Here is a 59351-nt window from a genome sequence, read left to right as displayed (position 1 = left end):
CCAGTAATTTATTATCAATAGCTACTTTTGATTGTCACAGTAGACAAACACTATCAATTGTCCTATTCTGCTGACCTTTCCAAGAATATAATAATCAAATGAATGGTATGCCACACAATGAAGAAGATTTACGGAAAGAATTGATTACATTGAACAATGAACTTTATTAGAATAAAGGAAACAGTACCAGCCATAAAGCTACTCTGTCTCTATCAGTTTCACTGTAGAGATTCTGCCCGCCGAAGACATTTCCTTAGCCTCCTTCCTGCCTGGCTTCCTATTACAAACGTAAAGAAACAGTGCATATATCCTCTCATCCTTCTTTTTCTATAAACAATCTTTAACAAAAAATAAATATATATCAACAAATTAAAGATTCAAATGAATCACCAGTTTAATAACTTATCCATATTTGATCATCTTCTCGCCTTGAGGCAGGTTTGTTCAGTTTATTCACTGGTAATATTAAAACCTAAAGGTATAGATTCTGACAGATATGGCAATTTCCTGCAATATCTTTGGGAGATCTTGCTGTATTAAGTTTACATATCATTGCAGGCCAGGAAGTGAAATGTAATGGGGGAGCAGTACCATAGCCCTCCAAGAACAAAGAACAGTGATTGGTGATTAACTAAAATCACCCAGGTTGTAACACCTGCCAAGAGGTACCACCACCTGGAGAGACTTGCATATACTGGTTTAACTGGATTCTGTAAAGACCAACAGATAAAGAAAGGACTTTGGGATAAACAGCCTAAATTTAAACTGATTCAGGACCTTCTTTCTGATCCATCAAATGAACAGGACCTTCTGTCCAAGAGGAAGGACCTGATTCTCAGGGAAGGGTTGGAAGGACTGACAGCAATCAGAGCTCTTGCTGTAGATGGGTAGGGAGAGAGTTCTCTGGTAAACTTATTAGCTTGTGTGTAGGTTTTTTTAAAATTGTTTTTATCTAAAGAATAAATGTGCTTGGCTAGAAAAGCTGCAACCTACAACTTGTGGGCAGTTACTCTCTTTGTAACCTTCAAAGAGAAAGCCTACAAGAGATACTGACTTGTCTTGCTGGGGATATCACAGTGTTGGTAAGGAGCTGTGCAGCTTGGAAAAACCCCAGCAAGAAGGGAAAGAGATGCATTTCTCTGCCCTAGAGACGTGATGGCTGAGGAGCCAGGAGCCTTGCTGGACCACAAGAGGAAAAATACTGATGCAGTTGCTTCTGGAATGCCAAAAGAAGAAGATATCCCTTTTAACTTTTCTATATTACCTGTGGACTTGTTGGTGTAATAGAATTTCTACAAATTTAGAAAAATACTCAGTGGTATATCAGATAGGTATGTCCTTTTTCTTCATAAAGTTCTATCACGCATGGGGCATGAAAAATTCTTTGAACTGTGACTTTCAAGCCATTATGTATGAGGCCACCTTGGTGTTTTGGCCCTAAACTACGTTGGACCACCTCAATGAAGTTTAGTCTTATTCCCAGCATTTTGAGGACATTTTGTGTCTCATGTTTCCTATTCAATATATCAAGTTGCAAGAACTGTGGAACAATAAAGTAGTTTCAGAGAGATTTCCCTCCTCTCATTGCACAGAAGTCACAGGGTAGATGCAAAACCCTAAAAATTAAATATTCCAGCCATCTATGTATAATAAAAACAGTAAGCATGTATCTATGCCAACAATTCCAGACCACTGTGATCTCAGAAGTAACTTAGTCACTCATCTTCCTTTCCCTACAATTAATTTGCATGCAACAATTTCATTGGTTGTAATGAGTCCATGATTTAAAAGAAGACTGTACAGATGATGGTTTACTTGGCCCAACAACTGCCACGATTCTTCAAAGGTTAATTTGCCACCCATACAGCCAACATAAAATCCCCCAGCACAACCTCCCAGCCACAAATTAACACAACTACCCACACAATCCTACTATCACACAGAATAAAACCAAAACACATAGCCACTTACCACAGTGCATTCCCCATATTCATCAGCTGCACAAAGCAATACAAATCTCCCATCACAACTCAACAAAAATCTCCCAGAACTCTAATACAAATCAACACAACCACCCACAACATGACCAACACACACAATCTTTCACTTAAGTGCACACCTCATTCACCACCTGAACAAATCAAAACACGTCTCCCAGCACAACACAAGTGATCCCCTACCCTTGTTCATACTAACTATAAAATCATAAATGCTCAGGGTCCAACTGACTGCCATATTTGGGATTGGGAAGAAATATTTCCTCAGGTTAGATTGGCAGAGACCCTGGGGGTCTTTCGCCTTCCTCTGCAGTGTGGGGCATGGGTCACTTGCAGGTTTAAACTAGAGTAAATGGTAGATTCTCTGTAACTTGAAGTCTTTAAACCATGATTTGAGGACTCAGTCAGAGATTATGAGTCTTTACAGGGATGGGTGGGTGAGATTCTGTGGCCTATAATGCGCAGGTCAGACTAGATAATGATGGTCCCTTCTGGCCTTAAAGTCTATGAGCCTAAGTTTTAAATACATCTAAACTAAGCAGCTGGGAAGAGGGGGGACATTTATTCTAAATGGTTATGGTAAAAGAAGTGGTAGAGAACCTTTACTTGCCAGTCCATCTGTGTGCAATACTTGAGCAAACAAAGTCTAAAAAATAATCAAACTAGATAAAAGTTGTGCAAGATTTTGCAAGTTTAAACAAATACTATAGTCAGCATTTACCGGAAAAGATGTTTACAATAGATATCTCTGATCAGTGCATGAAATTATAAAAAGTACAACATGCTACAATTACATTTGCCTCAACAAGAGTAACTGTAACTGGAGATAATATTTAAAAATTATGTTTTCAATTACTATACAAAAATAAAGTTTGTATTATTTATTACTAAATAACAACAAGTTTTGTTGGTCCATAAACAAACTCCCATGGGTAGATAACAATAAAAAACACTGATGAACAAATGTGTACAGGTCTGTCTTGAAACATTTAAATCTCTCAAGTTTGTTTTTAAATCTAAGGTAAAATGTAATGATACTCTTTTCCCCTATTTTTTTTGGTTTTGGACCAATGCTTCCTCTAAATTGAATCAAACACATGCCTGTCTGACTTGGAGACCAATGCAAAAAAAGTCATGTAGATTATTTTAAATACTGCTATATAAACAAGATTGCAATTTAGGGCCTGATACTGCAATTTGCTCAGCACAGATAGAATCTTGCATGCACAGACTCAGTGACTTCAGGATAGAAATGCAGGAGCCCATAAATTGCAGGATAGGGTCCTTAATTACTTGCTTTTCATAAGTAACTTTAAAAGTCATGGGAATAAAACATCTTTCTTTTATCCAAGTAGCAGGAGAGGATAAGATACTGATGAAGTATAAATACGTATAAAATCTCACTCACTCAACAATTCAAAGAAACTTCCTTTTTTAAGGCCAAAACCTGCACTCACCTTATTCCCACAACTAATGCTATTGATTTCAGTAAGACTATTCATGCAAGTAAGGTGAGTAGGATTTGACCCTCAAGACCTAATTTTCAAAGGTGCTGAGCACTTGCATTTCCCATTGACTTCAGTTAGAGCTGTGGATGCTCATCATCTCTAAAAGTCATGCCTAGTGGTCGCATAATCCTGCAATGAACTCTGCAAGCAAAACAAGTTCTGGGATTGAGGCCTTTGCACATACTGAAAGTTACAAGAACGTATGCATACGTGCACCTATTTTGTTCCTATTCTTAGATATGTGATTTTTTAAATGTTCTTTATATGTATAAATTAATATAAAAAAATCCAATAATCAATCATACAGTTCTATGAATGAACTAAGAATGTATGAATTAATCCAAAAAGTAATAATTTGAGTGAGAGCTATCAAGCTATGACTATCTGAATGAAGAACATGTACTTTATTTGTTTATATTTGTCTTTGATTTATACAGTCAACCAACTCCACTAGTATTTAATAATGTTTCACATTGATATTGCACCTTCCATCTTAACATACCACAAACTACTGTGCAAACCATATTGCTAACTCTACTTAATCTCCTGGTATTTGGGGTTTTTTCTTAAAAGCACCAGCTCCTTTCATATAGGAGAATCATCTTTCATTTGGCAAAAATAAGTGTCTTGCCCCCACTGCTGCAGAGAAAATCTTGAAAACACGAACTGAGCAGACTCAAGAGACTCAGAAACTAGAAGGCAAAGAATACAAGATGTATTATTTTTGAAAGCTCTCATGATCATAGCCTGATTTTTGAACAACTGGAGTTGGCAATTCCTGCAGTTATCATGCATGCCGCCCCTCTGGGATGGGGAGAGCCTCAGCACCCCTGTTCAGGGCATACTGTGCTAAAGAGATCCAGAGGAGTCACCATGTTAGTCTGCATGCAGCAAACACAAGGAGAGTCCTGTAGCACTTTAAAGACTAACACATTTAATGTCAACAGGCATAGGCTTTCCTGAGCTTCAGCCCACTTCCTCAGATTGCTCACGAAAGCGTATGCCTGCTGAAACTAAACGTGTTAGTCTTTAAAGCGCTCCAGAACTCTCCTTGTTTCGGGCTCAAGAGAGACGTTTTGCCCAAGGGCTGAGTAACACCTGCAATTTCCAAGGAAAGGGAGGAGTAACGCTGCCTAACCGGGGACACAACCCCAGAGAGACGCACCCCTCTCTTCTCGGCAGGGCGAGGAGGGAGGCCCCGATCCGGGACCCTAGCTCCCCACGCGCAGCCAAACCCGCCCGCCACCAGCGTTTTATCCACCCGCCGGCAACTTCACCAGCTTAACGTGGCTGGACTCGCCCCCCCGCGTTACCGCCGCTCGAACCCACGCGACGCTCCCCCCGGACACGGGCCGCGGGGCGCTCAGCGCCGCACACCGGGCCGGGCAGGGCAGCCCTAGACACAGGCCAGGCGGTGGCCCGCAGGCCCAGCTCCTTGGCAGCGCGCCGGGGCGCCAGAGCAGGCAGGGCCTCCGGATGCGAAGCCTCCTCTGGCCGAGCCAGGCACGGGCCGCGTTCAGTTCGCCTGCTTCAGCTCAGGCAGGGTGACAGGGCCGGGCCCGGCTGAGCCGGACGCCTGGGTCCTACATACAGCCGGGGGGGGGGGGGTGCGGGCAAGGAAGAAGAGGACGACGAGCCACCTCAGCGAGAGACCCCCCCGCCCCTGACCGAGTCTCTCTGACTCTGAGCTGAGGTACGCTAAGCCCTAGCTCCTCCCCCTCGTGTCCGCCCCCTGACTGAGGGCCCGGCCTCTGCCCCCCCCCTTGAGCTGGGCGGGGTTGCCTCACTACTCCATGGGGGGCGGGAGGGAGGCGAGGGGTTGGCGGCGGCCGTTAGGAAGGGGCGTGACGGGCACCGCCCCTTTCCTGTCAGCACCGAACCGAAATGGCGGCGCTGGCTCCGCTTCCAGCGCGGGGCTCTTAAAGGAGCCGCGGCCCCGTAAGTCTCGCTGCGGGCGCAGTAACCGTGGTCGTGCCTGGGGAGGGGGGCAGGGAAGGCGGGAAGAAGTCGGTCTCTCCACAAGAGGGCTCCTGGCTCGCCCCAGGCGTTACTATGCTCCAGGCTTGCCCCAGGCGTTACCATGTCAACCCGGGTAATCAAAGCGGAGCCGTGGGGAACTACCCAGGCTGGGGACCGGGATCCCCCGTCTCTGAAACGAGACCGCCCGCCCAGCGCCTCAGCTGAGAAGGGCCCGACTCCCCATCATCGCCCCCCAGCGCCTCAAGAGAGAGGGGCCCAAACCCCCATCATCACCCCCCCCCCCCAGCGCCTCAGGTGAGAGGGGCCTGACCCTCCATCATCACCTTCTGCCCCAGTGCCTCAGGTGAGAGGATGCCCTGGCTGAGTCTCAGAATAAGAGGAAGGGGGTTGCTGGTGCTATGTAATGTGTGGGTGAGATGACAGCCGAATGGACATGCAGCTGTCATGTCACAGTGCACTGCAAAGTGTCGTTCCTGGGAACGGTGAAGTTGTGTTGTGTAGAACTGACTGCTTCCCTGGTGCAGCGGTGTGCTGATTATGAAGTCGCTGTGTTGGGATGTGAAGTTACACTGATGTGCTTTTGGTGTGGCGACATGTTGATGGGCAGTGTAAAATCGCATCACTATGTCATGCTAGTTCATAAAATAAAACAAATAAATGCCTAAATTCCTCTCTTCTCTATGAAGAACAAATTTGTAGCTGTTTTGGAGTCTTGAGGTGGAACAGCGGAGTCACATTTATAAAATCATGGAAGTTATCACCCCCATCTGAATGAAGAAGTCTCCACAGCTTTGTGCTATGTGAGTGATTACATTGTGTCTAGCAAGAAAAACCCACAATGAAGGCCATTAGCCTTCAAAAGACACATGCTCTTATCTTGGCTTTATGCAGAGTGGACCAAAATGCGCTTTTGCCTCCTGGCTTGATTTTGTAAAAATCATTCCACAGTGAAGATGTGGGTCTATGGGCTTCCATGAACAGAAAGAATATATAAAAACTTTAGTTAATATATAGAATTAATTTAGAGTAAACATTTTATTATTCAAGGCATTTTATTTAGGTAGCAGATAATCAAATGCCTTCAGACTATCATGAGTATTAACTGCATTGGCTTCCAATGTACTTCCAGAACCATTAATCAGTGGACGAAATCATGGCCCCATTGAAGTAAATGGCAAAACTCCTATTGATGTCAATAGGGCCAGGATTTGATCCAACAGGCTTTGTGTATGCTATTTTTTTTCTTTAAAATTTTTCATTATTGCTACCACCTATGTAGCTCCACTAGCAGTTCCTCTACTATAGACAAAGATCTGGCAGCTCCCCAGAATTTAGCCACTACATTGGCTAGTCCTGTTCTGAGCAGGGTTAGATGAACCAATGGTTAAAAACTGGTGCTCCCACTGGTGGAGCCACTCTAGCAGTAGTGTGGTGAGAAATTGTAGGAAAAATGTCCAGTAAATGTCCATGTTTGCAGTGTTTTTGTAGCCATGTTGGTGCCACGTCACCTTGAATGGTCTCTTGCAATATGTGTTAACTCCTTTATGATAAACAATCTGTTCCACGTTCTATTTAGCTGTGACAGTCCAAATACCTTTCCCAGACCTGAAGAAGAGCTCTGTGTAAGCTCAAAAGTTTGTCATTTTCACCAGCAGAAATTGGTCTAATAAAAGACCCCCTTGGTCTTGGTCTCACCCATCTTGTCTTAATGAAGACATGGCTTGAGACATAGGCTTTGCTCCTAAGTCCCAAGACAACTGCTGAGATCAGCTAAGATACATTTGTAAATAATCCCTAGCTGTCCATTTTTGAGGAGCAGAAGTAGTGTGTTGAGTGGAGGGTCTCCAGCTGAGGAATTTCCTCTTCCTGCATCTTGGTTCATCAGGGCCCAACTTTGCAAGCTATTAGAGAATGGGGTAAGATACATCTTACTGTCAAGGATTGTTGCTGAGGAGGTTTTTTTTATATTAGATAAGGGTGGCAGAGAGAGGATTTTTTTTTTACTCTTTATTGTGTGCCGTGTAATATGGCATTTAAAAAAAATTTATATCAAACACATAGATACCAAAACAATGAGTACATAAACATAATTAAATAAAACAAATATGCAGCACTTCAGTTTGCATCTAAACAGTTTCAGTAACATTTATGCACATGTACAGACTATGAATATCTTGAATATTTAATTTTAGTCTTACAGATTTTTGCCAGATGATTGACTGCATTCTGTGCAATGAAGAAAGGATCACTACAAAGAACATCACCCAGAAGAAGGCAGATATCACCCTCTCGTACCCCTACTCCAATGTCAACTGGCACTTCAAGTACCAGGTCACCATCTCCTCTTAGCAGGCCGGGCATACCTGTTACTTACAAAACGAGGGGACAGAGGTGTCAACAGCTTGATGATGCAGTAAAAAGTGATGTAGGACCTTCTTTTGAATGTCAGATTGACAAAGGTATTGTGTAAATAACAAGAATCAATCCTGAATGCATTTTAATATCATCAGCATAAAATTAGCTACATGTCTATCTATTACAAGGTGTATTAAAGGGTCATTGTCACATATTTTAGACTCAAAATTTAACCTACCCTATAATAAATTGTCTTAAATTGCTTGGGCATCATTCAGATTCCAGATATCGACATTACGTATTTCTGTGTTTTTAAACCCCTGAGAACTGTTAGTGCTGACATCCTCAGGCAGCAGAAGGGGGATAAATGAACTAATCACCTAGTCCTAGAGCTGTGAGCTATCCTCAGTGGAAGGTGACGTACAAATATGACAGTAAACAAGACATCTTTGTTAGTTTCAAGTTCAATTCGATATCACAGCTGGGGAAGTCAGTATTTACTAAATAGAAAAGATTAAATTAAAGGGGACACTGACATATTAAAGGTGTTAAAAACAATCATAATAATAAGTTGAGAGTACATCAGTGTCCTTTTTAATTACCACAAACAACTTGGGTCAAAAGGTTCAAAAATTAAAATAATTTTGCATGAATTGAAATAAATAAATCCATAAAATGGCCTCTTTAAATTTGCACCTGCAATTTGGTATAGAGTGGTGCACACATCAGATTTTAGTCTATCAGTTTTCCATGTACATTCAAATTTTGCACACACAAATAACCTTATGTGTAAGTGTATAGGCGAGGCTGGGGCCTTCTTTAAATATAGGGTCCTTTGTAGCCTAGTAACTGAAAAATTAAAGGCTGGATTAATATTTATTTTGCTCCATAAATATGCATGGTGCTTTACTATTATTTGTATTACAGTAGCACTTAGTAGCCAGGGCCTGTTGTGATAGGCACTGTACCAATATATAACAAAGAGACAATTCTTGCCCTGAAGAGCTACAAGAATAAAAGACACATGGTCCATGCCCCCAGATCATATAATCCAAACAGGAACTGATGATGATGGAAAAGGTGAGGGAACCTAGAAATCTTACTTAATCAGGCTCTTGGCACACAAGGACTGGGGCATTGTAAATGGTACCAATGTCACTAGAAACTGTACAGGGGTAGCAGAATGGTGCCCTGGCTCCTTGCATCCTCCTGCACTATCTAATGGAGGTGGACTGGCACAGGGATGATGCATAGTGCATCTTATTAAAGGACTTATCAGATGCCCCTCCTCAACACTCCCAGTGGCATTGTACCTTCCTTAGGCACAGTGCTTCCTGGAGCTGCTGTCAATATGTATCTCCTTCTGAGCTCCTTTGCAATGCAGTTTCCTCTTTTTCTGTTATACTAATGATGCAAAAGCATTACACTTTTTTTCTTTCAGTACTAATTGAATCACACTTTTTCTGTTGTTAATTGCAGATGAAGACTGTATTAATCCAGGAGTTAGATACATTACAGAATCTCTTATTAAAAATCTGTCCAAACAGGAAAATTTGGCATATGTAAGATCACTGAATCTTTCTCTTGCTAAGGATGGGGGCAAGAAATTTAAGGTGGGTTACTGCAAGCAATTTCTTATTAACTATAATTCAAAATATTATTCAAGTTCTATAATATTTAAAAACATTGGCAATAATGATTAGGAATACACTTTAATTAGATGAGAAGGGCCATAGTCTACCCTCGCTGGTCCCAATTCTACAACCACTACTTGTGAAAGTAAGAATTATAGAATCAAGCCATCATTGTACAAATTCCTATTGACACAATTAGAGTTTCACATGTGGAACAAAGGTAAAATATGGCCATATGTTTGTGTAACTGGTAGTGGAGCCACTTTGTATTTTTTTTTTTTTTTTTTTTGGCAAGTAGGCCTTTCTGCAAATGACACTGGTTTACTGCAGGGCTAGTACCATCTATAGTTTTCCATTCTTCTGCAGCATGGAAAGCTCAGATTTGAAACTCTATACTAATGGGCATAATAATGATTTGTAGTGGCTTTTATGAAGACATAATTCTTACAAACAGAATCCTGCTGTTCTGAATGCAAATACATGTACCATGTTGTATTAACAAACTACTATATGTAATTTGTTCTCTTTTTAGTATATAGAAAACTTGGAAAGGTGCTCTAAACTGGAGGTACTAAATCTCAGTCACAATCAAATAGAGAAGATTGAGAAGTTGGATAAACAGTTAAAGCTACGTGAACTCAATTTGTCCTACAATAAAATCAGGTAAGCAAAAACTCTGTTTTTGGTGTGGATGGAGAGTGGAAATTCAAAAGAGTTGAGATTCTGTTACTTCTTTTTAAAAAATATAAAGTGTTCAGATGCCACAGTAAGGATTTTGGTATAAAATTCAGTTAGGTATATTTAAAATATTTCATGCATTAATATTAACAAAATGTTCCTGCAGTTTGTTATATGAGAATGGAAAAGATTCACCTTCAGAAAAGAAAATTGAAAGATTAAACTGAAACAGTCTTCTCATGCAGCCAGTGCAATGCACTCATTAAACTCCTATTCTCTTTGCCACAAAAGGGTAGCTTTCACTGTTTTGGGAGGAACTTACTTTATTGAAAAAATGCTGAGGGGATAGTGGATGGGAATGAAAGAGCAAACTTATCCATGCCCCTCTTAGTTTTACCACTGCTAAAGTAGACTTATTAATTCCTTTTATAAGAGCCTGGCTTTGCAAATGCAGTAGCCACAATAGCAGTAAAGAGGTTAATAAAGGAAGTGTGCAGAAGACTGACTAAATAGTATTTCTACCTACTGCAATGATGCAACGTCCTCTCTTAAGAGGGTTAGAAAACAAAATGAAATAATGCCATAATAGTAAAGCGATATATTATAAAAATCTGGTTGTACACATTGTTTTCCAGTCAAGTAAGAATATACATATAAGATTACATTCTATTTTTGCTCGATTACAATGTACATAATTTAAATGACTCCTTAGGTTATTACTTATTTTGTACTTTTACTATGTATTTGAAACATATATTTCAAAGCAGAATTAAGGTTAATTACAGAAAATGAGTATTTGGGCTATTTAGGCACTTCTTTACTGGTGGCTATTCCTAAACATATGGTAGTCAAAAGAATAGGCACTGAAATAGTAACCACTGTAGGAATCAACGGCAAGGATGTCATAGCATACATTTTTCTTTTATGCCTATGGCACCATAAAAAACAAAACCTCTAGTATGTTCTAGCTATTTAAAGTTGTTCGGTATCTTCATAAAAATATAATGTGTTCTTCACACTATAATGTCTTCTGGCTGTGCAGAAGCCAACTTGCTGTGTGTTCCCAAAATAAGCATGGAAGATATTTGTATTCACACTATTAAAAACCAGGTGAAAGGTATGTTATTTCACATATTTCTTTGCTTTCACTGGTTTTTGACAAACTAATATACTCACTGACAGACCTTTCAGTATGCCATATGATCAGGTAAACACTAAATATTACACAAAGTATGCAAAGAGTCTAAATACAAAATTTACCAGAAACGAATATATATTACAAACCACTCCACCCCTTGTGCAGCACAATGGGTTAATGTAAAGGGATAACAGCAGTGTCCATAAAGTACCACTATATAAGGCAAGAACCTTGGACCCTCTTCTTCCTCTCTGACTTTTGTTGATAAAAAGCCTTTTTTTTTACAGTGTCTTTTTACGTCACATGCATACTTGGATTTGCAAAATATAGAAGTGCTTTGTGACCATGATTCTGACAAGAAAGTGGAACCCCACTGTGGAAAAAATGGTAGTTATTATGTATATTGAGGCCAATTGAAAAGTACTTACAAACAAAGGTCATTTATTTATATATTCTCGAAGGTTGATCTCTTTTCAAAAGAGAAACATTCTACTGATCATTACTTTTTCTTTATACTGTGCATATTCCACATTTGAGAAGCTACAGTACAGTCACATATTTTATAATCAAAATTATGATGTCTGGTTTTTTGCTTCTGCTTGATTCAAGTTTCCTAGGGCTGATTCTAAAATGTGAGAGAGAAGAAAATGAATGTATTAAAATGAAACTCTCAAGATATTTTCATCATTTTAATTAGAACATTAAAGTAAGATGTAAGATACTTGATGGGTAATACAGAGAAACCTGCAATAAAGTCCAGCTACAATAGGCAATATCTGTCTTAACTAACCACTTTAAAATATCTCCAGATTTTCAATACAATTTTGTTTGACTACCTCCCTTAAGCAGCCATTTTTGCTGGCTTCTTTAGTGATCAGTTAAGAGGTTTCAATGTACAAATCCCTGAGGCCATAGCTACACTGTATATATGATTTGCTTCATGATGTCTAAATTTCATTTCTCTTGTTTCCAGTAAAATTGAAGGTCTAGAGCATATGCAGAATCTACAAAAGTTGAACCTTGCAGGAAATGACATTGAGCACATTCCTATATGGGTAGGGAAGAAATTAAGATCCCTGCGCATCCTTAATTTGAGGCAAAATAAAATATCATCAGTAAGTGACTTTAACTAGCAGAAATAATTGTCAGAAATATTTTATTTTTAAAAACTTTTGATATTTAACCCCTCTGCACTGTACATAAATTAACATAATTAGCAACATAAAAATTACAGGCTATCTGGGGGAATGATATAATATAGATTTTCTGTCTACCCAATAAGGCTACTCACTGTGTACCAGGAAAACTCTCCCTCTGTCACAAAGCACTCACATATACAACTGTTATTAGTCAGGGTAACATAAGACTTTGCAAGCTCCGGCAAGTCTTTGTGGAAGTTGACCAACTTCTCCCAAATTATGGGTTCAGTTTCAGTTCTTCATGATGTGTGCCTGACTCTAATTAACATAAAATAATTACATATGTGTTTTGTGGGATGAATGGAAGTGATTAGCATTTAAAAAAAAACTTCTTAAATGAGACATGATTAGATTAATGTCCGTGGTCCCCTTTGCATACTCTGCGTCAGTATGACTATGAGTAGGGCTCATTTTAGTGATAGTAAAGCTCTTGAAGAAACCATTCTGCTATGGGCCAAGATGGTCCAGCCCTCTTTGAAAACAATTTCACAGGATTGGCGTTCCAAAGGCACCTGGGAGTGGAAGGTTGTATTTCCCCCCTAATGCCCCTCCATCTGAGGTGACATCTACTTGGGATTTCCAAGGTCAAGATTCCATAACTTTCTGTCAACTTCCCATGGGTTTCTCCCATACAGAACACTTCAATTCCATAAATGTAGCTCACAATTTGAGCTCTGACACTGCTATATAATTTTGGTGGGGGCATCGTTTTTGGAAATTACATTGTTGTATAAACAATAAAATGCAGCCTTCACTTAAATTTAACAATGTATTTTATTTAAAAAGTAGAAAATGGATGGTAGGGGAATGATTGTGTTTGGAAAGATGTCTAATCATTATACCTTTCTCTTTGATTTAGCTCCATGATATAGCTAAGCTGAAGCCATTAAAAGACTTGACTTCTTTGTTCCTGGCAGACAATCCAATTGTAAATCTGCCTCATTACCGCCTGTATATCATATTCCACCTGCGTTCACTGGAAAATCTTGAAGGACAGCCAGTGACAAATCATGACAGACAGGAGGCTCTTGAGAGGTTTAATTTAGGTAATCAGGATGATACGTTAGAGCTATTGTGAACTATACCAAATCTAGAAGTTTAGATTGAAAAGCTTTGTAATTACTGATATCATGATTTCATATGGATTTTTAAAATTAAGGTTTAGGTACATTGCTAAAGTTCACTGCCAGCCTCTTGTGATGTGACCAACTATGTCATCTAAAAATTCTTCAGAGGTCCTCTAAGAAAAAAAAGATCTTAGCTTACTCACAGTGTCAAATTCTATTGCAGACACAAGAAGAATTGTCTTTTATTTAAATGCATATTTAAGAAGGCTGACTTTATATATCATAAGGTCACAAGTTGTAATAAATCATGTCACATATGGAAAATCACAAGCATAGTGGACTTGATTCTTGGTTATTCCGTTCCTGTGCTTGGGACAGGGAATGGGTGGACAAGACTGGTGTAATTTAAGCTTTGCTTCCCTTAGAAGCAAATAAAAGCTGAAGTGCAGTATATTCTGGCTAAATCCCTGCCATGCTCCTAACTTTGGAGGTTGGGAGAAGGCCAGCATAGAGCCCTTATACCATCTCTTCACTGGCTAAAAAGATTCCCTGCATAAAGGATATGTTCAGGGGGTCATTTCCACCAACATTATGATTCTGTTACACTGCCAGAGTAATATAAAGGAGCCTTAGTATAATTGAGACTCTTTCCCTGTATATGCACATAGTGATAGCTGAGGGGAAAAAACTAGAAAGGGTTTGAAATTTTGGTCTAATTGGAAATGCCTGTTTAAAAACAGGATTTCAATTTTTGTAGATCAGACATAATTCTGACTTGCATCTAAAGAATGAGACTTACGTGTAAAGCACAATATAAGTAAAACAAGAATAATTCAGGAAATTATTTTAGGTATTTCTGTAATAGATTAAGGCAGTTAGTATATCTATACAAAACAGCAAGAGTCCTGTGGCACCTTAAAGCTAACAAATTTATGTGAGCATAAGCTTTTGTGGGCAGATACCCACTTCATCAGATGTATATATGTACCTGTGTGTATATATATTTATACAGGGTTTTTTTTTTTTTTTTTTTTTAAACATTGAGAAGCATACTTGCTACCAAGTTTCAGATCGAAGAAGTAAGTGGAAAATTTTTTTGGATTCTTTTGTTTTGCAGAAGAAATAGAAAAGTTAGAAAAAGATTTAGAGAAAACAATAAAAGAGATGGATGACCTTAAAACTAAACAGGTCGAAGTGCTTGAACAACTTCAGCATCAAGATGAGGTGAACAGATCATTAAAACAAAGTACGCTGCAACAGAAACAAATTTACAAAGAACTTGAGAGGGACCTGGATACCAAAAATGAATTGGTAAATTAATAATTTGGGTTAAAAATAAATTCTGAAGAAATGTTTTTGAAAATCATTTTGTTTCACTAACAATAAATGCAATATAATGTGTGTTTAAATGCTTGGGGATTTATGTTTAAATTTTTATTTAGATGATTCAGTGGATTGGAAGTGGGATATGAAGCTTTTCTGCTACAGGGCAATGCTTCAACTCCAGGCAGACTTTTCTGGTAGTAACAAGTTCTCATTCAACAGGTCTCTGGTATTTTGTGTGTCGTGAGTTAATGTTATTGGACTTGTTCCTAGTGGGGAAGATCCACATTACCAAAGCCACCATTGATACAACTGGTAATCTTGGAGCAGAAGCCAAAAATGGAATGGGACAGAGAGAATTAATTCACTGTAATTAATCTCATCCCACCAGGGTTAGGCAGAATGGTGAAGCTGCCAGGAGAAGTTTACACTTCCACTGCCTGTGCTGTACCTATATTGTGGATAAAGACAGAACTTCAGTCTCCATTGTTGTTAAATCTTGCACCTTTCACAAGCACTACACTGATAAAGTCAACAGTCCATCCAAATTGCTTAAGACTTACTTGAATGGTATTATTCTGTTAGACAGAGAATCTAGAGCAATTTATATATTTAAGAGGTGGCTGACTAGGAGATGCTATAGGGAGTCTTTGTGGAAAAATTGCCATTTAAATTTTGCAGCACCTCCAGTTGGGGAAGAAGCAGGAATAATAACTCAAACTGATCCAGTCTAGCACAAAATATTTGTATCCTTCGTAGTCAATCAAGCCCTAGAAAGGCCTCATACTGCAAAAGGCCAACCAATTCAGCATAAACACCCATAAACAAAACCTGTTAAATGACCAAGAGTTACAGATCCCTGCAAATGAAAACATGATTAATTCTATCCAGCATCTGTATGAGTTGCTCTCATAGGCACAAGTAAATTTGCTAAACAGCTTTAATTTGTATACCCACATTTCAAAACTGTTGTACAGATTTTCAATTAATGAACCATATTATTTGCCCCTTCTGTATCTCTTTCGCTCTCCGCTTACATTTTTTACTCTCATTTTCTGCTCCTGTAACTTTTTATCCTGCATACAGGTCAAGTGGCCCATTGAATACCAACAAACACATGGACATTTGCTTAGCTGTCTTTCCATTTAGTTTGTCTGGAAATAGGCCGTGTGTGATGTACACATTTCTCATGAATTAAGCCTTTCAAGTTGTAAAATTGAATGTTTCCTATCACTTTAGTATTTAAAAAAGCTAATCTTTGTTTGCATCTAGTCATTTTTTGTTTAAAACTTTATGTATCAGTAAGTGGTTAAGTTACTCATTGCTGCTACATTTTTAATGTACTGATGATTCTGCACTGTTTAATTTTTAAATTGCTGCTGTAGTAAAGAAAATAATCCACACGATACCTTATGTTAGTAACAGGTGTTCGTCACTGGATTCTTGTTCATCTTGTCATATCTGTTATTTGCTTATATCTTTCTCACATCATCCTAAGAGCCTGTATTTGAAAATTATCTTGTCTTTTCATTACTGAGTGAAAAAAGTAAAATTATCAAAAATATTTAACTTAACATCTGATTTATACATATTCATTAGGCATATCTGTGAAATCGTATTACTTAATATTCCCTTTTAGCTAATAGATGAGTAGAGCTGTACACTTGTATAAGTATGCCCAGTATATTGTCTACCAAACAGCAGCATATTTCTAAAATGTAGTTCTCAGTATAGTGAGAGTTTAGCAGCATATATTTTACAACTTAACCCAGTTATCCTTTGGATGACAAATTTTGCTTGCTTCTTTCTCCTTTTAGCTGGTATCTTGGTTTGTCACAGTTCCCTTTCCACTGAGCCTTTATTCCTCACTAAAGGTAGTCCCCTTGTACAGTGATTTGCACAATTTTGTATTTTTGCATAGGCTATGCTTGCATGGTCACTAGTGTCAATTTTTAAATAAAAAAAAGCTACAATGAGACTAGTCATTTGCTTAATCTGCTGTAATTATTCTTCCTAAAACATTTTCCATTCTGAATGTGACTAAAGTTTTGCATGATACTAAATACTTAAATTTCTAAACCTTTCATTCAACCTTTCCCTTATTCCAGTCTATTCTATATTTCTTTTCTTTTCCTCCATTAGTCCTACATTCTGCTGTCTATTGGAGCCTTGCTGCATGCTCTTCCTCAGGTATTCAGCATAAAAAGCTGACCAATAAATAAATACAAATCACATGATGGACCTTTGCTAAAAGTTTAAACAACATAGGGTTGATATACATTGTAATAGGTTGAAGTTGACTTTAAAAGTATTGTAACTATCTTTTCACAAGGCAGTCAGTTTAATGTTAGGAAGCTATGGGTGGTATATTTCTTGCTAAATGTGTCACCATTTGATATCAGCACAATTTAAGTTCCTCTTAGCACAAGAATGTAAAAAGAAAAATGTAACAATACTGGTGTATTGTATTAATAGCCTTATCATTGTTCACTAGTTAACACTCTCTAAAACCTAAAGTAATTTTAACACCTGAAACTGTATGCAATAATTTCTTATTCTGGTTTGTTAGACCATTACAGAAAATTGACGTAAAAATAATTAATTGATTAGATGTTTGATTAAGTTAGTTATTGACATACTTGTTTTTTGAGACCTTTAGTACATTGAGTAGCTATATTTGCATTTTCTTTTTTGTGAGGAATATGAAATGTAGATTCAAAGGACCTTCATGTGATCATTTGTGTTACAACAGTTGTTTGTTTTTTGTCTGTCTTTTGTTTACAGTAATTTAATTTTAAGGGAAAATAAATTTTATGTCGTCTGTGATCAAACCTCATAACTGTTTCTGTATAGATGCTTTGCATCACTGTACAGTTAATACAAATACTGATCAATGCTAATGTATGTAGTAATTCAGTATGGTAATTTGCTAGTGAAAGTGACTCATGTTTTATACTGACATTAGCTAAAGCAGAAGACAATGGAGTTAACCCGAGCATGCCAGAAGCAATATGAACTGGAGCAGGAACTGGCTTTTTATAAGATTGATGCCAAATTTGAGCCATTAAGTTATTTTCCACCAGAGGTAAGTATTTAAAAATAATGAGTTTTGTGTGTCTCCCCTCTGTTGCTTTGCATTCTACTGAAACTAAAACAATGAGGCAGGGCATGTTATTTACTGTAATTTTAAACAGATTTTGCTTCCTAAATAGCTACTGCTTGTCATTTGTGCAAATTAAACTTTGTTTGAAATCGCAAGTTATATATTTTTCCCTGCATGTTTTCTTGAAAGGCTTAAAGTCAATATTTTGTAATGTTAATATTAAGTGGTATTTAATTTTAAATATTAATAATAGCTATATATTTGTTTTGGCTGAGTAGAGCTAGTAAATAGATCATTCATTCTTACTGATAATTATGCAATGGATTTTTCCCACTTTGAGCTTGATTCTGTAGCCCTTACTCACTCTGGGTGAAAATCGGACCCTATTGAAGTCAATAGCAAAACTCCCATTGACTTCAATGGGATCAGGATTTCTACCCACTCTTTTACTTACAGGTTGTGGATTGTACAGTTGGGATGTTCTCCTTTAGACATTTGTGGGGAAGGAGATGGCACAACAGAAGAATAGAAAGATCAATGAATGTTAAATACTACTACTTGTTAACTACAAATGTACAGTTATTGAAAAATTCAAAAGGGTACAGTGTGGGTAAAGTTAAGGACACCATCAATTAAAATCATACTTCTGTTTGAAATTGTTTACCTTTTTAGTGTTACAAGTATAATGTAAATTCCTATAACTGTAGGAGATTAGCAGTCAACAATTCCTTGAGTTCATTTGACAGACGTTTTTATATGGTCAATTTCACTGAAGTGTCTGCAGGATTGTAGCTTTAATCATTTTTCTCCATGTTGTTTGTGTGGGTCTGTCACGTGAAGTATGGAAGAGAAACATTTAAAAAAGGAAAATCCAGTTGAAAAATCACAAACATTTTCAGGGCAGGTAGAACTTATGAAACTGCATTTAACTCTTCGTATATTTTTAAACTGTCTGAATTTCAAGTTGGTGGCTCTTTATATATAGGTTAAATTCAAGTGTAAATGTACAAAATTATGAATTACTTTTGAAGCCTCAAAGCATTTACTGTGTATAAAAATAATTTAATAAATTTGTTTTTCTTGTCATGTTTCAGGATGTTGAACTTGATGATGCACCTGGTGAAAGCCCTTACATTGGTAAAGCCAGGTACAAGAGAAACATGTATACTGGAAAAGGTTACATTGCTAATAAAGCTCAACAAATACAGATTGGAAAAATAAAACCAGATGAAGAAGATCTACATAGGAACGAGCTGCTTAAATTGAAACTCCATCAAACTGTAGATGTTCAGCTAGAAGATAAAGAAAAAAAGATTCAGGCTGGTAAAGTTTTAAATTTTCTCAAGCAAAAATATGAAACCAGTTTCCTTTATCTGAGGTCAGTGAAATGTTTTGATTTTATGCTGAACTTCCCAACAAACTGCTAAAACTTCACAACTGATGTTGCATCTATATCTAGCATTTTACTGTATATTTAGCCAAAGTGGCTAAATTTCAACATTACCATCAAGACAAAAAAAGACAAAAAAAAAAAAGAGGACTACAATAAATTATTTTGAGAAATTAGTATGAAGGGACTTGATAAAATATTATTCTTTGATGTTTAACTTCCAAAAATGTAGTGTTAAGGGGAAAATTCATTTGCAGATTTCAAATGCACTAGAGAGCTGATTTCTCCCTCTCTTTTCTCCCTACCCCCAACTAAGTAATATAAGGTGAATACAATTAAAGGGGAAAAAAGGTTAATGCCATTGTACTGCAGATAAAATGCTGCATTGTCTCCTTCCATGAAAAAACCCATTGGCTGGGGGGGTGGGCAGAGGCACGACAACACTTAGTGAATTTCACAGTTGTGAATTACCTGACAACAGATGGAACAGGTTTTGGGGGGTCAGTAGAATTCTCCCAACCACATGGAACTTCCAGATTTTCAGGGGCTACATGGGTTTACATCTTTGCACTGTTGCGTCTCCTTTTACCCAGTATCACCATGGTTTCAGCAAGAGTTTTGCTGCCATTGCCTGAGCCCTGCAGGGCTATGCAGTAACAGTGGTAGGGGCTGCAGAGAAACAGACACTGCTTGATGTAGCATTGATTCCCAATGGGACAACTGGAATACCATCCAGGAAAGATGCCATGTTAAATAGCCAGTCTTGCAAGCCCACTGGAGCCCTATTTTCCCCAAGGAGCACTCTGAGTAGTTTCTTTAGGATGAGGAGAGAATGCCAGGAGGGTCTTTTTTTTCCTTTCCCATTTCCATGTCCTCAAGGAATTCTGTCTGAGTTGGCTGGGCCAATCTCAGCCAGTTGTAGAGTTCATTAGGATAATCAAATAAAGCAATATATTGTATATTTATCAAACATACTAGGGAGAAATCAAATTAAGAAAATTGTTACGATTAACTATATGGCAAAAAGTAATTGTGAAAAATCTTATTCATGTGATGCTTTGAGATATAGCAACTTTGCTCATCAGGATATGTCTACGTAGCAGCTCGAAGAAGGCTTCTCAGAACACATAGACAGACACGCTCTAGGACTATTTGAGCTAGCACACTTAAAATAGCAATGTGGCTGTGACAGCATGGGTGGTGGCTCTGGCTAGTCTCCCAAGTATATACCTATGGGATCAGGTAGGATTGTATTCAGGCAGCATTCATATCCTTAGAGGGAAATAGTGTAGAGAGGATACGGGGGAAACAGATAATTTTGGTATAACATTGATATGTATTATTAAAGTGTGTTTTGATTTTTTTTTTAATTATTTATTAATTTTGCAGCCGAAGGAAGATTAGCAGAACTACAAAGTGAAATAGTAAGTGCAGAGCAACACATTTTAAAAGCAAAGGAAGAACTTAAACAACTGCAAGATGCTGTGGCTCAGAAAAAAGTATGTAAAATCTAACAACAATATGAAGATAAATAAAAATGTTTGAAGCAATGTAGGCATAGAAAATGTAATAATATGCTCCTCCAGTTTATTTTTTTTAAAGTGTCTATACATATGTGGATAGATGTCTCAATTGTCAAGAAGTCTGATTAAGACTAGATATCTTTTTTCCCCTCGCTTTACTTTCCCTTGGAATTTTAAAATGACACTCAAATGAGGCTTTTAAGATAAATATTCAGATACCAGGTCTCGGGGGTTTCTTTGCTCATTGGGCCAAAGTTACAAAAGTTGGAGATTCCAGACTGTTTCTTGCCAAAGAAACAACAACATATTCCTATTTTCATAGCTAATTTGTGAGAAATAGTACTGTAAGCATTTGTCACCTGAGCAAAATAACCAGGCCCAAGATGTCAGCAAGCTGGAGTTCCTCGCTTGCATCTTAATTTAGGTTAATGCAATCTATAATAATAACCCCATGTTTATCAAATATACCTTTAAAAAAGATTCTGAATCAGCTATATATTTCAAAGCTTACTTAGGTGTTTTTCCATGCTTCCACTCCAGATTTCAGACGCAGAAAAGGAAAGTCTTCAACAGCAACTGAGTGGCAAGATACATCTCCTAAATCAGCTACGAGAGGAAGCTTTGGAACTAGAAAAACAGATGGAACAACAGAAGCGAGAAATAGGGAATAAGCAAAAGGAGATTGAAGAGTTGCAGAGTTTTATAGATTGCATAGATCCAAAAGATCCAAGACATGTAAGTAAAGTACTAAAAATAAAGATGGAAACCTAGCTTTTCTATGTCAGGTTTTTGTATTGAGGTATACTTTTTGTTAGTTAAAATTCTGAAGCAATATTTAACTAAAACCGAGTTACATACTTTTATAAAGCATAACTTCATACTATTTTAGCAATATTTTTAGCTTTTGAGCTGCTTATAAGATAATTGCTTCCTTTAGTTGCTTGGTATTAAAGACGTGTAATTACCACAGAATTTAAAAACGAATTCCACCTTAATCAAATATATTTATGGAAGTAGGGTCCAGATTCTGAAAAGCATTTAGGCTTCAAACGCCCATTGAAATTAATGGAAATTATGTATCTAAATCCCTTTTGTGGATTTAGGCCTAAATATTCAAATAAAAATGTTTACTTTTTTTAGTTAAACCACTTAAACATTAAGTTATAAGATGTAACTATTTTCATCTGTGGAAATTTAAATATTCTAGACAAGTTACTAGAAAGTCATAGAAGTTATGGCATTGTGTTCATTTTTACCATGTGCTGCATTGTATCTGTAGATGCTAAGACCCCAGTTCTGCAAAGAGATGTATTCAGGCAGGCCCTTGCAGGAAAAGAGGTTCCATGCAGGTGCAAGGGCCTACCTGCGTGCATCTCTTTGCAGGATCAGGGTATAAGTGGTTAAGCCACTGTTAAATAGGAGGTAACTGTTGCAGCTCCGTAGTTAAAAGTCCAGACCCTGCAATGAGCTTTGCGCATTGGCATTGTGGGAGGTCTGCCTTTGTGGAACATATTGCAGGACTAGGGACCAAAGCTGGAACCAGGCTTCTATTAAAAGCTCTAATTTTGACAAGAGTAATGTTTATCTGATTCATCTTAAGGAGGACTATATTTCTCTCCCTCTTTTATATCCCCCCCCCTTAATTGAAAGTATTTTCAACATGTTACCACAGAGATTAGGTGTCATTAAGGATTGTGTGATAATGGGAGACAGACACACAAAAAAACAGTACAACTATTTATCTCGCACTTGTATTAGATTATTGTTCTGAAATAGTTGGAGAACTTTAGGCCTGAATATTTTTAAGCTAAGAGCCTATTCCTTCACTAGGGTGATCAGAAAAACCAATGACTGAATTCAGTGGGCACTGGATCAGACCCTTACAGTTAATGGGTCAGATTCAAGACCCCTCTATGGCTCCTTTAATGCTGCTCCAAGAAGGCAGGATCAGGATCTTTCCCCCATTTGCAGTGATAGTACAACTGATTAATTTCCTTTGCTACAATTGGCTGGAGAGGGAATCAAGATGACTAGAGGCAAAGTTTCCTCCTGACTGCTTTCTCTCTGCCCTTTATTTGTGCATGCTTCTGCTTTCCTACAGCAGCACTGGTGGTGACTGTGCAATAGGAACATTATGCAAAGAGGTTAATGCACAGTTGCCTTTCCAATTTCTGTATTGGACCTCGTCTGTGCAAGATTAATGTTCTTTAGCTTCCCCTTCAGCAAGGGGAGCATAGGGAAGATTTGCATTATAGAAGAAATTTCAGTTCAAGAATGCCTAGGAGGCAAACACTGACATTCCAAGAAATCTATGTGGATGGACCTGTTACTTTTATCCATACTCGTGTCCAACTTCAGTGAATATTATGTACAACTGGTTTAAATAGAACTACAGTGAGTTTTAAAATGCGTCCTAAAATCAAATCTATTCTAAAATAAAAGCTTTTCAGATTTGCATTCCATATCTATTTTCCATTTATATGAATACACACAAAAAGTATTCCCATGTCTGGTCTTTGCTTTCATCTGAGACCCAGACTCCTTTTAAAAAAAATCTATTTCAAATCCGCAGTTAAGAAAATAAAATAGGGAGGATTGTAACATTCTGTGTGTTTCAGAGAGGAATCAGCTTTCTGAAGAGGACAAGCCCAGCCTCTTGTAGAGTAGACTGACTGTTACTAACTCTGCAGTCAATTGGCTACATACACAGCTTCCTGTGTTGTGATTTAAAGCAAACAGGGCAGAATACAGCTTGTGGAGACAAGTAGAGATCAGAGAGCGTGTTACTGCTCTAGAGCCAGGACAAAAACTTGAGTGTCTGCAATTTCCTATGGTTTCAAACCACATTCTTACCAAAGTGTAATCGTCGGAATAGAGAAGTTTGGAGGAAAGAGAAGACAGAAGAGAAACTATGTTTCATTTTAAGCTGCTTTCCATCATTTAGATTTCAGTTCGGCATTAAAATGAATTCTAAATTAGGGGTGGGGCTTTTTGCACATGACTTCAAAAGAAGAAAAGACAAAGAGAAAGCTGTAAGTGTTTGTTTTTAACAATCCTCTTGTGACATTCAACAGCTGCAGCAAAATAATCATTCAAGAACAGCAGCTGTGCTTAATTTTATTTATTGGAACTATACTTTGGAAGTTAGAAATTAAATTAGACTGGATTTTTTTTTAAACGGGTGACAATGTTGAGTTACAATTCTTAGTATTCATATTACTGTAACTTTTATTTATTTGCATATTTTAAAAAATACTGCATATTACATGTATTCCTGACAGACTGCAGTTTTGTTTAAAAAGTAAAGCAGATATAAGTTAAGTAAATCTTATGTTGCTTTAATTAAAAATTAAAATGGCTTGCAATGAAACAGCTTTCAAAAAAATTATTCTGAAATTTTAGCAAAGTTTTAAGACTTTCATGTAATAAAAGTAAAGTGTGTATGTTTGGGGCAGGGACATACAAGAAATTGCTGTTAATAATAAAACAAACTATGTATAATTGGAGGCATTTGATATTGTATGAATTGTTTGTAAATGTTTCAATACCAGTAAATATGTAGCACAATTTTTATAGCCTTTAATTTGGTTTTGTTCGCTATTATGCTGCCAAGAAGTGTTTTGTTAGTACATTATGGCCAAATTCTGAGAGATACTGAACACATGAAACTTTGGTTGAAGTCAATGGAAGTGGCAAATGCTGAGCACATCTCAGGATTTGGCCCTGTGTTTGTAAATCAGACTGTCAAATATAAACTTATTATTAGATTAGAGGCCAGTGTTCAAGCAATTATAGTAAAGTATTCTGTAGTAACTGACTACATTCAACCGTGCAAATAGTTTATACAGCTCAGGTTAGAGAGAGACTTCTATCAGTGTTTTTAGTTGATATTGGGCCACCACAACTTACAAGAATGTATCATGTAGATTTAGAAAAAATATTAGGAGCTCTATGGAGCTTGAAATCTTGTCTCCTTTTAATCAACAGTAGTTTGTCTAATAAAAGATATTATCTCACCACCTTATCTCTTTAAAAAAATAAAGATATTTAGAGGTGAAGACAAAATTGTTAGACTATATGAAACGTGGCTGACTTGCTAGTTGTGTTCTGCACTGTCAAGTAGATGACCTTGGTTCCTTAGCTAATTTCTTCCCAGGCCATAGACTGCTAGATCTGTGGAGATTGCTGCTCAGACCTAGAGGAATAGAGAATGGATGAATTCATTGTGTTCCTCAATTACTGAAGAGCAGTATTAATGGGTTTTGAAAGAAGTCTTGTTTTTACTTTTTTAGCTGAAAGGGGTAAAGTGATGAGAGTTAAAGTTGGGAAAAGGGCAATTCTCGGAGCTGTCAGAGATAACCTTCCCACTCTGAGCAGGAATGTGGTATCTTGAGGGGTTTTTTTTTTTTTGTTTGTTTTTTATTTGTTTTTTTTTTTTAAAGACTTTTTGCTATATAGACTTCAACTGTCTGAGATGAGTGTCCAAACATTGTGCCATATGGGGCGGTAGGGAACAGGAAATAATAAGCTATGAAAGGTACAAATTGTTGGTGCGGTTCGGTTCCAACATTGGGACACTTTAGAAGCAATGAGCCAGATAACAGATTTCATTTAATATATTTTTTAAATTCTTACCGATATATATGCAAAATGTATCTCTTTAATCCACAGGCTCACATGACGGCTCAGAAAGCAAATAAAGAACAGCAGCTTGACATGATGAATAAACATTACAAACAGCTTGAAAGTCGCCTGGATGAGATGCTTTCTAGGATTGCTAGGGAAACTGAGGAAATTAAGGATCTGGAGCAACAGCTTACAGATGGTAAAGAGCACTGGTTTTGTTTGTTTTTTAAAATTTGTTTCCTTCAGAGCATTGAATCTGTGGATTATGTTTTGTGTATTCTAACAGAGGAGATACAAGAGGGTTAGGAAAGGATTGACAATGATTCCTAACTGATCTAAAAAGAAAAAATGGAATGATTCTGAAATGTGTTCACTTAGAGGAAAAGAGCTGGAAAATACAGGTCACCAAAACGTGTTTCTTCACCAAGGCTTTCATTAGGAAAGAAATGTTGTGTTGATAAAGGGGTGTTACAGACACAACACAGAAGATCAAATCAATGATCAAATCTTCATGGAGAGAGCAAGTAGCAACACTCTTCCCTGTCACATGGAACAGTGTTTCTAAATCTTTTAGGTAGCAAGTACCTCCTAACTACTGAAAATTTTAATAAGTACCCCAACACTCAGTTTTCCACTCTGAGAAATACAATCTTTTTCCCCTTTACCGCTGGACGACTGTATTTCTCGTAAAGCAGGAGAGTTCTGAGTTCTGCAGTGCTGTGTGGCTGTGGCAGATCACAAAACCCCCTGCTGTTTCTCCTATCCCTCCTCCCCTTCCTCCATATAGGAGCAAAGGTCAACGCCAGCCAATCACTATGGCCTGATGGCAGGGTCACTTGGTGTTCTCCTCACACGGGTGGGAACTTGTGAGGTATGAGCAGGCACAAGCGGGCCACCAGAGTGGATAGCAGCGCTCCCCATGGCCGTCCTTAGGGGGATGCGGGTTTGGGGCAAATCACACTGTGTGGGCCACCTGCCTCCCAGCTGGGATCTGGGACCGGGTGGGAATCAGGCAGCTGCCATTTGGCTTCCCCAGAAGTCGGCAGCTGCCACTCACCTCCCTTCACTGAGCTTTTTGCCACGCACCCCCTGCCTCGCATACCCCACAGGTTGAGAAACTATGATATGGAAGATTCAGATCTCGCTCTCCAGGTTGAGCGTATTTCGGCACTTGACAACATCTTTCGCAGCCAATAAAAGAGAATCATGGACATGCCATAAATTAGTAGCCTTCAGCAGTAAGAATGAGGTGATCCCTTTTCTCCTTATATAAATAAGTGACATCTTGATAGTTCAAGTGGTCTTCTAGTTACTTTTACTACATGTTGATTGAAACTGTTGTCGGAGTCAGAACTTATAGAAAACTTTTACAAGGTAGAAATGTTATAGTCTCTGTTGACTGACTGTTACGGGATCCTCTAATATCACCATCTGCATGGAAAGCCTCTGTATCATATGCATTGATTTGATCAGTTCAATTTTGAAACTTAAGAAATTCCTTTCATTGGTATTACTATATACAAGATGCTATAAATCACTGATATACGAAAGCCTAGCTCAAAGATTAAATATTTTCAAATACTTATTATTAAATCTTATAATCACCATTACTGTTTAAGTGAATTGAAAGGTAATGCACAGTGAGCTAAGTACTTATGCTCGAGTTGTACAGGCATAACATCTTGAAGGCAATGTCCTTTGTTCCTGGAGAATATTGCCTCCTAAACATCTCTCAGAATTCCTTGTTGGCCTCTATTGAACATAAGTAGTAATTCTAGAGGGGTGTTTTCTTCCCTAAAAGAAAGAGCGGAAATCTAGCATCAATAAGAAGAAAAATGAGAGCTCTGGCAGGGGTGGGAAATAGAAATATTATATGAAATAGTGTTTAGTTCTACTTCTGTGTTGGACAGTTAATATATACAGGAGCCTCAAATAATTGGGGGCTTTTTGCTTTTAGATAGTGTGTGGTTTCAAGCTGCTAAAATAAAAAGAAACATTGCATATTAACATGATACTGATTTTGCAGAAAGATTTATACTGAGTTAATATAGAAATGACCTTTCCATTTTCTTTATAAATTAAAATATCAGAAAAATTAAATAGTTTAATCCTTGTTCCAGTAAACTAGAAAATGTACGCTTAATATTTAAAGCTGTTCCAAATCAGGAAAATATTTAGTGCACAATGTTGAAGGAGGTCAAAGAGGGAACAGTATAGAATAGTAATATGTGTCTTAAATAGCTGCATATTAACCTAGTGGTAATGTCACATCAGGACACATTTTAGAAAAGAATTTTTTTGAAACCCTAATTATTGTTTCTCTAGAATTAGCTTTTCCAAATACATAAGAGGTTGCTCTAAACTTAGTCCTTGGTAACACACACAAGTTGGTTCAAGTAGTAAGTACAGTTGAGTCACTAAGTAGTAATGACGTGAGTTGTACCAAAAATCTAATACTGCAAAATATGGGGGACTTTTTTAAAAAGAAAAATCTAGTTTAAAAAAATTAAAGTGGAAAAACCTTAGATTTAGCTAAACTGTGTTCCCATCTTCAAAACTGCACACAGACAGTTTATGATTGAACATTGTTATTTTTCTCCTTTGACATTTTTGATGTCTTGTATTCAGAAGAGTAACAGTATTCAGGGACTGCCCTGGAGGATTAGGAACACCTATTTTGTTCATCTTGTATTCCTGCACCAATATATTTGAAATAAAGAGTTGTCTTGCATACTCTAATTCCATTTTGTACCTTTGTGCAGGTCAAATAGCAGCAAATGAAGCACTGAAGAGGGATTTAGAAGGTATTATCACTGGGTTACAGGAATACCTGGAGAGTGTTAAGGGTCAGGCCAAGCAGGCCAGTGATGAATGTAAGGAGTTGCAGAAGGATAAAGAGGCTTTGCTGCAAAGATTGGCTGAACTGGAGGGGGAAAGAAATCAACTGGAAATAGTTGCCATGGATGCTGAAAACATGAGAAAAGTAAGATTTAGGAATACCTGTGTCTTCCCAAAGATAGATTCCTGGGAATAAAAATGGAAACTATAGAAGAAACTGAATTCTGAACTGCAAAACAAAATTTTGCTGGATCAAATTCTGCTCTCTTATATGGTAACTTCAGTGGGAGTTAACAGAATTGGGCCTCTAATATTTAAAACATAAATGGCAGACAGGAGATTATTCTAAGGGGCAGTCAATGTATATTTTGTGTATTTTCTGATGGTGGAATTCTCCCAGAAATCCAGGCTTAGACTTTTTTCCTCCTCGGACCAAAGGCTGATTGACACTGGTAGATCATGATAAGCTGCGCTGGTGCAAGTTGTTCCAATACCAGTATGGCACATCTACACTAGGGTTTGTACCCATGTGGCTACACTGTTGCAAAACAAACAAGTGTAGACAACGTCTTAGATTGAGAATACCCTATTCATTTATTCCAACAACCACCTTTTCCACTCTCTCTCTCTCCACCTAAGGAACCCTTAATTTTTTAATTGCACTTTGTAACACTTTTCCTCTACTAGTAGGGTGTGCAATTAAGTACTTCTGAGGGTATCAAAGCTAGTCAGTGAAACATCCCACAGGAAATGTTTTTAGAATGATAAGTACTAAACAATCATTCTCAAAGCCAAACATAAATGACCATCACAGCTGAGCTTCCTCAGCCCAGAACCTGAAATAACTGAACACTGCCATACTCAGGTTTTCCACACCAAATAGTTACCACCTAGCTGGTGGATAGGTCATCCAGTTATTGAAGACTAATTTTATTGTCCTGCCAGGAGTAAAGTTAGACTTAGGAGAAACAAATATTTGTGGCTCTAACCTGTAACTTGCTCAATTGGCATTGTGTGCGGGCTTTGTACAGTGCCTAGCACAATGGAACCCTAGACTTTACTATTATATTTTTAAATATATTATAGTTATATTTGAATGTCAATTACAGCTGTGTAGCCCTAAATGTTCCTGACTACAGTGGTCATGAATGGTACCTTTACTCTACTCTTCTAGATGTGTTATTAATTGTTAATCCTTGCGAGTCAGGAGATAGGATTTCCTGGAGCACATTCCCTGGCTGACAGTTGAATATGATGCATTTGCTAGCATCAAGAAATTAACTAGAAATATGCACAAATATGCATGTTTCTGGGTTGAATGTATAATTTCAGGAAATTGCAGAGCTTGAATGTGTACTCCAAGAGCAACGAGAAGTAAATGAATCTCTTAGAGAGGAACAAGTGGATCTCAGTGCATATGAGGCTGAACTGGAGGCTCAGCTGAAAGTCAGAGATGTTGAAGTCAATCAACAGAAGGAAGAATTGGAGAGACTAAAACGACTTAATCAGGTAAGAATAGAATTACTGTGACATCAAATGAAAATAGTTCTCCTTCTTTAAAGGGTAATCTAACTTGAAAAATTTAAGTGGACTTTACTCGGTTTATATTTTGTTTTTAGGAGGGAAAAAAGTATTTCTAGATCTGAATCTGGGAAGAATGAAAGTTCCAGGGAAGCTATTCTTAACAGCTTTAAAAAAAAAAAAAAAAAAAAAGCTCTGAGTTCATGATTAAAAAATTCTGAATATCCATATTTTTTATGAAAACATTTTTGGCTATTTATAACACAAACTTCAAAATCCAGTTAATCCAGCTTTCAGATATACTAACAGAACTCCTACAATGGATATTATGCACATTAGAAAACTTTTCCATCTCCTTCTTTGTTACTATGATGAAAGTCTCCTTTGTAATAGTCAGGAATCCCTTTCTTTGAAAGAGATCCCCTTTTAATGATTTAAAGTCATGTAAGTAGCAAGGAACTTCAACAAATATGAATGATAATTCCTTTGTTAATAATGGATCTAATTTTTGCATTCTGTAACTTCAGGTTTAGTAAAATGTCCCTAACGTTAAACTAGCAATTATGTTTCAAAGGCAATTTGTCCAGTCTGGTTAGCAGTTGCCATTTTGATACAATTTATAACTTTATCCGAAAAGCAAGTACAGAATATTTTTGGGCTCTCCATGGAGATTATATTTTGAATAAAAACAAACTAGCTATTGTGGCTTTCCAAAAATATGGCTGAAAGAATATTGGGTACCCAAATTTAAAGAAGCATCATTACAGCAGTCTGTGAAGTTTAGTATAGGGCTTGTCTGAAAATTTTCTTTACAAAATTTTCCCCATCTGGGGATCCTGGCCCGTAGAGAATGGGGATACAAGAAGCCAAATACAGTTCCCATTTTAAGACAAAATCTTTGAGTTTTTGATAAACTAAATTTCCTTTGGAAAATGTTGACATTTAAAAAAAAATTTCATTAAAAATGTCAACAAGGGTGGGGGATTAGGATTTCGTACCAGCTCTAGTTTAGCACCTTTTATAATTCAGTTAATTTGGTTGTTTCAAGAAGTACAACTGTTCTTGTTCTTAAATCTGAAAACTTTCTGATTATAGATGGAACATTCAGCCCTGCAAGCTGAACTTGAAAAAGAAAGGCAGGCATTGGAAAATGCTCTTACCAAAGCACAAATATCAGAAGAGAAGGAACAGGAAAACAATAAGCTACTCTCTCAGCTCAAACAATTGCAGGTTAAATACTTATTCATTTTTTATCTCATAATTCACCTGATACCTGGGATGCCTTTTTCCCCCCTTAAAGGAAAATTAATACAGATTTTCCTCCTCTATGTCCTCAGCATCTGTTTTGAAATCAAAGTAGCACCCCTGACTTTTCTTTTCTTCCTAATGTTAATACTTCTAAACCAAAGGCCCCATGTTGCAGTCATCATTCTTCTGTTTTTGAAGTCTGGATGGGGCTATCAAAACTGTTCCATGATATTCCAAGAGATTGGTTGTTGTTTTATGTAAAACATGTCCTTCCTCCCAGCTCAGTGCATGTGAGTAAGAAAGAGGCTTAGTTATTCCAGGTTTCAGAACTGCTGAGCACACTTGGTTTCCATTAAAGTTGAAGAGAAAAATATCCTGCAAGAGAGAAACCGTATATCAAGAGTCTGTTGGAGTAGATTCTAGTCAAATCAGAAATTAAATTAAATTGGAGGTTGACTTACTACCTTACACTTCTTGTTTCCTGCCTTGGGGATAAATGTGGAAATGTGTATTTGTCTTTCTGTTGTCTGAACAGGTATTCTTTAGGTCCTGCACCATAGGTGCAAAAAGAAGTTTCTGTTCTCCAAAGTAAATAGTCAGCAACTGAGAGCCTCAGACAGACAACAGGGATGCAAAAGGAAAGGGCCAGTTTTGTAAAGTGCAGACTGCTCCTGATTCTTGCTGAAAATTAGTTATGTTGGCTTAACTGAATAATTTTGCTCTGTGTATTATCTTTGTACAAGTCTAATTGTTGAAATTAGTGGCCATTTGTTTTTTCTGAGAAGTTTCTCACTCTTAATTCCTTGAATGAAATGAGAATTCTATAGTTTGCTTGTGTTATCAGCTTCTTTATGGCAATAAGCTTAGCTTACACAATATATTTTTTACTTCATTACACTGCTAAGAATGAGATGCAATATAAACCAGCCCATTCTTGAATTGGCATCAAAATATTTTCAACATTTAGGAGTAATTACAAGGAAAAGATGCATTTCATATTGGGAAAATGTTTTTCAGACTCTATAAAGTACTGGAATTTAACCCTTTAAATTTGGTTTTACAGGGAGATAATAACGTTTTGAAACAACAGCTTAGAGATCTTCAAACTCAGCTAAACCATGCAGTTGACAACATAATTCATCCTGAAGAAGTCACAGCTCGTGTAAGTGAGCTCAAGAGAAAACTGCAGACAGGAATTGGAGAAATTAGGTGAGTAAAATAAACTCATCAGTAATATCATTTAGTGAGTTGGTATGCACAGATCCACGTATATAGGAGTAACAAGAGAAACACTCTTTCTCCACCTTTGCATCTGACTTCAGCTCTGACACTGGCCCAAACATGACTCTTTTGCCATGTCCTGTACTCCATCCTCACACACCCCACATCTGTACTGTTAAATATAGTAGGTGGGTGGTCCTGCCACAGAGCAGGAAGTGAGAGAGCAATCCTCTGCTCCACATCTGCATAAATATCCTATGTTGGCTCAGGAATCATAATACCAATCAAAAAGTAACCATTAGGGAAGTGCACTAGTTGGTCCCCTTGCTCACCTACACACCACCCACTTGGGCCTGACTAGATCTAGGGGTAGGGTGATCAGATGTCCCAATTTTATAGGGACAGTCCCAATATTCAGGACATTTTCTTATATAGGCGCCTATTACCACCACCCCATGCCCTGATTTTTCACTCGTGCTATCTGGTCACACTATCCAGGGGCAAGACTTGTCACTTTGCCTCTAGCCACACAAAATAGGAAGGGGAGAGATTGAGATAGGGGGACAACTCTCCACACAGTCTCAACCATAGCGGTGGTCCACTATTGCAATTGTACCCATTTGTACCAGTCACCTTCAACTCTTTCACTAGCGTATTAGGTTAGGAAAAAAATCTCAGCCTCTAGCAGCAAAAATTAAAATTATTGCTTTCTCTTATGATTTGTATTATCTTTCTTTCAGATGCCATAATTCAACTGATATTTTAGGGAAAAGCCTTGCAGACCTGCAGAAACAATTTAATGAAATCCTTGCTCATTCACAGCAAGAAAAAGAGGAGGCATGGGCTAGACAGAGACAGTTACAAGAAGAGATGGCATCTCAACAAGAGAAACTGGAAGATCGACAGCAAAAATATAGACAGGCCTGTAACAAAGCTGCAGAAGCAAGAGTAAGAGAATTGCAAATTAGCAAATGGAGAAAATTGCAACTGGCACCACAAGGATCACGTTTCAGTCTCCACATACACTATAACACTTTAAGTTTGTGATTATATAGATGAAATATTTGTTTGTCTGGAGCAAGTTTGGGACAGCAGAAATGTAGAATGAGACATTACTACTCCATTTCAGATATGATAAGATGGATTTGGGTTTTTCTTTTTAATGTCTAATAGGGTTTTAGCTTTCACTTGTTTGCAGCAGTGTATATTTCTCTTAAGTGGTAACCATCCGTTAAAAGGAGACCATATAAACAGTTGAGAATAAAAAAAATTCTTCAGAAGTAATTGGACAGCTCTCACACTTTACATATGTTGTCAGATTCTGGCTACTATAGGGAAATATGGATGCATATGAACACTCCTCTTGTTCTCATATCTTACAGTAAACTGGCCTTACTCACAGACTCATTCATTTTGTTTGTTTGTATCAAAAATATGATACAAATGTATGGAAATGCTATAGCTAGAGACAATGACTTAATCCAGGCATCTGTGTACTCATGCTGTATGCCCCATTGTACTCTTCTGTGGTCCGTTATTGCATAGAGCTTGCAGAAGTATTTCATTTTTGCATAAAAGTTGCAGAAGAACTTCTTATTTTTGGAAGCACGAGAATAGGGGGATAGCTATTTTCTGGGGTGTGCATGCAACAGTCTTCAAGTCGACTGTGTGGTGTCTTTATGAAGTATACTTGGTTATGTGCCTAGCCAGTGTTCAGACTATAGATTATATGGAGAAGAAAGCAAAGCTAAATACAAGTAGAAAAAGTAAAGATTATGTGTAAAAATTTCAAAAGCTCTGAAGTCCCATTTTCAAATATCACTTCTTTTAAAAGTTTATTCTATTGAAACAGTGATATAGTAGTTGTCAGTCTCTTTGATAAATACCATGCTGCTAATTGCACATTTTGAGAAACAGATATTTTTAAACTTCAGCAAGATTGTGGATCAAAACATGCACTGTGTATGTTTCTCTTTCATGTTCTTTGTAATTTATTTAAATTACAGATTAAATCTGAGAAGAGGCAGAGTGAGACCAGAGTTCATCAGCTAGAGAATGAAATCCAGCACTTACATGCAAAAATAAAGAGTATGGAAGAAATACAGGGCCTTGCAGATCAACAGCTTCAAGAAGCTGAGGAGGAGAAGGAGAAAATTCTTGCCCAACTGGAAGATTTAGAGAATAAGGTGGGAGGGAGATGAGCAAGAACAAGCACACACACTAAACTCAATTGCCTGGAAAAAAACCCCAAAAAACCCAAACACATTTTAAGTGTTTAGGCTGTTTTGATTTTTAGGATTTATGGTATATTACCTTGGACCTTAAGTGCAGGTGTAACTCTGATTTTTCCCAGTGATTTTAATTTGATTTGGCTTTAATTAAAAAAAAAAACATAATTTATGCAAAGCATCTCAAAAATACTTTCAAATGAAAAATAATGAGATAACATTAAACAAAATGGGGCATAGTGACTCCTATAGACTGAAAGGTAAAGTGGTCTGCAGAGACACCAGAAGAAAGCTATAAAATATTAGCAATTTCAAAACAGCATGGGATAAAAACTCTTTTATAATAATATACATATATTTCCCTTATTTCAGAAAAAGTTAGATGATGCCAGGGCACAAATGCAAATTCTTGGCCAAGATAAAGAATTGAAGGAATTAAAAAGAGCAATAGCCACTTCGGATAAACTGGCAACCACAGAGCTTTCCATTGCCAAAGATCAGCTAAAGTCTCTTCATGGAACTGTTCTCAAAATTAACCAAGAGCGAGCTGAGGTGATTCAACATATAGATAATAAATTTAATAAATGCAATGTTTACTAATGCTGTTATAATTGGAGGGTTCTTGGTGTTTCCTTTATCGTGTGGAGTTTATGGCTCAACCACAAATCTTCACACTGGACTGAAACTTGGCACACAAGGTCTCAGTCTGGGGGCAATTCTTATTTATTATAAAATATATAAATAGTTGATGTAGCCTGTGAAGATAATGTAGGTCATTTCTAAGTTGGATAACTTGTCTCACTACATTCTGAAAGCTTTTGAATAAGTAATTTTTATATAGATTTGAATAGTAGCCACTTTAATGAGAAACAGATTGTGCCTTAAATTGAAAAATTAATGAACAGGAGCAGATACAATGTAAGTAAACTCTTAAGACTTCCAGTTATTCAGATCAGGAACCTTGTCTCCATATTTACAAAGTATCTACACAGTGTGCGTATTTATATAATGTGTAAAGAAGAAACAAACAGAATCTCTTTTTGGGTAGATAATAGAAATGAAGAAAGGTGAAAAAAGAAATACAGAAAGCAAGCCAGCATGGTTGTTTCTTATTACCTCATGGAGAACTGAGAAAAGTATAGTATCAGCAGCTCTGTAAAATAAGCTTTTTAAAATTAAAGCTGTGCTCTGTTTATTCCTGTAGGAATTTCAGGAAGCAGAGAATTTCTGTATGCAGGCAGCTCGTGCAGCTCAGGATCTTGCCCAAGCAGAAGCAGAAATAGAATTGCTGCAGAGGCTTTTAAAAGAAAAAGAAGAACAGGTAAATTGTAGTGGGTTTTGCTCTACATCAAGATGTGAATGCTAAAGGGGCAAGAGTGAAATGTGCAGAGATCAGTTTGAACATAGGCTGTTTCAGATATTCAGATGTTTAAACATGTGCTTAACATAACTTTTTAAATTATTGATTTCCTAATTAAAATTTTAGGTTTTTAGGTGGTTGTTTGAATGTTTCCACATACAAATTTCTGTTAGTACAGCAGATCTTCTCTTATGACTATCATTTAGTAAAATGTCTTTTATGTAGAAAATTGCAAAGTCTCAATCATTTGGGGGGGAGAGAATGGGAAATCTTTCTTACAGCAAATTAATTCACATGCTGAGTATGTGAATTTTTTTTTTTAAATGAGCTGCGTTTCTAGAATAGGCTTTTATAAAAAACATAAATTAGACTAAGTTTTGATTTAAATTTTTTTTAAAATAGTTTCAGTATGAACTGGAGAAACCTGATGCTGGGGCTGTTGCACCAAGTTTTCAGAAGTTTGAAATTGGTAAATTAAATCAGATACTGAAACGTCAGAGAGCAGAAATTGACCAACTCAGAAGCTTATTAAACAATGCCAGCGCAGGTAATACTCTCTTCTTTTGTCTCTGCACCTTGCATTTCAGCATAGGCTTAGAGGAAATCAATTTCTACCCCATGTTTCTCACCACCTGATCGCTTCATATACCATTCTGTGATGCTTCTGAAAGCAGATATCCAAGCTGCATACTTTGTACCTAAACAAGTTTCCTTTTACTTCAGAGAGAGGGAAGGTGTGGGTGTGTGGAAGGGAACTGAGCTGGATGTCCTAAGTTTGCACTTCCATAATGTGCTTATGGTGCATATAATGCAATTATGTAGCTTCTTTCATCCAGGATGAAGGATCTTGGTTTTTAAGGTGTCTTGCAAATATTATTGAATTAAACCACAGACACTACCTGTGAGATATGATGATAATATGCACTTCATGCCCATTTTATAGATGAGGAATAGTGACCTCTGAAACTTTGACCAAGGTCTCACAACACATAAGTCTTAAAAACAGTCTAGGAATTCTGGTGCCCAGCTTTAATGATCAAAACCACATTCACTCTGTTATACATTCAGTAGATATTTCAGAAACCTGCCTAATAGCTGTGGAGAGGGGGAGACAGAAGAAGAAGAAAAAAAAAATCAACCACATTTCATAACTTGTGTCAGAAGTCTATTCATGACCAATGATAAGGAAAAAGAATTTGGAAGCATTTTAAGTACTTTCAAAAGTCTTAAAGTTCACTCTATATTTAAATACTAGGTCATCTAGTCCAGTCCCCTGCACTCATGGCAGGACTAAGTATTATCTAGACCATCCCTGCCAGGTGTTTGTCTAACCTGCTCTTAAAAATCTCCAATGATGGAGATTCCACAACCTCCCTAGGCAATTTATTCCAGTGATTAACCACCCTGACGGTTAGGAAGTTTTTCCTAATGTCCAACCTAAACCTCCCTTGCTGCAGTTTGAGCCCATTGCTTCTTGTCCTGTTCTCAGAGGCCAGGAAGAACAATTTTTCTCCCTCCTCCTTGTAACAACTTTTTATGTACTTGAAAGCTTTATCATGTCCCCGCTCCGTCTTCTCTTCTCCAGGCTAAACAAACCCAGTTCTTTCAGTCTTGCCTCATAGGTCATGTTTTCTAGAACTTTAATCATTTTTGTTGCTCTTCTCTGGACTTTCTCCAATTTGTCCCATCTTTCTTGAAATGTGGTGCCCAGAACTGGACACAATACTCCAATTGAGGCCTAATCAGCGCAGAGTAGAGCGGAAGAATTACTACTCGTGTCTTACTTACAACACTCCTGCTAATACATCCCTGAATCGTGTTTTCCTTTTTTTTTGCAACAGTATTACACTGTTGACTCATATTTAGCTTGTGGTCCACTATGACCCCCGATCCCTTTCTGCAGTACTCCTTCCTAGGCAGTCATTTACCATTTTGTACGTGTGCAACTGATTGTTCCTTCCTAAGTGGAGTACTTTGCATTTGTCCTTATTGAATTTCATCCTATTTACCTCAGACCAATTCTCCAGTTTGTTCAGATCATTCTGAATTATAATCCTATCCTCCAAAGCACTTGCAAACCCTCCCAGCTTGGTATTGTCCACAAACTTAATAAGTGTACTCTCTATGCCATTATCTAAATCATTGATGAAAATACTGAACAGAACTGGAGCCAGAACTGATCCCTGCGGAACCCCCCTCATTATGCCCTTCCAGCATGACTGTGAACCATTGATAACTGCTCTCTTTCTAACTGTTTTCCAACCAATTTTGCACCCACCTTATAGTAGCTCCATCTAGGTTGTATTTCCCTAGTTTGTTTAAGAGAAGGTCATGCAGGACAGTATTAAGAGCCTTATTAAAGTCAAGATATACCACATCTACCGCCTCTCTCTATCCACAAGGCTTGTTACCCTGTCAAAGAAAGCTATCAAGTTGGTTTGACATAGTTTGTTCTTGACAAATCTATGCTGACTGTTACTTATTACCTTATCTTCTAGGTGTTTGCAAATTGATTTCCTTCATGTAAAGATGCATTTACTGTATCTGGTGTTTATCTCAAGTGCTATGTAATAACTTTAGTATATTGTGCTATTGGTACAAAATAATACAGAAAGAAAATATATTGGGGTGGCTTTAAATTGGCATTTCAATGATCTTAAATATATAGATGTGGATACCTCCATAAGTATAATAGAGCATTTAGCTTTACTGATGTACATTCTAAGGTTATGAAACCATGTCATTCTTATACAGGTAACAAGGATGAAATAGACAATTTACTGGATGAAATTGCAGCACTCAGACATACCCTTTCTTGCCAGAATGATTACATCACTGGTATAGCAGATCCATTCAAAAGAAGGGGATATTGGTATTATATGCCATCATCATCACAAGTATGGAAACTAACATGGCATTTTGTGGAAAGTAATTTAAATATGGAAAAAATTTATTATGAACCTTAATTTTTGGAGGAGGAACTAGAGGGAAAGTTGATGGGTGTTTAAAAAAAAAAAAAGACATTGGAACACCACATTAACCTTTCCAACTTCAGATTCTGTACAAATGTATACACCATAATACAGCTGCGTAGAACCTTGTTCATTTGGATTTTTGTCTTTTTAGTAGGATAGTTGATGTTTGCATATTTGTGTTGGTATGTTCTTTCCATGGCACACATGTGGACTAGTCCTTACACTACATTAAAGTATGTACAGTCGTGCACCAGCCTGTCTATTACAAATCAGCTCTTTGCAAAATTCAGTACTTTAAAAAGGGCTTCCCAGTTAGTCATACAAATTAGCAACATTCCAGTGCATGTTACAGTGCTTCAGGGTTTAATTTAAACCACATCTGAGAGAGCAAGGAACATGTCATTTTAAAAGCCAGCTATCAAGATGTTATTTAAAAACAACAAAACTTTGAAGAATCCCAGATTAGCAACAGAATCTAAACTATATTTATTTAAAGCAAGGACAATTCTCAAAATAGCTTGTCTACTGACTGCATCCTTCTCAATTTTGAATTCAAATTTCATTTTAATTATTTAATAAACTGTTTTGAAAGCTACTGAACATTCCAAGCAGAACACATTTCCTTTATTGGTAACCTTACTAGAACAGATACATCCTATAGACCAGTGGTTCTTAACCTTTCCAAACTACTGTACCCCTGAAGCCTGAGTCCCACCCCCACGGGGCTGAGGCATGTAACTTAGTTTCATGGCGCCCCTGTGGCTCCAGGCAATTGCCTTTCTTGCCACCCCCAATACCAGCTCTGCACTTGCGACCCCTCTAAAACCCCAGGTTAAGAAACACTGCTATAGACAATTTAAATCCCCATCTAACTCAACGTCAGCTTCACTAACGAGTAGTGGAGAAATATCAACAAAAGGCTTACACAAAAAACAAAATTGTGTTTGGATTTATTTAAAAAAAAAAGTGCAGACCTCCAAACCTAGTTTTTAATCACTGTTCCCGCCGTAACTATTGATAGGAATGCTATCGTAATAGGCTAAAAGGAGCCATATCTAATAAGAAAAGTTCTCAGCCTTTTTCTTAGTGCAGATCATTTTTATAGAGATTGTCTTGTGTGTAATCTACCTTACAACTTGTGAACTCATAACAACCCTTTGGCAGTCACACCAGTTGCTTACATAAACATAATAATATGGAAGTATTAAGGTATATTTAGTTGTCTTTTAATGCAGTGTAGCAGCTGGAAACGATAGAAAGCATGATTTGATCAGCCAGTTCTCTGAAGATGGGTTTTCAAACATCTGAAATCAGATTTTTAGTTTTCAATAGTTGTTACTTCTAGAAATGAAAAACTGATTTAAACTTGCATTGCTCTTTGGGTTTCTAGGCCTCAACTCCTGGTTCTCACAGCACAAAAGACTCTGGAGTTGGTTTACAGTATCCTGTCTCATCCCCAGTTAGAAAAGGGCATTGTCAGGGCAGGCAAACCAGGAAGGAAGACTGTGCCTCACCCACTACAAGAGGATGTTGGGTTTATTCCCCAGTCAGGAGTGGGTTGTGCAAATCTCGTTTCACTAAAGGTATGTTAATTTGCTCATACTATGATGTTTAGGGAAATACAAACTGCTTATTTATTTAAAGATTTCTGAGCACCAGCAACTGAATTTAAAAAAACCATTTTATTAGTGTTGAGCATTTTATTCAGTCTGAATACTTAACTGGTTGCTGATTAGGGCCTTTCTTTTGGAGATGCATATTTAGGAATATTGTTAACTAAAAAGAAATCATTACACATTTTTTTCTCCCTCTCTCTCTCAAGATGGAGAACATGGAGAAGATAATGGAGGAGATGGTGAAATGAATGCTCCTGGTGACTCTCCCTTTGTAGTACCTCCTGGTTCAGTTATTTATACTGTACTTCCAGATGGTGCCCCTGTACCTCAAGGAACTGTAATTTATGGACCTCCTCCTGTACCAACCAATGGTAGACCAGTTCCTCCTGGAACAGTTATCTATGGACCACCTCCTGCTGGAGCTCAGATTGTTCATGGCCCTTTACCTGCTAACTTTTCTGTCCCTCTCATTCCTATTGGAGTGCTTCACTGCAATGTGCCTGAGCATCATGACTTGGTAAGTGTATGGGGTAGGCCCAGCTGTATACTTGACTCATGGTAGGTGGTAGTGTTTTTTTAATATTTGTCTTCTGTTTGGTTTTGAAAATTTGTAAAAACTACAAACTATACATAATTACTGACTCTACTTGTAAACATTTCTAACTTTTCTCTATCAACATTTTTCCTATAGCTAACAGTGTTCATTATTCCATCCAGTCATTTCATTTTGAATTGATGGATTACAGATTTGAAGAGCGTAAAAAGATTTCACTTAATCTACACTCCTGCAGAGTATCATCTTGACTTTAAAGGTTTACTGGGAGACAGTTCCTAAGGATATGTTTTTCAAAAGGTTGCACAGGAGTGTGTGTGTGGTGCATGTTGAACGGGCGATGTACAGTTGGAGTTGTACAAGTGGAGGCAATGTGGCCCTGTAGATAAAGGCACAAGCCTGGAAGACATAAGCTGGAACTGTAGTCATAACCCAGCATCTAGATCCCTGTTATGTCTTGGGTAAATCTCTTGATCCTCAGTGCCTCCATTTTTCCATGTGTAAAATAGGGATATTGATATTTACTTGCTTTTCTGAAGGGCTCTGAGATATATGGATTAAAAGCTTTATATGTTACCACAACATAGGAATACAGCAGCTCCTCGTTTCAAATATTTTTAGCTTTGCCTCAGTCAATACAAAAATTGTAATGAGTACAGAAGTATTATAGTACTAAATATAATAACTTTTCCACCATTATACATGTAGTTATGCCTAGAGCTTTGAGAATTGTTTATTTCTAAAGGAGAAATTCTGAAACTTCTTAGATCTTAACTATCCAGTTTCTTAAATTGAGCATCTCATTCTGTTTTAGGTAAGACACTATATTTTCCAAGAAACAACTAATTCCAGACCAGTTCAGAGTTTTTCTTGCTATGGAGATTTGTCAATATTACAAAGTAAATGCTGCTATTTTAAAGATTTCTATAGAATTTCAGAAGCACCAACAAACTTGCACAGGACATTAAATAGTGTAGTTTGATTCAGTGTCATGCATAATGTAATCATATCAGAGTTTGTCATGATATCATCATTGAAGATGTTAATTCTAAATTGAAGTGAATTTCCTGATTTTATCTTAATATTTTTACCCTTCTTCTATCTTGGTCATCTGTAACACACAAGGCACCTTGGTATCTCAGTGCTGAACAAAATCATGAAAAAGTAAAAGACCAATGGGGCTTCCTCTCTCCTTATCTATGAGTTACAGGGATGTATGAATTCAAGTGTATTTGCTTGTTTTCAGGTATTGTTCCTGAGGAAAGCCTTTATCAAAACTGTTTCTTTCACTTTGACTTGAACATCGTTAGGATTAGGTTCTGTTTGATCTCTGCCAGCAAGTTGTTCCACAGCCGGAATCCTGCCACTAAGAACACTGTTCCCAGTGCCTGATAATCCAAACTTGGGTCTCTGCATCTGCAGCTCTCTGTGGAACATATTTGTTATGGAGGATTGTTGTGGAGATTCACTCTTGTTCTAACTTTGTATTTTCCTGCATTCAGGAGAGGGAAATATCAAGATTAGAAGATACTGTGTATCATTTAAGGGCTCAGAGATGTGAATATAAGTGGACAGGAATATCTGAGGATAAACATCATAAAGAGATGAAAAAATTGCATCAAAACATTGAAGATCTATTGAATGAAAGAGAAGAGCTGGAGCATGAAGTAGCAGAGCTACGCAAGACAGCCCAGAAACGCAGTAAACGCAAGTAAGAGCAGTATGTTAGATGCATTTAAAAGTAAGCCTGTTAAAAGATTAATACACTTTTCAAAATATATTAGTAAAGATGGTTCCACTGTATTACCATGCATAACTTATATTTATGTAGACTCTATAAGGGAGTACACCTTTTGAAAGATTGGTCAGACCTTTTGCATCTGTCATTTGAATTAGTTGGTTTATTTGTTCCCCTTTTTTCTTTTAGGGACTTCATTGAAGGACATATTGACAGCCTTATTACAGAGCTAGAGTTAGAAAAATCTCTCAAACATCACGAGGACATTGTAGATGAAATTGAATGTATAGAAAAGACTCTTCAAAAACGACGGGCAGAGCTCAGGGAGGCAGATCGACTTCTTGTGGAAGCTGAAACTGAACTTGAAAGTACCCGGGGAAAAGTAAGTTTTTCCGTATTGTATCTGGTTTAAGGAAGATACTGTGTTTTTTTTAAATGGGTGAAATATTCATTTTCATGATGCAAGGCAGATGCAGCTAAGGATTGTTAGATCTGAATATAAAGTTGTCCGTTCATTTTACTTTGAGATGGAGATGTGAAGGCGAGTTCTTATTCATTTTTTAAAATATAAATGACAACTGTCTGGGTTTCTGTGAAGAACATAAAGCCTTGGGAAAATCTCTTTTTATGACTTCATTTTTTGCATATTAATCAGACACTCCTTCCTCCTCCTAATTACTAATAAACTTCACTCAGACCACCTGTGCCAATTTGCCATACTTAGGTAGTAAGCCTTTTTATTTAAATGACATCACCCAATGGAATTGATGTGAATCTTTTGTTTCATTAACTTAAAAAAATTCAATTTTTTTTCTAGACCAAAGACACTATTCAGAAGTACAATCATGCCAAGCAACACTTGTCTCGTACTGAGTCTGATGCTGAGGAGCTAGAGCGACGAGCTCAGGAGATGGCTGTTAAGCTTGTGAAAGCAGATCAGCAATTAAGGTACATTTAAGTTTATTTCATATTTTTGTGCTATATAGTGTAGATCCATGAAATGGTAAGAACAAAAGGTGTGTTTCATGTTTGAAAAATATGAAGTTGCTTTCAGAGAGCTAATGCTCAGTTATGATGAGAAATAATGAATTTTTTCATTTCTTCAGATTACTTCAGGCAGATACAAGGGATTTAGAACAGCACAAGACTAAACAAGAAGGTATTTTGAAAGAAATCAACAGAGTTGTATCAGCAAGAGATTCTGAGTTCCAGTCCTTAAGCCAAAAGATAGAAATGTTGACTGAAAGGTATTTAATTTATTTTAAACACACCTTTAGTTCATCTAATGGTAAAGTGAAGGGAGTACCGAAGTGTACTTCTTGAACCTGCTTTAACCGTAAATTTATTTATTAGTCTTCAGAAGCTGCAGGAAGATATTCAGGTTGCAGAAGGTAATGAAGATCATCATCTCCAAATTCTTAAAGAAGCAGAAAATGTTCTTCAAGGCAAAAAAACTGAGTTGGAAAGATTGAAAGATCAGGTAAATTTAAAGGAAAAAAAAAAAAAACTCACTCCATGCACTGGAAGTAGAATCTATCATGTTTTGAATTTTTGTCAGAAGCACCAGATCTTGTAGGTTTATTTTAGTGTCAGTATCTCCTCAACATGAAATTTATACTATTTTTAAAATGGCTAGTCAATACATATTACAAATTAAATACTATATGCACGTGCTCCTAAATGTGTTCATTTATACTCCAGTTCACTGATAAATGCATTTGCACACCAGCCAAACCTTTCTAGATGTGTACGTTATATAGTAACGACATACTTAATGTCATGTAGTAACATGACATGCCCATTAATTCTTCACTCTTTGTTCTCACTTGTCAAATACTTGTCAAGAAATTACAGCTGAACAGTATAAACTTATCTGTAGAAATAATTTTGTAGTCCACGTTCCATTTAGTTAATTTAAAATTGAAATACATTAGAATTGAAGATATGTTCTGTTTTTGTACCAAAAATCCTACAACTTATGTGCATAAAAGTTACTCATGGGTATAAATATTTGCCAGATTGGGGCTGTAAGATTGCAAGATTCTTGGGCCAGGGACTCTTTTTTTTTTTTAAACTGTGTGTCTGTACAGTAGCTAGCACAATGAGGATCATGGCTCCAACAGGTTCTGCTAGATCCTGTCACAATAAAAATAATATTTTGAAAACTTTCCAAGAAAGAGCTTCTTTAGCAATAATTTGACAGTCTGGCATATTTTAATGTAGATGTGAAAGTAGTTTGGGCACAATATTTTGTTAATTTATTTCTGCACTGTAGATAGCAGCTAACCAGCAAGAGCTGGTGCTCTTGGACCGACTATTGGGTCAAAAAAAAGAAGAGCTGCACCTCCTTCAAGATGGCATTGCTCAGAAGAAAGCAGACCTCAAAGAAGCTCTTCGAGAAGGGGAGACTGAAGTTACTGATAAACGACAACAAATAAAAGTAAATTTTCAAAAGTCCTTTTCAGTTAACTGTTTATCTGTGTAGTTTAGTTCAGCGAAAGGAAAAATGAAGCTTTCAAAAAAAAAATTTCCTCACCCCCCCTCAAAATTTGCAGTTTTGATATAACTAATGCATAAAGAGCCTGATCTGGATCAGTTAAGTACAGAATCAGTCCCTTAGTTGCATTTGGGTTGTGGGTGTGTTTGCTGTTAAACAGAACCTGGATAAAAGTGGCTAGAATTTCTGTCGTTGGGACAAATGGTTGGTGAAGAAAAATGAATCCGGTCAATCTGTGTAAAATATCCTGTACACAACAGTACTGTCAAAAAAGTCTTCTACTTCTCCTCCTCCTCTCCTCCTCCTCCTCTCCGCCCCCCCGATATATATACACTTCTTGCAGAAAGTAAGAAATCTTACCTGGCCCATGCTGTCAGTGCTGCCCTGGTATTGTGAAATAAAAATTCAGCACCAAGTAAACTTTTAAGTTTATTTAAGGGACATTATTAGATTCACGTAGGTCTGTAAAATCAAAAGTTTACAGACTTGAGCAATAGAAATGTTTTCATTTAAAATATTTCTTCAAAAAAAGATTTGCAGTTAAAACATTATTATTATTTGCAAACTAGACACTGCAACATTGTGTTAATACAGGAGCCACGGTGAAACGGACTAATCTATTTTTATTATCCAAACTAAATTAAATGCAAAAAGTAAACACAGCAAGAATGGTGATTTTAAAAAAAAAATTCAAAGTGAATTAATCTTTGTTAGCAATACAGCTAAGCAATTTTTTTAAAACATGATTTTAACACTGGCATATTTACATAGGAAGGAAGGTCACTTCTGGTACAGCTAAGCGCTCAGAGAGGAGAACTGAATGCTCAGATAAATGAAAAAAAAACACAGCTTTCCCTCCTAAAGCAGGACATTGGAAAAGAAGAAGAAAATCTGCAGGGAGTATTAGGACAAATAACTAAACATAAGACAGGTATGTCTTTGATGCCATGATACATTTATTGTACAGGCTTATAATGTACATAATTTTTTTAAAATACAAAGTTCTGCTTTTTTTTGCCAGCTCCTACTTATTTTTATACTGTATCAAGTTATTAGCATTATTATCAGACACTTGTCAAAGTAGTTGCTTAAAACACGCTGCTTTACATTTCTTTTCTGGAATAAAGTTAAAATTTGAATGAAAGTTCTATTGAAAACCTGTCGTGGGTTAAATTTCTTTAGAAGTTTCAAAAGTGAAAGCCCTGTTCCCCCGCCCCTCCAATGAGGTTTCACTAAATGGGGTTTTACTCAATGTGTGCGTGGGGTGAGGCACTGCACTCAAGTACACCTTCTCCCCTTGTGGCCCTACACTTACACTGCTCTCAGCATCCTTTCGGCACTTGGAATCATATACTCAGATGTGGATTCTAAGAAGAAGATTCACCATGAGTGGTGTCTCATTAAATCCTTTTATAGTGTACAAAACCCCTTCCTCAAATCCAACCCTTCTTTTGACCCAAGTGCTAGCATCCTCTCCCAAGTTCAGGAGTCCCCAGCTCTCCTCCCAGAGCAGTCTTACCAGTCAAAGGGTCTCACTGGCCCAGATCCACAAAGGGACTTAGGTGTTGCAGCACTGAGCATTGCAGCACTTAGAAAAATCACAGGAACAACAGTGATCCACAGAGTCTGAGTTAGGCTCTTAAGCTCCATGTACAGTGATTGGGGAGAAAGAGGCACCTTAGAACACAGTCCACAAAAGCCAGTATGCTAGGTGGGTAGCTGTCCAAGCTAGCCAATGGAAGATGCCAACAAGAAGAATGTGTCCTAAGCCCCACCCTTCTTGCAGAGGAGTCCAACTCTTGGGCTGCAGAGAGGCGCATTTCTCTGCTTAGTGATCAATGAACAGGAACCTGTCTCCTAGAGTCGGATGGCTTAGGCACTTAAGTAGTTCCTTGTGGGAATGAGTTAGGCTACCCAATGTGCCTCATGCCATACAAAACAGAGAAGGGACAGGGAGGTGAGGTGGTGGTGGTGCCCATTTCATAACTATTAGCCAAGTAGTCAGAGCACGTGCTTGGAATGTGGGAGACTTTTTACTCCAAAGAAGTATGTGACAAGTCAAGTTAGGACCTACAGAGTTTGGCAGGAGTTCTTTGGTTCACAATGGAGCCTAAGAGTGTATTTAGGTGCCTACATACCTTGGTGGACTGGGGCCACTCTCCTTAAATCAGGAGTGCTCAGCTGTCCTGGAGCTAAGTTATACTTCATACCAGCTGTAGCCCACAGTCAGCTTTTCCCCAGGTGGTCCCCTTTTACTTACTTCTTTCTCCTGGCAGCTTGGAGTGGATAACAGGAGGTCACCATTTTCATCCCACTAGCACCTCTAAGACCTTCCTCCTTTGGAAACCCTCATTCAACTGACTCTGGTAGCCTTTTATGAGGTGCAGGTGCTTATTGGTCAGCTAGCTGGCAACCAGTCAGGTGGACCAAGATGGGCTCATTCTCTTTAATGAATTGCATCATAGGTAGACTAGGCCCTGACTCCTCTTAAAGGCCCAGCCACTCTGTGACAATGAAGATGTGGTACAGTATATTTAGAATTATATACAAAAATCTCCACTTAAAGAACACAAATTGTAAAATTAAGCACTAAAAGTTAGGAATGCCAGAACTGAGCCCCTTCGTGCATATACGTTGTAATATAGTTTTTCATTACATTGTCAAATACTGTATTTTCTCTACTTCACTCAGTGCACAGGAAGTGTGCCCATTGATGTTTTTAGAAGTCATTCACATTCTGAATCCTTAAAAATTCTAAAGTGGATCCTTTTGTGAAAAGAACATTCTTGGCCACGAAGTTCATGTTGGCGAATCCTGTTTTTAATGCATTTTGCAACTATACTGTTTTGGTTTTCCTATAACTGACTTTATTTTCTTTCATTTAGAACTGAAGCACATTCTGGAAATGTTAGAGCTTGAAAATAATGAACTACAAGGTCTAAAACTACAACATAGCCAAAAGGTTAATGAATTAGAAAAAACTCAAGTTGCAATACTAGAGGTAAGTGTGTGGTGAATTAGGTAACTGAACTCTGGTCTCTCAAGTTCTAGGTTCGTGCCTTAACCACTGCACTATCCTTTCTCTCAAAGAACCTCAATTAAATCTGACACAATGCAGTAGAAAGTGCCAGTGTCCAGTTTACATTTCATTTATTTTGTGGGTTTTTCGCCTTCCTCTGCAGCACTGGGGACGGGGCACTTTCAGGTTTAAACTAGTGTAAATGGTGAATTTTCTGAACTTGAAGTCTTTAAACCATTATTTGAGAACTTCAGTAACTCAGCCAGAGATTAGGGGTCTATTTCAGGAGTAGGTGAGCGAAGTTCTGTGGCCTGCAATGTGCAGGAAGTTGGTCTAGATGATTATGATGGTCCCTTCTGACCTTAACATCTAAGAGAGTCTATGATAACTTATAAAATCATGGATTGTTTGCCTTTTTGTGTATAGTTTAGTGACAGGAGTAATGAGTGCTGTATATGCAGGCTGCAATGAACTCTAGGAACTTTGTGGATGAAAGGTGCTATGCAGATGTACAGAAAGGTGGTGTTAGCTTGGTTTTATTTTTTTTAATATCTGCACCTGTTACACACTTGCTATATTTGTGCATTATTTCATAGGAGAAACTAGAGTTAGAGAATCTCCAGCGACTGTCCCAGCGTCAACAAGTGGAAATGGAGTGGCAGAGACAGCTCCTTGAGAAAGACCAGCAAGAAAATGAGCTGCTGGCTTCACAAAGGGACACTTTACAAAACAGCATTGAATCTTTGAGCAAAGAAAAGCAACAACTTGAGGAAAACTGTCAGAGTTTGGAGAGAAAATTGTCACAAACTAAAAGGTGGGTGAAGTAAACAAGCTTTTTCAAAGATAAGTGATTGGAGAGCCCTTATTCTTTAGAATTACCGTTCACATTTGTCATGAACAACCTATTCCATTTTAAAAAAAGATAAATTACTCAACTATCCAGTTCTATGGAGGTGTCTTGTTTTAATCATTTCTACTTTGGTTAGTGGCAGTGTTTAAAATTCAGTTGAACACTTTCTACATCTGGGATACTGTGGCAGTGTATAAGAGACAATTTGAAAGTACGAAGTTCGGTCTTGAAATGGTATAGGAGATATTATTTCCCATAAAACTATAAAGCACTCCTTTGGGCCTGCAGTAGTATAGCTATTTTTAAAAAATCCTTGCCAAATATTTTAAACAGACTAAGAATGTGTTGGGTTTTTTTCATATTTTACAGAAATTTAACTGCTGTTGAAGATAGTAGCAAAGCTGCAGCATCCAATGTAGAGAAAATGGACTTGAATGTTAGGAAACTGCAACAGGAAATTGACCAACTAAACAAACATAAAAAATCACTAAATGGAGACATTGCCGTAATACAACAGCATCTTCAAGGTAAAGAAGTTGTGAATTTTGTTTAAGAAGTGACAATTTATAACTTCATATTTTTACTTAAAGCCACAGTATATTTCAATCAGTTATATAATGTAGCATGCTAAGTGATAAATCATGGTTTAAATTACAGTTTTCTATTAGACTCATTCTTTAAATATTATAGAAAGCTCTCTGTATGCGCATAACATACACAAGTGTCAGTGGTTTCTTCATGGATTGTTAATTAAGATTATTTTCTTTTCTTTTATCAAACTTATTTTGTTTTCCGTAGAAAAAAAGAAAGAGCTGGATACACTGACAGGTGAACTGAATGACTACAGGCAACAAATTCAGCTGGTAGAACAGGTTAGCTTTGTATGAAGATTAAATATGCGCTTATCAAAAACTAAAAATTACAACATGAAGACTGAAGCATAAGCCAAGGGATGACTTTATTATCCCCAGTTGCATATATTTTCATTTATGTATTGTAATACAGCCATTTTCTCTACATATTAACTCGGGGTGTGGGCCTTGACAGATATAAGCTATGGTTGTTTAGATATTTTAGACTTCCATCCAGAGGAAAATATCCTAAATGAGTTTGAATCATGTAGGGCACAATAATATTTTAACTAGGTTCCAAGATTTATTTATTTATTTTGTTAAAACATGGAAGGAAGGAGTGACCTATGACAAAGTTCATGTCAAAAGTATAAATTTCACAGTTTAAGGTATGTCCTCTTCCAGATGAAGCCCTGTATTTGCATGGTACTTTTTGCAGGAAAAGGGCCTTCACTTGTATACTTTTTTTAAAATTGTATTTAACAGCTCTTAACATTTTAATCCATTGAACAGCTAATTTTGGACATGAGCAATAAGGTAACATAAGATTGGCAGAATATGGTCCAGTGAGAGGATTGTTTTGTGTAAGATGCTTAGTGAGAGAATTTATTCTGAGCAACTATTCACATGATTTTATATTTGACCGATTAATGCAGGATCTGAAAAATACCACAAGGCATCAGGATGAGTTGCTTAGGGAGCAGGCAACTCTAAAAGGAGACATCAGTGAATGTTTAAAGAAGTGTAAGGATTGCCAAGAAAGACAGAAGAATAAGGAGAGCCAACTGCAGCAGCTTCAGAGAGAAATTGAAGAGAGGGAACTAGAACTAGCCAAACAAGAAATGGTAATGAGACTCTCTTGTCTTTGCATGACCGGTTGAGACAAAGCTTCCATACTTCTAAAAATATTTTGGCAAAAAGGGTATAGTTCTGAGTTGGAAATTTAATATAATACTCCTTTCTAAAATATATATATTTCAATTTAATTTGGAGAAAAATAGCAAAAGAGCATAAAATTTGACATTCTGGAACAGAAACTTTTATGCTATAAAACAATGGCAATCCATTATTAATAACAAACAGCCAGATTCTTCTCTGTGGTGTGACCACTTTGCAGTGAAATGCAGCACAAGACTTCCCTAAAGCAAGGAGAAGACCATGCCAGTGTAAGGAGATCCTCCTGCAGAAGGCCAGCACATGGTATCTCCTATTCCATCCCACACCTGCCTTTCTGACTAATGGTGTAGCTAGGGAAAATGGATTTTAGCTGAAGTTCCTCTGCATCTTGTTATCCTTAGCTGTTGATAGCTAGGATAACTTAAAGCAGCTCTTAAGCTGTTCTGACCTTCATCAGGGAACTGACCAAGCATGTTACTTACCTAAGAGCATGGGAGCGTAAAGGTAGCATAAATCAAGAGCCGGTCAAAATTTTGAGTTTCAACATAATTTAAAAATGTAAAAAAATAAACCAGGAAAAATGTTAATGGAATTTTCCCTTTCATATTTTGACCAGCTATAAAGCTACTTGAAATCCATCTTGAAAAAACAATTTTTTTAATTGTGAATTTTTTCTTTTGACATCAATTCTACCCAATGCCATACTTTACATCCTTCTCCCACACCCCATTGCTGTGTGGGCTCATCAGCTGCAGATGAAGATCTGGACCTCTGTGTGTATTATAATACTAGTAGATAACTAAAACCAATTTCTCATATTAGTTACTTTTTTCCATGTGTAGTAGCCACAATCCTACTGAAATAAGCCATCATACTTTAACAGTAGTATTTCACAGAAAGCAGTTTTGCATCTGGGAGAATGCTTTTAGTGTTGGTCTGATGAGTCAGCAGTTAGTTTATTGCAGTGCTGTCACACATTGGATGCATCTGAGAGACTCAACTGATGCTACCCAACTATCTAAACAAAAGTTAACACTTGACATCTTGTATTTGTAGATTCTTCAACACCTCAAGGCAGACATTGTGTGTGAAGAAAAAAAATTAGAAGACTGTACAGCTAAATTGAAAGATCAGAAACAACTATTGGAACAGGAGCTGACAGACCAACAAAGTAAATTTGAGCAGGCAATAGCAAAAGTAAGATTGGCAGAAGAAAGGGTTGGAAAACTGGAAAAGGAGGAGACCTGGTGCACAGCACTGGAAGAAACAGTCAGAAAGACCAGTAAGATACTTCTTATGTGCTTATAACTATGATATATGAGGGCTGATCCAAATCCCACTGAAGTCAGTGAGAGTCTTTCTATTGACTTTGCAGGGCTTTGGATAAGGTCACTAAAGCAGATTCTTAATAAATATTGATTGAGCTTCCCTACTTGGAGACTGAGATTTCCCAGGATGATTCCCCTAGACCCAGTTGTTTTGTGTGTTTGTTTAGCAGACCGGTGTTCATGAAAATAAGCAAAATTGTATGGTAGTAATTTTCATCAGAGTTGATCTTGAGGGCATGAATATAACAGAAGGAAAAAGTGATTCCTGCTCTCCTCTGTTAACCAGTAAGACAAATATGCAGAACTGTAAAACTAAATAGGATTGAAAAAGGAATTTCATAATCTCATAAAAGGAACTTAGATTATGCTTCAATTATCACCATCTTAATATTTCAACCACTAAAGACCAATGGAATTTCATTTCAGTGCCCTCTTGCAGTTTTTTTAGTGGCAAGAGTTTAATATGAGTTTCAGATAAGATAGAAGTTAGTAGCAGCATTTTCAGTCTCTGCCATGTCTGGAGAAGCTGCGGGGCCCTGAAAACTGATGAAACTATGGTTTTCGTGTATAGAAATTTTCAATTAGGAGCTTCTGTAGCTTTTGTTGCAGGTTTCCCCACCCCCCAAAGATGATTCTACAATTAGTGCCCTACACCCAATGTGAGTGATACATTGCATTTCTGCTGATTAAAGCTTTTTTAAAATTCCAGGACATCAGCTCTCAGAAAAAGAAACACAGTTACAAGAAAAAAAACAAGAAGTTTTATCCCTCCAGAAAGAACTGGAACTCTCAAAGGCTGAATTAAACCACCTCCAAGATCAGATCCTCTCAGAGAGAAAGAAAGCAGAAAAACAAATCACAGGTCTGAAGGAAGCAATCAAAACCCAAAGGACCCAGCATGAGAGAGCACTTAATGTATGTTTTCATTGTGTTACTATAAAAAGAACAATTGCTTTGCATTTTTTTTTTTTTTTTAAAGAGAAAAATCCTGTGTGGTCCTGGTGAGCCTACATAATACAATTCAGGCTTGAAAGTCACTTACCCATACTATGCTGTTCCTATGGTGCCCTGCAAACACTCTTAGTTGATCCCATTTAGATTGTACTAACTATGCACAACATCATTTTAACTCAGAGAAATTGTTTTACATTTGGATGGTTTGATTGTTTTTTCTTAAATGAGTTTGTCCATAGGAAAAAAGTAAAGTTTCAGCTATTTTCACATTTATATTTTAGGAAAAAGAGCATGAAAACAGTTTTTTGCAGAAAGAAATGGCATCAGTAGAACGAGTGGCACATGATAACCATGAACGAGCAAAACGCCTGATTAAGGAGCTGGGTGAGATCCAACAGGATTATTTGGATCTCAAGTCACAGGTATAGTCTAGTACCTAACCATAGTTCCATTCTTTACAATGGGAAGTTTTTGCATGGAAGTTATATATCTTCTAAACAAGTTCAGTTTCATTTTAATCTGCCTGTGTTCACTTATATTATTATTAACATGAATACATTTATTTAAAACTTTCAAACAGCACACAATCTATTTAGGGCCTTATAGTGCATTCCTTACTTACGCAAAACTTGCACCGAAATCATGAACTACAGGCTTGGGCACTGTTTGCCCTCAAGAATAATCAGTGTCATGGAAATTAAATTGATGTGACTGTGAACATGCTTTTATTTATTATGTGCATATTAATGGAAATCCTAGTATCGCTCTTTCTGAACTTTAGTCAAGCTAGCACTTGTAACATCATTGAGCACACTTTTTGATTGGTTTGGTTAAAAACTCTGACATATTAAAGATTACATAGAGCCATCTGTTGAAATGAAACTATTCAGTGAAATGCTTATAGCATACCTGAAGTGGAATGCATTCTTATGCTCAGCTTCAAATATTGATGCATGACTGGGTTTTAGAGTATATTTTGAGTATAACCATGAAAATACTTTAACTCTGGAAAAACTGAAATTCATTAGCTGTCAGTCATGTCATGTATCTCAATAATTCCCATTAAATACATGCATGTGACTTTGTCAGTTTCTGAAGGATTTGTACTTTTCAGGTCTGATACACTCCATCTTTGTTGTACTTCAGATTTGAAAAGTGTGCAACAATCCCACAAAAATACAGTCCCCCTCTCATTTTACTATTTAGTTTAGATTTAAGTGCAAAGTTTAGCCAATAAAACTGCTGTATTGCTTGAACTATCCTAACGCATTAATTTTGACTAGTGTGCGCCGCAGAGAGGAATGCTACCAGTACCTATACTGCAATTCAGGAGGACTGAGAGAAGATAGGGAATGGAATGTTCCTGTTTCAATATTGTCAGTCTGCACCTCAAGCAAACTTCAGAAATAGTTTATAGCTATGCCAGAAGTTCCCTTCTGTATGAATTACGGATGCCTTATACACACATCAGGATAAAAATTCCTAGCTTGGTCCTACAGCCCAAATTTTGAATTGCTTAGAAAGCCAGTACATTTCATTTTTAACAGTAATGAAAGCAATCTACAATCATGCATAATTGTTCAATTAGAATGTTTTTTAGAAATAGGCTTGGGTTGTTAATGCAAAAAGACCATTGGTTGGTGCTTTTTTAACTCTTAACAATAATTTGATGGCAACATTTTAAGGTGTCACCCCTTTTTAGAGCATAAATCTGTCTTTCTGTACTGCTATTTAGATTAAAACTGAGGAAGATTTGGAAATGAGACAAAAGGAGATAAAGGATGCAGTGAAGATGCTAAAATTGGAAGTGAAAGATGAAATTAGAAGTGGCCTTAAAGACATAACTCAGTCTCCTCCAGAGCTACTGGGTGACCTGGAAGCTGTTTTTGAAGCACAAGAAAGTTTGGAGTGTGAATTAGAAAACTTAAAGCAGAATTTTCCATTTGCATCAAATGAGGGAGGACAGCTGTCATTTGAAGAGAAGATGGATTTTTCCAAAGTCCATTTAATGGTAAAATTACTTTAAAGGTTTTTTTTTGTTTTGTTTTTTTTTTACAGTCAAAACACTTCATCTATCTACACCAGGGTTAAATTTGTCCCTATTTGTTTAAATTGGCCACTTGATTGTGTATTTTGTATACTTCATTGCACGATTCTCAATCTCACGTGTGACTGGGTACTCCTAATAACCTCTCCCTGTGATCAGCTGAACTAAGCAATCCAGTTTTAAACTAAATTTTTCTGGTGCATTATTTTGCTTACTAATAAACAACCCAATCCTGCATTCCTTACACACTCCAAACTCCACTGATTTTCATTGGAAGACTTGTGTGAGAAAGGAATGGAGAATTGGTCCCAGTACATATACCTTAGGTTTGTGGTCTATGCTATATGGTATAGATTTTTTTTAAAAAAACAGGTTTAAAACCATGTGTTTTGGTTATTGAATATGATTCTTTCTGAAGGATGAACACTGGCGTGGAGAAGCACTCCGAGAAAAGCTGCGTCACCATGAAGATCGGCTCAAGGTTGAATCCCATACACTATATAATGCATTATTTATTTATAAACCTAGCAGGGCTCCGATCTAATAATTCTTAAGCCTTTTTTCCTTTGGTTCTTGAACCATAATTTTATAAATTTTAAATAATCATAGAATACTTTTTGCAACATTGGAGCTCTTTCTATTGGGATGAAAGGGAAGGAGAGGAAGGTAGTGTATATTTCAATGTGAATTAATAAATTACGCACAGTTCATGTTGTTTAAACGTGCTTACCTTAACACAACTTTTTCAGAAAGGCTTTGCATGTGAATGTTGTCATAAAACAACTCTTTTCTAACTTACACTTACGTAATGCTCTGCATTAGTAATACAAGTCTAGTCACAACCACAATGGAACCTGAATTTGGTTAGAGCACATGAGCTGTTCTTCTTTGAATCATGTTTTATTATATTAGAAGATACCATACAAATATTGCTTTTCTGAATGTTCAGGACAGGTAGAAGATTATTAGAACTTGTAAGCTAAACAGCTTCCAGTATATTGTGTTAATTTTTTTTTTTATAGTCTGACCTCCACTATCAATTAAAAAAACTGGAAGTGAAGCAAAAATTGGATATAAAGGAAATAATTTAATTTTTCTGTTTTATTAAGGCTCAACTTCGACAATGCATGTCCAAGCAAGTGGAAGTATTAATTAAAGGAAAACAGCAAACAGAGGGCACCCTGCACAGCTTAAAGAGACAAGTTGATGCACTAGATGAATTGGTTAGCAGCACTGCTACAGATTCACTCTTTCTGTCCCAAAGCTCATCGGGTCTACTGTCTTCCCTTCATGATGATCTTAATGTTACACGGAACCAGGTAACACTTTAAAGCATTTTACAATATCACTTTTCAAATCAGTGTGTTCTGTTAACTCTGTCACCCTGCCTTTCCCAAAGATACACTAATGCACATAGTGTTTTCACAACCATAATCTTATGCTGCTGTAGAATTTTCCTGGAAAATTTAATACAAATGACAGTGTTTTGAAACACATGCATACAAAAATGGTAGTCTCTCACTGTACACTTTAACTCCTTTTGATTTGTCCCAGTTCTGAAATGGCTTAGCCTGAAATTGAATTTGTTTTAATCGCTTTACTTTGGTATGAAAGGGTGCTATTGACTAATACTGGGAGTGTTTCTTGGACTTAATTATTAAGAGCAATTTGTGTATAACAGGGACTTGGGAGCTCTTAAAGGAACACAATTTACAAGTTTCTGCCTGAACATTTCCAATCTATATTGGTTACAAGTAAATACTTAAGATAATTGTAGCCAAAAAACTAGAGGAGGGGTCTCTTTTTTCAATTTCTGCATCATCAGTTTTGCCCTTTTCCTTGTATAGGAGAAAACAGGAAGACTGACTGTGAATTGGTGTGCTATTGGGAGGAGGATATGGGGGATGGCAGCTTAAGCTTCATGTATTTATAACCTTCATGCTAAGTTTGGCTAGAGCAAACCTCTTTGTATGTGGGACTCTTCTGTGTAGGAGTTTTGCACAAGTAAGGCTGAAGTTTTGTTTAGACAAACAATTCATTGGAGTAGATGTTTACTATAAACTTTAAGTTTAAATCCCACAGTAAATGGGTATTTCAGAGACTAATTTGACTTTGCTGATTACATGAATTAGCTTTCACACTTTGTTTCTCAAGCCAAACTTTTTTTTTTTCTCCCCCCCCCCCCCCCAGGTTGCTGTGACAGGAGTTGTCAGATCTCCTAGCAGGAGGCCAGCGGGCATTTCATCTCTATCTCAACGCTTCCACCAATACCATACACAAGAAATAATCCCATTAAATCATGGAGGTAAGAGATTGAGCCAGCCATTACATGTAATCACATAGATCTATGCAGATCAAATTTAGCAGAACTTCTCCTTGAAGACTGGGGCATAGCAGGGCATAGCACATACCTCCTTTACGAGAAGATGCAGTAAGTTAAGGTAGCTAATAGGGCTTGCCACTATACTGATACATAGAACCAAGAAAGGGTAGCATGTAATAGGTAATTTTGGACATAGACAAGAGCCCCAAGGAAATAATCTATACCTTTGTTTTAAATTAATCTCCTCTTTAAAATTGTTTTGGCTCCACTAATTTGGTAAAATACTCTGCCCTTCTGCGTGGGAGCACCCCTGAAGTCTCCAGTAACTTAATAGGTTGCACACTTCTATAGCAAGCAGGGGAGTTATACTTTGCATTATGGATGTCACTTTTACCATTGTGGCATCTTCTCTTTAAGCTTGTCGACAATTCAGTCTGTCAACGGCTAAAATCTAGCTGTAAACCTGCACTGGATTGGTCAAGACAAACTTCAGAGGTAGGTTCTAGATCACCAAAAATACTGACTTACATTGACCCTAGACCCTTCCTTTATCATGTTAACAGTCCTATTTGATTTGAGCCAAACATTCTTACTCAGCTAGGAGTTATCACTTCATGTGATAGTCTCTAATAGACTGCTCCACTGGAGATGTATGAAGAACTGCTTGACAGCAAATTCATGCTTGCCAGTTTTTATCTGCCAATAGGCAGCTGCCTTTACTATGCTGTGAAGCAGGAAATATGCCCTTCAGAACTTATGGAACACACAAGTGCATTTAAAAAAAAGGCTAATAGGATGTGATCCAATGGCTCTCCTGGCTATCTCTGCTCTTAGAGCATAAAAGAACATCTTGCATCCAGAATTAAATGTCTTGCTGGTGTTCTAGCAGAATCACTAACCTTCCCAAACACTTTTTTTTTTGGTAGATAAGTGCTGACATCTAACAATAGCAGTGGTATGGCTGGGAATGATACTCTTTCTAACTCCTGATCCAAATATACAACCTGAAGACTGCTACCTCACTAGCTTGCAAATCTGGCTGACCAGACACACCATACAGCCACTTGTCAAGGCAGCTTGGTCGAACATTCCTGAATGTTTTCCATGTAAATAACTGGCTGTAAGCCCTTCGGTCAGTATCGTAAATTTTTTTTTATGGTTTTGTAGCTTAAGTCACTTAAGCAAGAGATAATGGTAATATTTATTATGTTAAAGCCTGGTGTTTTAATGTGATAGAGATGAATTAAAACTCTGTGCCCTAGAATAAAAGGTTGCAACAATTATCTCAAATCTTTAACAAATTTAATATTTTTTTAAAAAACCAAATCTGAGCTTCTGTGGTAGACACACAAATCTGGTAAGTTAGTCAGTTCCTTCATCTACTGTCAAACAAATGCCATTATTCCTCTAGGTCTTTATGCATCATTACTGTGAATGGAATATTTGACAAAAAATAAAGTTTATATTGATTTTAAGACTTTACATGTTTCCATGAATTTTGTATTTAACTTTCTTCTTCGCATGCTTGCTCATGTCCATTCCACCATAGGTGTGTGCACGTCTCCATGCATGGTTACCCGGAACTTTTTTCCCCTTAGCAGATCCCGTAGGGCCGGCTCCAGCGCCCCCAGAATCCCGTGCACATGCCACAGTATATGAAGCACTGCCGGCCCTATGCCCCCTCAAGTTCCTTCTTTCCATCTGTGACAGTTGCTGGAACTAGCCTTGCTCTCAGGAAGTACTATTCCTCTTGTTTAAGAGACTTG

The 59351-nt window shown here is 37.2% G+C and overlaps 1 protein-coding gene across 2 annotated transcripts; it reads left to right on the top strand.

The window, feature by feature from the left end:
* Positions 1-7850: 7850 nt before the first annotated feature.
* Positions 7851-59065, top strand: CNTRL (centriolin). 2 transcript variants are annotated; one of them, XM_067541793.1, is made up of 44 exons: positions 7851-7944; positions 9320-9453; positions 10007-10137; positions 12264-12405; positions 13349-13535; positions 14674-14867; positions 17022-17069; positions 17845-17964; positions 19077-19305; positions 20762-20871; positions 21436-21630; positions 25567-25720; positions 28284-28504; positions 29692-29868; positions 30976-31110; positions 32192-32337; positions 33090-33297; positions 34356-34535; positions 34950-35129; positions 35782-35898; positions 36340-36484; positions 38692-38834; positions 40303-40495; positions 40735-41045; positions 42584-42792; positions 43009-43201; positions 43637-43767; positions 43926-44066; positions 44173-44299; positions 45095-45259; positions 46088-46247; positions 48202-48317; positions 48932-49149; positions 49555-49712; positions 49984-50057; positions 50693-50881; positions 51990-52215; positions 52971-53176; positions 53497-53637; positions 54951-55226; positions 55681-55743; positions 56372-56581; positions 57453-57567; positions 58512-59065. In XM_067541793.1, the coding sequence occupies exons 4-44, from the start codon at positions 12286-12288 to the stop codon at positions 58520-58522; spliced, it is 6642 nt and encodes a 2213-aa protein (XP_067397894.1). In that variant the 5' UTR covers positions 7851-7944; positions 9320-9453; positions 10007-10137; positions 12264-12285; the 3' UTR covers positions 58523-59065. The 2 variants fall into 2 exon arrangements, with proteins under 2 accessions (XP_067397894.1, XP_067397893.1); XM_067541792.1 differs by lacking the exons at positions 7851-7944; positions 9320-9453; positions 10007-10137; ... (6 more) ...; positions 20762-20871; positions 21436-21630 and adding an exon at positions 23898-23927.
* Positions 59066-59351: the final 286 nt, after the last annotated feature.

This window comes from Emydura macquarii, unplaced genomic scaffold, assembly GCF_026122565.2.
Source record: "Emydura macquarii macquarii isolate MOO-44397 ecotype Brisbane River unplaced genomic scaffold, CSIRO-AGI_Emac_v2 contig_691, whole genome shotgun sequence".
Lineage (NCBI taxonomy): Eukaryota > Metazoa > Chordata > Testudines > Chelidae > Emydura > Emydura macquarii.
This window is presented reverse-complemented; position numbering and strand designations above follow the sequence as displayed.

Excerpts from the sequence above, each read along its gene's own strand:
- CNTRL (XM_067541793.1), top strand. The coding sequence starts at position 12,286 with ATGCAGAATCTACAAAAGTTGAACCTTGCAGGAAATGACATTGAGCAC. Across the intron at positions 14,868-17,021 it reads TGGATACCAAAAATGAATTG|TCCTACATTCTGCTGTCTAT; the intron begins GTAAATTAATAA and ends TTCCTCCATTAG. Across the intron at positions 49,713-49,983 it reads AATACAACAGCATCTTCAAG|AAAAAAAGAAAGAGCTGGAT; the intron begins GTAAAGAAGTTG and ends TGTTTTCCGTAG.